Source organism: Cetorhinus maximus, chromosome 25 (genome assembly GCF_964194155.1).
Source record: "Cetorhinus maximus chromosome 25, sCetMax3.hap1.1, whole genome shotgun sequence".
Taxonomy (NCBI): Eukaryota; Metazoa; Chordata; class Chondrichthyes; order Lamniformes; family Cetorhinidae; genus Cetorhinus; species Cetorhinus maximus.
In genome coordinates this window covers 34,331,362-34,403,450 of record NC_135903.1, presented here as the reverse complement: position 1 = coordinate 34,403,450, position 72,089 = coordinate 34,331,362, and the positions used below count along the sequence as shown (strand labels likewise).

Here is a 72,089-nt window from a genome sequence, read left to right as displayed (position 1 = left end):
GTTAGGGTGCAGAGTCTCTGGCAGGGACCAAACAGGTTGATAATAGAAAAGTCATACGGACTCAAAACATTAACTCTGTTTCTCTCTTCAAAGATGCTGCCAGACCTGCTGCGTTTTACCAGCATTTTCGATTTTTATTTATGCCAAACAGGATGACCTCTGTATTGAGAATGTTGAGCTGCAAGAAATGTTCGCTCATCCATACCTGTTATCAGAAAGGCAGCCAGTCAGCACGAGACAGTCAGGGAATCAAAGGTAGTGGCAGGGCTGGTGCAACTACTAAGCGAGCGGGGCAGTTTCCCAGGGCAGCAATTATTTGAGTGGGCGCGGTGACGGGATCCACAGCAAAAAACTGGAGTCTGAATTTTGAATCTTTAACATGATATTGATATGACTTTATTATGAGCATGAACAACTTAACCGAGTGCTCGGGGACGGGGCACTTCAAGTTCAACCATTCAGAAAGGCAAGTTGCTGGGTGATGATCTCAATGATGCAGGCTGACGTCGGGTGAGAGGGGCAGGAACAGAGTGCTCAAATCTCAGCGGCGCCAAGGGAAGATGGTGCTGCAGAAGCAGAGCAGCGGGATGGGGATTCAGGAGGTTGAGACCAGAGCGATGGCTGAGGGCAGGCCACAGATAACAACCAGCTGTGACTTTGACAATTTTTAGCAGTTATGTAAGTGTGCAACCATTTTACTGTATTCATTTTAATTGTGGGTGGGATGGGAGTGGCACCAGACTGAATGTTCACCAAGGATGGAAAACACCCTGGCCCTGGGTGGTGATAGGGAGTCAAAACTGAGCATCAGCTGATGTCTGAAAGCTGATTCATGCTGTTGAGGGGTAGTGTATAAATAAGATAAGCAACAGGACAGGGAAATGAATAAAAGAGAATAAACACAGCATGGCACAAAAATGAACTCGAACACATGTTGCAAATGGGAAGATAAAACATGTGCAGAAACCCACAAGTTGCAATGAAAGAGACAATTACAAAGATGTGACACTCCAGTCATATGGACACACATTCTAGGCAAATTTGGAATTTTTTTTTTGTTAATGGAACACAGTTACCAAAGCTGTATTGTAAGCTACATATTAATAAATTAAATGCAGTAGATTGCGACTGGACAGTTAAAGTTTTATGGTTGCAACCATTGTTTCCAAACTGCAATGTAAAATAAATCAAGCAATTATCTCGAGAAAGAAGTGAGATGGAAGATGTGGATGGAAATAATTAAGATCCAACATCATGTGATGTATCATTGGGACAGGTGGAACTGCTTGTGTATTAGTCATTTGATGACTATAGCGTTATGTGACCAAATTTCACAATCCGCTTTTCAAGCAAAGGATCACTTGCTTATATCACAGTAGAAGTAATATTTTTCAAACAAATTGCAAAATAATTTGATTGCTTTTAATTGTGAAAAGTTACAGGATATCTTGTTTCCATAAAATGGAACAATAGACCCTCCTCCTCTCTCCTGAAGGTGCTGAATGTCGGGATATAGTCCCACTCTCAGCCAAAGTGATCATTCTTCAGTTCTCAGCCTAGGCAGTGGGTGTTGGTGGGCTCTCCACTGTGGATGGCATTGTGACCAATCCCAAACTTGTCCACACGTCAGCAGTTACCAGTCCGTGCCATTGGACTGTGATGAGCAAAGGAGTTGTGGGTGATTTTCTCTCCTCCCCAGCACAGGAGGTCCTTAGGCCAATTTTAGTGCCCAGACCAGCTGAGTTTTTCCAGCATTTTCGGTTTTTATCTATGCCAAAAAAGGATGACCTCTGTATTGAGAATGTTGAGCTACAAGAAATGTTTGCTCATCCATACCTGTTATCAGAAAGGCAGCCAGTCAGCACACGACAGTCAGGGAATCAGAGGTGGCGGCAGGGCTGGTTTAACCACTAAGTGAGCAATTATTTGAGGGGGGGGGAGGTGGGGGGGTAGCAGGAGCCACAGCAAAAAACTGAGGGCTGAATTCGGAAACTTTAAAATGATATTGATATAACTTTATTATGAGCATAAACAACTTAACCGAGTGCTCAGGGGTGGGGCACTTGAAGTTCAACTGTTCAGAAAGGCAAGTTGCTGGGTGATGATTTCATGATGCAGGCTGAGATCGCGTGGGAGGGGCAGGAACAGAGTGTGCAAATCTTAGCAGTGCCGAGGAGAGATGGTGCTGCAGAAGCAGAGCAGCGGGATGGGGATTCAGGAGGTTGAGAACGGAGCAATCATATGACTGATTACATAGAATTTACAAAGAACAAACCATTCAGTCCAAATGGTCTGAACTGGTATTTATGCTCCAAACATTCAATTTCCACCCTATTTCATCTAACCCTATCTCCATATCCTTCTATTCTTTTCTCCCTCATGCACTTAATTAGCTTCCCCTTAAAGACATTTATGCTATTAATCTCAACTACTCCACGCAGTAACAAATTCCACATTCTAATCTTTCTCTGGGTAAGGAAGTTTCCTCTCAATTCTTCAATGGATTTATTAGTGACCATATATATATATGTACGTGTGTGTATATATATATATATATGTATATATATATAAATAATCATATATACAATATATGGCCCTTGACTTTGGACTCCACCGTAAGTGGAAACATTTTCTCCAAGTCTATCCTATCAAACTACTTCATAATTTTAAAGCTTTAATTTAGGTCGTCCCTCAGCACTGTCTTTTATAGAGAAAAGAGCTCCAGCCTGTTCAGTCTCTCCTGATAGGTATAACCTCTCAGTTCAACTGTCATCCTTGTAAATCTTATTTGTGCCTTGCCAGGGCCTTTATGTCCTTTTTTGTAACATGGAATTGCAAAATGTTACAGCATAGGATTTGGCACTTTGTGTCTGCTCTTTGAAAGAGCAAACATGCTTAGTCTCACACCCTCACTTTTTGTCCATAATCCTGGAAGTTCCTCATCCTCAAGCACAGGTACCTGCCAAACTCCCTTTGAAAATTATTTATGGAATCAGCTTCAACCATATTTACAGGTAGACCATTCCAGACCCGGCAACTCTGTGGAAACAAGTTCTCATCACCCCTCTAGATCTTTGACAATGATCTTAAATCTATGACCACTGGTTATTGACCTACTCAAGAGAGGGAACAGCCTTACTCTATCTACTCTATTGTAAACTCCTCATCATCTTGAAACCCTCTCTTAGGTCATCTCTTACCCTTCTCTGTTGCAAAGAGAACAGTCCTAATTTTTCAAACCCCACCCCCCCCATCATAATTGAAATCTCTCATCCCTGGTAACATCTTAGTAAATCTCCTGTCTATCCTCTCTGAGGTCTTTGCATCTTTCGTGAACTGTACACAGTACTTTACATGTGGCTAAGCAAAGTTCTATACAATATGAAAAAAGCAAAAAGCTGCAGATGCTGGAAATATGAAATAAAAACAGAAAATGCTCAGAAACAGAGAAACAAGAGTTAATGTTTCGAGTCCATTTGACCCTTCTTCAGAGCTCTGCTTCTCAGTTCAGCTACACTGGATAATCTTTGAATTAAACCTGGGGCAGAATTTTTAGATTGGCCTGCGAGCGCACACCCGATCCCATCGGGCACAAAATCGCGCGAGATGATGTCGGCCGAGTGTCCTGATGCCATCCCGTGCTCACGCAAAATTTCGGTCAGCGGGCATGCGCAAAAGTCGGAAGAGCACCCGCCAACAGTTTAAGAGACCAATTAGTTCAATTAAAATTGTAATTGTCTCTGACTTTTCGTGGTCTGTCTAACCTTATGGTTGGCGGACGGGTGAATCGGTCAGGCGGACTTTGCGTTTTTCATGAAACCTCACCCAAGGACGGGATGAGGTTTCCGTTATTAAATAAAAATAAATAAAAATGTATGAACAGAATTTTTATCATGCATATGTTCAGGTGACTGATTCTGATGCGTGGACACTTTTTTCTGGATTTTAAAAACTTTATTTAATTGTTTTCAAGTCTTCAGCTCCCCGAGGTGGCTCTCTGCCTTCAGGGAGCTTTCATTCAGCGCTCGCCCGCGCCCACGCTTACGTCAGCGCCCGCCCTCCTCCCACCCCCCCACCCCGGCAGTGCTGAGCATTTCAGTGTGTGCTTCACGTTGGCTGGCCATTAATTGGCCAGCCGGCGTGAAATTGTGGTCGGGGGGCCAAACACAGTTGGCAGTCCGTTCCACAGCCACTCCCGGGCCCTCCGATCGAGCCCACATGCCAACCTAGAAATCCTGCCTCTCATATTGACCAGCTTAACATTTCCTGGGCAAGTATCCAGGTAACTCCTGTGTATCTGGCCCAAGTCTCTGACACTGAGCTCAGGTCAAAGACATGCATGGCGTGTCCAGGATAGTGGAAATCAGCCCATTGGACGCTTAAATTTCCTGGACAATTTCAGAGCACATTTGTGTGTCAGGTCTTCCGTGGAGCCCTGACGCACATCTCCCAACTTAAGTCCATATTTCAACAATATGGATACCAAAAGATTTAGACCATGCATTTGGTTATTTATTCCGCATCAGTACCAATTTACATAGTGCCTGCACTAAGTCACATGGCAAGGAAATTCACATACAATGAATGGCTTTGAAATGGAAAAAAAAATTACAGAAACAAATAGCAGCAGCAATTTTATGCACAGAAAAATCCCACAAGCAATAAGATTAGTGATGAGTTGATCTGTTTTTCGATGCAATGGTTAAGGCAGGAATGTTGGTCAGGATATTGTGAGAACTTCCTGGAACAACAGACTTGAAAAAGCTCAGTTTAACATCTGGGCGGAAGGACAGCTCACTTCTAACAACATTCCTTCAGCACAGAACTGGAAAATCATGTTAGATTATAGGGCAATTTTCCAAGTTGCTTCGGCAGTTCTGCAGGTGAGGAATCTCCCCTGTCAACCACACACCTCAGGAAATAGCAATGTGTGAATAATCAGCTCCTGCATGCACCATCAAAATCAAATTACTGAGGATATTGGAAACCTGTAACACAAAAAGGAAATTGTGGAAGTACTTGGCAAGTCAGGCAGCATCTGTGGACAGAGAAATAGAGTCAACAGGCTGAATTTAATGGGCTGGTGGCCCCATCCACTGGCTGCAAAGTTGGTGGGCGGGAAATACTGCCACAGCCATTTTTGGAAGCCCTGACGGGATTCCATGCCAGCCAGGCTGTTAACTGCCCGCCATCAGGGCCCCCCCATCCCTTTCAAGATGGAGATCTCCCGCCCCCTCCCCCCACCCCCAAAAAGCTGCCAGCCATTTGGAGGACACTCCTTCAGTCCCAGCAGTGCCACCGGAAGTGGTGGACCCTGCTCGAACTGCAGCTGGCAAGGACCAGTCACCATGGAGGATGTACCAGAGTGAAGATAAGTGCATTGGGCTTGGTACGGCCAGTCAGATAGGCCTTGACAAGGGGGTGGGTCATAATGGAGGGTGGTTGGGAGGGTGGTTGGGGGCGTGGGTTGGGGGGGCCTCCTCCATGACCAAAGGTGCCCAATCAAGAGCCCAGCCCCCACCCCAAGCCTGCAGTGAGACCCCGAGCTTTCACTGAGCAGCCTCCACATGTGGTATGTGTCTCCAACCCCTCACCACTGGTAGAATACCAACGGCAGTAGGATGAGGCCTTTACGTGGTCATTGACTGGCCACTTAAGGGCCTCAATTGGCCTCCAGGCAGGAAGGCACCCCTGGACATTCCCACCCAATGACCCTCCACCCCACTACCACCCTTCCCAATTCTATGCCCACTACCTCACAATCTGTTCCTGGGGAGTCAGGAGAGGAATTAAATTCTGCCTGTTTCAGATTAAAATAAGTTGAAGATGTAACAATTTTTAAGCAATTGTCAAGGCAGGGAAAGGGAAGGAGGGAACAAAAAGGCAGATCTGTGTTAGGGTGGAATACAGGAGTGATTAAATGACAAAATGATGATGGTGCAAGGCCAAAGTGTGTGATAATGGGACAAGTAAAGACATCTTTTTTTAATTCATTCATGGGATGTGGGCATTGCTGGGTAGGCTAGCATTTTTTGCCCGTCCCTAATTGCCCTTGAGAAGGCAAAAATAGATTCTGAGGATCTATAAATGGCAACAGCAGAACCTTTACCAGCACCTGCTTTCTGAAAAAATGGCAGTGATCTGAAATTTTTGAGCTCGATATTGATTCTGGAAGTGCCTATTGTTACGAAAAGCAGGCTGCAGCTACCAACTACCTATGGGCATATTGAACTTTTTTTTAATGAAGACCTGTGTTTTTAAAAGAAATACAAGCAAAGACTGATCAAGAGATGGCTGATAATGTAAAGTCACCACGTTCCAGAAAATTCCTATATGGATTATACTGACAGACTTGTCCTGAGAGAACATGGAATGTTGCACCTGAAGAGGTGCCAATGCCTACTTCAAACAGGCATTTGAAAGAAGGATACGGAAAATGCAAAAGACTGGACTTTAATCTCCTGTGGTTGTGAAGGCAATGGAGACTGTTTCCTACCTCTTTGGACATCCAAAAATCCATCTCCTGTTTATTTATTTCTCAGAATGTGTAAAAAGTTCTGATATGAATGCAAGACATGACTATTTCCCCTTTGGGGAATACACAAGAAAAATGAGTTAAAAATCTGGCTGCAGACCTTTGCGAGTGAGTGACAGAAACAAGAAGAAACACCCCTACAGTCAGTCACCCCTACAAAGACAAGCAGGCGATTTTCTGTCTCTCTTCCTCTTTTGCTGGGGCCAAGTGTGTTCTAGCAGAGACCACAAATAAAAAGAAACAGGACAGTCTCTTCAGTTACCCTGCAGAGAGAACCAGGATTCCTCCCCCGGGACAAGACAACAAGTGTCTCCAACAGGCTGCAAATTTGCGAAAGTCAGTTCCACCAAAATCAGCCAACTTAACCGTCACAACGTACCACCATCTGCGCCTCACAGACAAACCAAGGACTGATTTCTATATTTTTTTCACTTTCATTTGGACTCTTAACTTCTCATTTCTGATCTGTGTGTGTGTGTGTATAAGTGTGTCACATCATTTTGTTATTTTTCCTTGGGTTTTAGTAACTATTAAACTTGCCCTTTCTTTGACTCAAGAAAGTCTGGTTAAATTGGCTCCTTATATCAAGTAAATACATTTTGACTGGGAAAAGCTATCCACGGGGAAAGGATTTTTGAAATTTACCCCGTTGCGACCAACCAAGGGGTTTGAATAAAGAATAAAGGGAGCCAGATCATTCCTCCTCACCTGGGATCATAACAAAATTGGGGTCCCATCTTGGTTCTAACAAATTGGGGCTCTCGTCTGGGAATTTAATAAATTGGGGACCTCATCCAGAACTGGTCATAACACTGTTGAAAGATGAGATGCTCTTCCTGGAGCTTCCACTGAGCTTCATTAGAACAGTGCAGGAGGCTGAGATCAAAGTGGTCAGAGTGACAATGGGATGGAGAATTAAAATGGCAAGTGACCAAAAGCTGAGGATCACATTACAGACTGAACAAAAGGGTTCAGCAAAGTGGTCATCCAATTTGAATTTAGTCTCCTGACATAGAGAAGACCACTTTGTGAATAGCAAATACAGTACACCAAATTAACATTGCAGTAAGTCACTGTTTCTTCTGGAAGGGAGTGTTTGGATATTTGACAGATGGAGTGGGGGTGGGGGTCGGCGTGGGTTAGGTCAGGTTTTCCATCTCCTGTGCTAGCATGGGAAGGTGCCGTGGCAACGGGAAGGGTTGGTGGAAAAGTCGATTAGGGTTTCACAGAGGCGATGGTCCCTAGGGGGAACATATGTTCGTTGTGACATCATGCTGGGGGCTGGCAGTGTGGAAGGTGAGCACAATAGTGACCCTATTGTGGATCTAGGAGGGAGAGGAAAGGCTGAGGGCAGAACACTGAGAAACGTTATGGACATGATCAAGAGCCCTGTCTACCTTAGTGCAGGGGAATCCTCGGTTGATGAAAAAAGATGTATCAGAAGCATTCGTGCGGAAGACGATATTGTCAGACTTGAGATGTAAAAACTGGTAGAATGGAATAGAGTCCTTATGGGAAGTGAGTTGGGTGGATGCGTAATTAAATTAGTTTTGGGAGTCAGTGGATTTATAATAGATTAGTTTATAGATCTTATATACACTCAATTCCTGCAGTGGAACTTCAAACTACACTGTACTTCATTGGATGTAAAAGACTTTGGGACATCCTGAGGTTGCGAAAAGCACTGTATAAAAGCAGATTCTCTCTCCTAAGTCACAGATGAATGCATTACTGTCTAGACAAAACTATAACTGCTGCATAAATAGCATAAGTTTCTAAGGTCTAAGTTTCATATGTTTTGGCAAGATTTTGACCAAATTGCAAACTTGTTTTACATTTCATGAAATGTAAAACTTTTAATTGAAATGGGAGCTTCACTGATTACTTTTGCAACAATATTGGGTAGCCTTTTGCTCTTTGTAGCAATAGCCAAGTGCATTCAAAGATATTGCTGGAGTTTAACCAGCTAAAACCATGGGCACTTGACTCCAAACCTCATTACAACCCTGGCCCAAAAATAGACAAAAGGGGCAAAAATAGACAAATTCCATAGGTGAGGAGAATGACTGCCCTCAACATCAAGGCTGCATTTGACCAAGTGTGCTATCAAGGAGGCCTAGCAAAACTGCAGTCAATGGGAATCAAGGGGAAAAAGTCTCCACTGGTTGAAATCATACCTAGCACAAATGAAGGTGGCTGTGGTTGTTTGATGTCAATCGATGTCAGCCTCTAGACATCGCTTCAAGAGTTCCTCAGGTCAGTGCCCTAGGCCCAACTATCTTCACCTGCTTCATCAATGACATTTCCTCCATGATAAGGTCAGAAGTGGGGATGTTCACTGATGATTGCATAGTGTTCAGTATCATTCTTGACACCACAGATACTGAATCAGTCCATGCCCACATGCAGCAAGACCTGGACGATACTTGAGTTTGGGCTGATAAGTAGCAAGTAACATTCAGGCCATACAATTGCCAGACAATAATCATCTCCAACAAAAGGGAATCTAACCATCTCCCCTTGACATTCAATAACATTACCATTGATAAATCCCCTACTTTCAACATCTGGCAATTATCATTGATCAGAAACTGAACTGGGCCAGCCATATAAACACCGTGGCTAAAAGAGGTGAGAGGCTGGGAATCTTGTAGCGAGTAGCTCACCTGCTGACTTCTCAAAGCCTGTCCAAGGCTCAAATTAAGAGTGTAATGGAATACTCTCACTTGCCTGGATGAGTCCAACTCCAACAACACTCAAGAGGCTTGACACCATCTAGGACAGTGCAGCCCTTTGATCAGCAACCATCCTTGAACATTCACTCCCTCCACCACTGACACACAGGAACAGCAGTGTGTACCATGTACAAGATGCACTGCAGCAACTCACCTGCGAGAACACCTTCAAAATCTGGGAGCTCTACCACTTAGTAGGACAAGGGAAGCCAATGCATGGGAACACCCGTTACTTGCAAGCACCCCTCCAAGCCACACACCATCCTGATTTGGAACCATATCGCTATTCCTTCACTGTCGCTGGGTCTAAAACCTGGAACTCCCTAACAGCACTGTGGGTGTACCTACACCACATGGACTTCAGTGGTTCAAGAAGGCAGCTCACCACCACCACCTCAAGGGCAATTAGGAATAGAAAATAAATGTTGGACTTGCCAGCGACACTCACATTCCATGGACAAATAACAAAATTAACAATTTCTCTCAAATAAACTTTTCCACTGCCTATTGGCTTTTTTTTTTAAAGAAAAGCACATAGCATTCCAAAAGCCTTCGTGTCACTATTAGCACACTTCCACATCTGTTTTTAAATGTGAAACTTTGGCAGTGCTTGTAGTATTTGTAATTCACAGTGGGGTTCTCAATGGATTGAAACTTATTAGAAGCTGAATTCACTAGATTCTGGTAGCAACCATTTCTGATGACCAGTAAAACCAAGGTCAATTATGAGGAACTGGTTCTTCTCTTATGAATAAAAATGATTCTCAAAATGGAATTGATATATTGAAATCGATTAAGTCTTTCTTCAGTGTATCTATTTTATAGGATTCCAATATTTATCATTTTAGACACATTTGAATTTTAATTTACATTTATAGAGTGTCTTTGACAGAGTAAAATGTCCCAAAATGCTTTGCAGTGAGATTAGCTGGGATATTATGGAAAGATGCCAGATAAGGCGGGGCAGCAGAGGGTGAGGATTATAAGGACGTTTTTGAGGGTTGAAAGAGATGTTCAACTTGGAGTAGCTTAGGGCTAGATATCCATAGTGATGACTCAGATGGCTGAAGGCCCTGCCATTGATAGTAAAATAGAGAGGACTTGCGGGCAGAAGGAGGCAGTTTCGTTGATGGTGATTAATTGATGTGTGGTTTAAAACTCGGCTGAAATTCAAGGGGAATATCAATGCTGCGGATAATCAGGTAGGCATTTAGGAAAGTGAAGGGATTTAATTAAAACTTAAGTATTGCTGAAAAAAGAGACATACCATTGAAGATTTTCGTCTTGCACTCACCAGGACAGCTCACAAGATAAACCAACAGTAGAGGGCACAATAACTTATAGTGCATGGGAAGAGAGAAGTGCAGATTGGTAGAGGCAATACCTTGACCAGTCAGATTATACCTGCCTGGTTTGAATTTGAACAAAAGCTTGGCAGTTAACTGTTCTCTGCTGCATCCTCCATGGCAATGCCTCTACCAATCAGAGTCCACTTACCAACTAATCAACACTCAAGAAGCTTGACACCATCCAGGACAAAGCAGTCAGCTTGATTGGCAGCACATCCACAAACATTCACTCTCTCCACCACCAGCGCACAGTAGCAGCAGTGTGTACCATCCACAAGGTGCCTTGCAGGAATTCACCAAGGCTCCTTAAAAAGGACTTTCCGAACCGAAGACCTCTACCATCTAGAAGGACAAGGGCAGCAGATAGATGGGAACACCACCACCTGGAAGTTCCCCTCCAAGTCACTCACCATCCTGACTTGGAAATATATCACCGTTTCTTCACTGTCGTTGGGTCAAAATCCTGGAACTCCCTCCCTAACAGCACTGTGGGTGTACCTACACCACATGGACTGCAGCGGTTCAAGAAGGCAGCTCGCCACCACCTTCTCAAGGGCAACTAGGGATGGGCAATAAACGCTGGCCCAGTCAGCGAAGCCCACATCCCGTGAATGAATAAAGAAAAATCGCACAATGATCTGTTTAGCTTCCTTTGAAGGAGAATGCCATCTGGTGAAAGCTGACACTTCCTGGGTAGCATTAATTGTCCTTGTTCAAATGAATATAAATGATCATTGTACCAGTGTCTGCGCTGTACAGGCACTTATGCTCACAATACATGATCATTCAAATTTATGCATAAACTGCTTTAAAGCATTAAATTATGTTCTTGACCATGCTCAGTTCATCCATGTATATTTTCATCTGTAAATGTGTAAGTACTTCAGGTTTGCACTATTTGAAGGCAGGATGTGTCTGAAAGACCAGTTATTCACCACTACTTTACAAGCCCAAGAATAAACTCCAAAGTTTTTTTCAGATCCAAATAAATTCAATTCAGATTTAATCAGATTTGTCCAGGTCATCTGTTGAGATAAATATGATTTATTTCTCATGTGATTAGCTGCTGATTGCTGCTGGGAGCAGGAGTGGGCAGAAAGAGGTTTTCTGTTTGGCAAAAAGAATCAAGAAAGGGGAACCAACATAGTCACCACATGCCATACAGCTCCCTCCCACCAGCCCCCGACCCCCAATGACTGTCTAAGAGAAGCATGGGAGAAATATGTTAAAATCTAACAGAGAGGGGAAATGAAAGCGAGAGGAAGCAGGAGAGCACCAGAAATAAAGAGAGTGCAGGTGAACCACAGTTACACAGACAGAAGACTGAGAGTAGGAGAGGGAGCCACAGAGAGGCACAGTGAGTGAGAGCGAGAGGGGAAGAGCAAGACAGAGAGAGAGAGGGGAGAGGGAGAGAGCGAGCGAGGGGCGAGAGAATGCAAGAGAAGGAGAGGGCAAGGGAGGAGAGTGTGAAGGGGAGAGCAAGAGGGGAAAAGTGCGAGGAGGGTAGAGAGGGAGGAAGGGAGAGAGGGAGGAGGAGAGAATGCGAAAGGGGCAGAGAGTGAGAGGGGGAGAGAGTGAGAGGGGATAGAGAGGGAGGGGAGATAGAAAGTGAGAGGGGGAAAGAGCAAGCGGGAGGAGAGCGCATGGCAGGAACGCGCGGGGAGAGCACACGGTGGAGAGCACAGGGGGAGAATGCGTAGGGGAGAACACGCGGAGGGAAGAGCTCACAGCAGGGAGAGTGTGGGGGTGGGGAAGAGCATGGGGGAGAGCGCACAGTGGAGAGAGCTGCAGGGAGAGCACATGGGAAGAGCATGGGAAAGAGGTGCAGGGAGAGGGGATGGGGAGAGCAGGGGGAAAGAGCAGCAGGGAGAGCGTGGTGATGGGAGGGCAAGACAGAAGGAGAGAGACTGAGATAGACAGAGACAGAGGCCCAGATTTTTGGCCCCGGTATTGCTGAGTCAGGAGATTTCCCAATTTGACAAACCTCAATATTAAAAATGTCCACCCGCAGGTAAGGTTTTCAATTGGTGGGTGGGGGAGGGGGTGGTGGGAACAGCTCGAAACAGAAGCCGGGGTGGGCGACACCGGAATGCATTGCTGGGAAAAAAACTGGTTTAAAGGCAAATGCCTTAGTAATTTACTGGAAATCACCTGACAGAGATGGGCTATATGTCTTGAACTTAGTTGGGAATGGACTGCGAAACTCACACTCGCCTTGCCTTGCTTGAAATACAATGTGGTTATTTGTATCCAGCAAAGAATTCTTGTCTCAATGGAACTTGTCTGTGGTTTGGAAACCTGAGAGGCTGAGACAAGGATTGATCCAGCTCTATTCCCCTCCATGCTGAAGCTCCATCTCACACAAAGGAGCGTCAGACTGACAGCATCAAAACTCTGCAAATGTTATCCTTTTTATATAGCTTTTTCTTCAACTGCCCATCGCTGCAGATACCCTATTTGTCAATGTGTGTGAGTGTGTGCACGTGCTGGGGAATTTTAAAAGGGGTAGATAGTTACACTTCCAGATTACAATTGTGTGTACACAAAAAGCATAACAAATCCAACCCGCCCCATCAGTCTACTCTCAATTAACAGTAAAGTAATGGAAGGGGTCATCAACAGTGCTATCAAGTGGCACTTGCTTAGCAATAACCTGCTCACTGACATCCAGTTTGGGTTCTGCCAGGGCCACTCAGCTCCTGACCTCATTACAGTCTTGGTTCAAACATGGACTAAAGAGCTGAACTCCCACAGTGAGGTGAGAGTGACTGCCCTTGACATCAAGGCAGCATTTGGCCAAGTGTGACACCAAGGAGTCCTAGCAAAACTGGAGTCAATGGGAATCAGGGGGAAAATTGTCCACTGGTTGGAGTCATACCTAGCACAAAGGAAGATGGTTGTGGTTGGTGGAGGTCAGTCATCTTAGCTCCAGGACATTGCTGCAGGAGTTCCTCAGGGTAGTGTCCTTGGCTTCAACTGCTTCATCAGTGACCTTCCATCCATCATAAGGTCAGACGTGCGGATGTTTGCTGATGATTGCACAATGATCAGCACCATTTACAACTCAAATACTGAAGCAGTCCATGTCCAAATGCAGCAAGACTTCCAAGTCTGGGCTGACAAGTGGCAAATAACATTTGCATCACAAAAGTGTCAGGCAATGACCATTTCCAACAAGAGAATCTAACCATCACTCCTTGACATTCAATCCCCCACTATCAACATCCTGGGGGTTACCATTGACCAGAAACTGAACTAGACTAACCATATCAATACTGTGGCTATAAGAACAGGTCAGAGGCTAGGAATCCTGCGACGAGTAACTCACATCCTGACTCCTCAGAGTCTGACTGCCATCCACAAGGCACAAGTCAGGAGTGTGATGGAAAACTCCCCACTTGCCTGGGTGAGTGCAGCTCCCACAATACTCAAGAAGCTTGACACCATCCAGGACAAAGCAGCTCACTTGATTGGCATCACATACACAAACGTTCACTCCCTTCACCACCGACGCACAGTGGCAGCAGTCTATACCATCTACAAGATGCATTGCAGGTATAACCAATGTTCTTTTTTAGTCATACGGACTTGAAACGTTAACTCTGTCTTTCCCGCCACAGATGCTGTCAGACCTGCTGAGTTTTTCCAGCAACTTTTGCTTTTGTTTCAGATTTCCAGCATCTGCAGTATTTTGTTTTTATCTTCATACAATATAATTCTGAGTTTATTGAAAGAAGCTTAGTTTAAATCTCTTTTATTCTGGGTCTAATAGCAATGAAGGTAAATAATTTGGTGAGTGAATTAAACATTTACACTATTGATGCAACCTGTGTAGTAGTGGGGCTAGATAAACTGTGCATTCCTCCTACCCTGGTCATAACAGTAACAAAAAGGGAAGCAGAGGAATTTCTGGACAGTTTTATCCAGCATGTAGTCACACCCCAGGGGAAAACAAACATTCAGGAAATGGAGGAACTGATAGGGAGCAAGGTAGCTGGGATTTAGAAGAGGTCAAGGAGGTCATCCTGCAGACACTGGTCCCGAGAAAGGTACGATGTACTCACTACCTGTGGACACAAGGCGATAGGAGGACAGGCACAATGCACCAAGATACAGTGGCTTAGGAGGCTGTAGGGGTGGGGTTCACAGAAGAGAGCAAAACAGAAATTTGGTAGTAATAGGGGATGCTATAATTAGTGGGATAAATAGCACCCTCTGCAGTCAAGAATTAGAATCCCTAAAAGGTGTGTTGCCAACCCAGAGTAACGAACATCTCATTGTTCTTGGAGAGAAATTCAGAAAGAGTGGGGTGGGGATAAATCCAGTTGACATGGCCCATGTTGGAACAAATGACACAGGTAGGAACAGGGAGGCAGTGCCTATGAAAGGTCAGGAGTTACGCTATAATTAAAAAGCAGAACCTTGAGGGTAATAGTCTCTGGATTATTGCCTGGGCCATGTTTAAATTGACATTAGAACAGATGGACCAGGAGAATTAACATATGGGCTGAAGGGCTGGTTTGGGAAAGAAGGGTTCCATTTCATGGGACACTGACATTCAGACTCTGGAACAGGAAGGAGCTGTACTGATAGGATCGTTTCAATCTGAATCAGGATGAGAGCTGTGTTCTTGTGGAAAAGGCAAATTTGGAGGTGGCAAGTGCTTTAAAATAATAAGCCAAGGGATCTACAATAAACATAAGCAGTCTAAAAGTAAACAGAACAATGCAGGAGAACATAGTACAGTATAAAGTAAGGGAAAATTGATGGCAAGGGAATAAGTGGAGCAATAGAACGGGTGCCTAAAAAAATGGTCAAGCATAAAGGGAGAGGAAATCCTATTAAGTGTTGAAATATCTGTACAGCAATGGACACAGTTTTTGTAATAAAATAGAGGAGTGGTGGAGACAATCAGGTATTGGGATGAACCAGACATCATAGGGATTACTGATATGTCAACAGGAAAATCAGGACTGAAATTACACGCTGCAGAGAGTAACATATTTAGAAAACATGGTGGGGTGGGGAGAGAAATAGGCAGCTGGAAAAGCTGTGCTTATCAGGATAACAATGGCAGCAGGAATAAGGAACTGAGCTATCAGCAAGTCAAAGAACAGAATCCATTTGAATAAGATAAAGGATCCACCACACTAATAGGTGTCATCTACAGGCCAGCTCGTAGTGAAACAGATGGAAGAAAAAAATATGCAGACAACTTAGGGAATTGAATTAAAAAAAAATAACCAAGGGGGATTTCAACCACCCTGGGCAGAAGAGGTAGGTAAAGGGGATAAGGGAATGGAGTTCCCACAGTGTATACAGGACTGCTTTTTAACCCAATGTGTAAAAATGCCAACGAGAGAAGATTCATATTGAATCTAGTAATGGGGAATGAACCAGTGCAGATAAGAGAAATAAAAGTAGGGGAACATCTAGGCAATAGTGACCATAACATAATGCACTTCGAAGTGTTTTACAGGCATATCAATTTTTAAAAAAGGAAGGCTATGAACAGGACCATTAAGAGATAGGAAGGATAACACCACAGTTAATGATAGAAAGTGAAAGGATTATTTAATATTTATACCTCAGTATTTACCAGGTAGACATTTCATTACTCATCTCATCATTCAGGGCTGAATCTTCTGCAACCGCCCGGCGCAGGGATCTTCCAGTCCCGCCACAAGTCAATGGGCTTCTGGCTTGGGTGCCGCCTCACCTGCCTGCGACGGGCCAGAAAAACCCAGCCTCAATGTCGTAAAGACATTTAAAGTGGAAAAAAGGGATGCATTGAATAAACTAAACAAACTCAGGATAAGATCTCTGATCCAGATGGATTGCATCCACATATTTTAAAAGAACCTAGGGAAGAGATAGCAGAGGCATGACGACTCTCATGTAAAAATTAATTAGAAAAAGGCCAGAGGACTGGTGATTTATTTTCAAAATTTAAAGGGACAGAATATTTCCAGTGAATGTTAAGTCAGCTTATCATAGTAGAAGATTTTCTACTAAAGAATAGAACATCTAGAAATGAGAAATATGATGAATAGTCAGCATGGGTTTCAAATGGGAAAATCTTGCTTGACAAACCTTATTGAATTTTTTGAGCAGTAACTGAGAAAGTCAATGGTAATGGGGCAGGTGTAATGTATCTGGATTTTCAAAAGGCCTTTGATAAGGGGCCCCATAATAGACTAAGGAATAAGATCAAAGAATTGTGGAGTCAGAAGATAAGCAGAATGGATTGCTAGCTGGCTTCAAGACAGAAAGCAGAGAATGGAGTAAAGGGTAGTAATGCAGAATGGCAAAAGGTTGGAAGTGCTTTTCCACAAATATCAGCACTGGGATCACTGCTATTCACAATTTATATCAACTATCAAAAACAATTTCTAAATTCACAATTGACACCAATACAAGGCTGGATGGGGGGAGGGGGCAGTGGGGGAATCAATACGGAGGAGAATTGCAACAAATTACACAAGGACATTAATAAACTTATAGAATGGGAAAATAATTGGCAAATGAAGTTCAACACAAATAAATGTGAGGTGGTACATTTTTGTAGAAGAATAGGGAGGTCACATTACTTGGAAGATGTAAGTCTAGGTGGGGTAGAGGAACAAAGGGATCTTGGAGTACAAATACATCAATCACTAAAAGTTGTCCAGAAAACGTGAAAGAGGTTGTATACCGTTTAAATCAAACTTCACCTTTTTGCTTATTTAAAGTGGACCTTGTTGAACCAAAAGATGGCTTCTACAGGTCATGATTCAAATGTTGGCTAGTTTCTGGAAATTTCCAACAGTTACAGGGCAAAACCTTTTCCTTATGAGAGCACATTACAATCAATGAAACCAGGGACCAGCAGACAATCAGTCTCCCCAACCTGGTCCTATAACAAAGGGAGAGCCATCACAACTTGTTATATCTGCAGAGGCACTAAAAGCCACCATCCTAATGGATATTGACCAGACGCACAGAAACTGCTAGTTAGCCTGCAACTGACTCATTAATGGACATTACATGATCTAAGCTTCTGGGCTTTGGAAAGTTTTAATATTACATTTCTAGACATGCAACTCAGTCTGTTGTTTAAACTCCAGCCTGCAAACATCAAAGCAGGGCTCCAGGTTCACCAACAGCCTGCATCAAGTCTAAGTCTCCTCAGAGTCTGTTTCTCAGGAAGATTCCTGCCAACATCTGCGGAGCAGACCAAGTCTGTGTATACCAACCTCATCTTGCTGCGCCTCCATCAACTTTAAAGAAATTCTGCAACTCCTGCTTCAGCTAGCTCAACCTGCCAGAACTGTAGTTCCTCCGTGAAGGAACCCTCACTGGACTCTTGACTTTCTGGACTCTAGCAATCACACGAACTCATATCTATGTCTGGGGTACTTTTTCTTTTAAGTTATTCATAGTTGTAAAAACTCCTCTTTCCCATCTTCTTATTGTGCGCTTGTGTATGTATAAAGTTGCGACCATTCCTTGGGTTTGAATATACATATAAACTATACTTCTGATTTAACCCTAAAGAGCATTTGCTACGAATCACTTTAAAAACTGACCTCACAAACAGAGTTTGGGGAAACACATCACAGCTATTTCAAAAATTAAAACACTTCTGCTTGTAGACAGACGGCAAGAAAATAAAGGAGTTCATGTTTGCCTCTCTCCCCTGTCTATCAAGGTCATTAAAAAGAGGAAATCAAGCACTACATTTTATTTCTAGAGGGACCAAATTGAAAAGTAGGGAACTTATGCTAAACCTGTATTAAACTTTGGTTAGACCATACTACAGTACTGAGTAACAAGGATATGGAGGCACTGGAGAGGTTGCAGAGATGATTTACAAGGATGATACCAGATATGTGTGTGTGTGTGTGTGTGTGTGTGTGTGTATATACATATCAGGAAAGGATTGACAAGCTAGGTCTCCTCTCTGGAAGAAAGGTGGCTGAGGGGTGGCCTGATAGAGGTTTTTAAAATTATGAAAGGTTTTGACAGAGTGGATAGAGAGAGAATGTTTCCTCTTCTGCAGAAGAGCATAACTAAAGACCATCAATATAAGACAGTCACCAAGATATCCAATAGGGAATTCAGAATAGTAAAAATGTGGAACTTGCTACCACAGGGAGTGCCTGAAGCAAACAGTATAGATACATTTATGGGGAAACTAGACAAGCATATGAGGGAGGAGGGAATAGATGGATACAATGGTAGATTTAGATGAGAAAAGATTGGAGGAGGCTCAAGTACAGCATAAACACTGGCATGGACTGGTTGGGCCAAATGGCCTGTTGTGCCATATATAAGTAATCCTATGTAATGGGAACACACTTAGATTATACTCTTCACCAAAAACTGACAGGTAAAACATAAGTTGAATCCTTCTGTTACAATTCTCACACACTTTTGGATTTAAATCAGAGTCCCAAATATTCTTTGCATGTTTAAAAATCAAACCTTTAATGACAACATTCTGTTCTTAAGAAAATAGAATTGTCTATAGAGTGAGTGTTTGGTAAATCTATTCATGATCTTCGATTGCAATAAAAGCATAAAGCCTGTAATGCCAAAAACCTAATAATACAAAAACAAAAGTACAAAATTTAAGATTATTATATGGCTGTTTTGTCCTGCTACAGTTGGAAGACCACAAGGAGCAAGTGATACTTTACAAAACTTGTAAAGCCATAATAAAATACAGGATGGCTCTGATGCATCCAAAATTATTGTGTAGTTTTGAGTCTCTATGCAATTAAACACTGCAGCTCTGCAAATCTTTGCTGCTTCTGGATTTTGTTTTCTTTTTTATTTACACCGAGTTCAGATTTGTCTGCCAGAATTATAAACACTTCTGTAGGGTTGACAGATTCGAATACAGAGCAGGAATGATTTGCACCAAGCTGCACACAAAACCAAAATAGTTCACAAACGCAAATGGTGCATCACAACAGGGTGCATTTACTTTCATTTTGAATTCTCTTGGTATTATTGAGGATTTTACAAAAAGTCCTGCAAGTTTAGCACCTTTGCAACTATTTTAGGCCAAGTTAGATAGGAAAGTACAAACTCCCGTTGGGAATAAACAATGTCTTAGAAAGTTTAGATAGAAAATATTAAATTTGTACTGATTCACACAGAATGTTTTAGAAGATGGTGTTAAAATGATTGAATTGCCTGATGATATAAATGCATTAGGGTCATAATGATCAGTAACTCAAATGAATGTTGTCAAGTCAACCGATTTAGAAACTGATCTATTATCTGCATTACTGTTACTCTTAAAACAAAAAAATCAACAGATTAAAAAAAGATATGAAATCTCTGATTAGCGTCAGGCATATCAAGAAAAGTGCACACACCCTTTTGGCACGAGTGTTAATATACAGTAGACATCCTGCCATATTGGTGGAAGTTTAAATATTTCATGTGTATTTACAAGGATTAGTTTGCAAAGTGCAATTCAAAGCAGCAAGGTCTAACAAATCTTTTTATAGTTATTTTCATCTGTGAATACCATATGTACACATACTTTACATGCAATGTACATTCAATATTCTCAAGCTGGTGATATAGTTTACATGCTTTAACAAATCTATACGTATGGATTGAAAAATGACTGAAGCATTACAAAAACAGATGGAACTGTACAAGTTAAACATTTTCTAGTAACATGTATTAAGTAGGTGAGGTTGAACTCCATCTGCAGGCAGCTTCCTTAGTAACAGATCCCATTATAGCAGTGTGCCAGCATCTGAAATTCTGAATCTACATGATCTTCATCACAGAGGGAAAAAAGCTGCACACCTAAGTGTGAGGTATGTAGGTGACAGATAGTTCTCTTGAAATGAAGTGGGTGAGGAGTTTCTGCCTTCAGGAGTGGCTGTGGACAAGTTCATAACGCACCATTTCTGATCAGGGGTTGTGTTGTCCTTGAAAGCTGCAGAAATGCAAACCTCTCTATAGTATAAAGATGATCTCCTTTCTCCCACACATCATCTTCAACGCAGCTCAATAGTTAATACTCCATCTTGCACTCCAGGTACCTTTGTTTGCGTACACAGCGAGGACATGAAAGGAGCCCAGCCTTGCAAACCTTATGGAAGACAGTTCTGCACCCTTTGCACCTGAGGAGTGAAAGGAAAAATTAAATTATTTGTGGGGCTGTCAACTAATTGCAATTAACTTCTGTAATTAATGTGTTCATTTATTTTTCCCCACAATGATGCTTTTAAACACATTAATCACAGAAGTTACAGAAATGAAATTGGAATTAAAAAATGAAAAAGGATCTCCAAAGTTCCTTTATTTCCAAACACCACTAAACCTTCCTCTTGTGCCTTCAAATATCAAATTAATTGGTCTCAGTCACTACTGCTTCCCAGCCATTCAGCACCTTTTAGGTGTGAAGTGTAGGGACAGAAAAAAGAAAAACAAAGGACACAGTAGGTCAGAGAGTAATGGTGCTTGCCACTCGATGTAGTGTGGCTGGGGTTTGGCATAGAGGTGTATTTGTGATCAGCTGATCAGGCAGAACAATACCAACTTCAGTTAGTTGGGGCAGAAAGCCATCATTAAAGAAGGTGAAGAGTAGAAAACGGGATCGTGAAGTAGATCAAAAATGAAAAAAGATTAAAGTGGAGTTAATATTCAACAGAATGCAACTGAATATAAAAATATTCTGGGTCAAGCTTTAAAAGGAAAGGACTTGTGAATGCCAACTTAATATTTTAGAAATTGCCTGACGTTTCACTTAACAGAAAAACCTGTATTCACTGATGAACTGAGTTCCAATGTCACAGAATACGCTTCACAATAGTGTCTGAGTTTTTCTATACAAAGGAGAAGGAATGGCATTGCATTCCATGTGGTTCAATATTTATCTGAACATACAGGTAGTTTGAAGTATGCAATTTTAAAAAAAATACGTCTCTGGGGCTTGGGTTCAAATTCAGCCCAAATTGTTGGGATGCAAGTCTGTTTGTAAGGTACTGAGTGAAATGGTACTTCAAATCCATATCTTATATGGGTATAGGTTTAGAGTACAAAACTATCCCGAATTGAGCACTTGTGTGGAGAGTTGCACTTAGGGAAAACGTAAAGCAATGGGCAAATGTGACATTTGAGCTTTGTGGGGTAGTTTTGGGAGACCGGGACTAAAGCAAACTGTTTGAACAGAACAGATGTGCAATTTCGTTCTGCACCTAATTGTGCTGCACATGAGCTGGCACTGCTTGATGCAACCACTGTGTGTTGTAACATTCTTCATCTGAAATCCACCTATGGGCCCTAGTGTACTGGTTCCTCATCAACCCTCAATGCCAATAGGTCAACACTGCTCAGAGTGATCCCAAATTCTAGAAAGATGGGCAGAGCGCTTTATCCACATCCTAAATGGCCTTCATCCATCAGTGAAGCAATCAACAGGCTGCCACAGGTTACTATCAACTGCGCTCTTGATGACCCTCCTACGCGGTTACAAACGATGAACAAAATCAAAATCCTGTCTAATGCCAAAGCCAAAGCTCCAGGGGGCTGAGGATATCCCAGCTGAGGTCTATGCCTAGTCAAGAAGCTCACTGAACTCTTTCAGTCTACATAGAAACAAGGAGCCATCCTGCAAGAATACAAAAATACCTCCACTGTTCACCTGTGCAAGTGGAAAGGAACTGGCCAATCTTGCTACAAGCAGAGGAATCTCACTCCTCTCCATTGCTGGCCAAATCTCTGCCAGAATCCTTCTGAATGGCTTATTGCAACATCTCAAACAGGATCTGCTGCCAGAGAGTCAGTGTGGTTTCAGAAAAGGTCGAGGAATCACTGCTATGGTGTTTGCAGTGAGACAGTGTCAGGAGAAATGCCAAGAACAGAACATGGACCTCTACACCACGTTTGCTAACCTCACCAAGGCCTTTGACACAGTCAGCCATTCAGGCCGTTGGAAGGTAATGGAGAAATTCGGTTGCCCTGAGAAATTCATCACAATGCTTCAACTGTTCCATATAGCATGCTCGTGTGTGTCCTGGATGATGGTGAATCTTCTGATCCATTTCAGTCACAAATGGAGTTAACCAAGGCTGTGTGCTGGCACCAAACCTCTTCAGCATGTTTTTCTCTGCCATGCTCTCTAATTCCTTCCATGGTGATCCTGGCATCAAAATCAGATATCACATGGATGGGAACCTGCTCAATCTGAGACAACTCCAGACAAAGACCCAAGGTCACCAAGGGTGTACTTCACAATTTCCTGTTTGTCAATAACTTGTGCACTAGCTGCCAGTGCAGAACTGGGCATGCAATGTGGCACTGACTTACTCTCCAATGTATGCAACAACTTTGGTCTTATGATCATCACAAAGAAACTGAAGTAATGTACCAGCCTGCTCCAGAAGAGCCCCATCTTGAGCCCAGGGTTTCAGTCCATGACCAGGACCTGTTAGCAATGGATAAGTTCACTTATCTCAGCAACACTCTCTCTTGAGCTGGCTATATTGACAATGAAGCATGTGCAAGCATTACCAAAACAAGTGCAGCCTTTGGCAGACTTCGAACATCTGACTGGGAATGAAGGTGAGGAAGTCTGTCTACCAAACTGAAAGTCTAAAGATCAATACGCTACTCTACACGTGGGGCTTGGACTGCGCCAGCATCATACCGAGAAGCTCAACCATTTCATTTAAGAAGCCTTCAAAAACTTCTGAAGATCAGATGGTAGGATAAAATATCAGACACCAAGGCATTCACCCAAGCTGGCATGCCAAGCAGCCGCATCTTATCAAAACAGCCATTATTGAGTTGGGCTGGTCATGTAGCTAGAATGCCTGACACTCTCTTACCAAAGCAAATTTTCTATGAAGAACTTGAGTGTGGGGTGCACTCTCATGGCAGTCAAAGGAAGTGTTATAAGAACACTCTGAATTTAGGAGTTTTCATATTGGCTTCAAGTCCTGGGAGAAGCTCACCCAGGATTGCTGCACTTGACGTAAACAAATATAAAACAGTGTGGCCTCCTTCGAAAGCAAGGACATCAGAGACAGAGCAAAAAAACGCAAGGAGAGGAAATTGTGAACCAGTATCTCCTCCAAAACCCAATCATCGGTGATAACCTGTCCTATGTGCAGCAGAATCTTTTAGGTGCAGATAGGCTTTAGCAGTCACCTACATACCCACTGGAACCCTACCAAACACCTCAGATGAATAATTTGGTCATCTTCACCTCGAAGAACAAAGACGATTAGTGGAACAGTAGCATGCTGGTTATGTGACTAGACTAATAAATCCAGAAGCCTAGATGAAAGCTCAGGAAAGTCAAGTTCAACTTCCAGCATGGAAATTAGAGATTTAAATTCAATTACTTAAATCTGGAATAAAAAGTCAGTATCAGTAATGATGGCCATGAAACTACTAGATTGGCATAAGAACCCACTGAGAACACACTTTATCGTGTTGTGTGGTAGTACCATCAGCAACAGCAGAAATGTATTCACCTGCAGGCTGTAAGCTCATGGTACAGCATATTCCCCATAACCATTAAGTCAAAGGACCAATCCTGCTTCAAAGAGGGGTTTGGACAGAATGCCAGGAGCAGCACCAGACATACAAGAATGAGGGGCCAAGCTGGTGAAGCTACAACACAGCACTACATGTATGCTATACAGCAGAAACAACATGCTATAGCAAAGCTAAGCAATCCCATAACCAATGGATCAGATCAAAGCTTTGCAGTCCTATCATGTCCAGTCATGAACAATTGTGGACAATTAAACCAACAGGAGGTGGCGTCTCCATGAATATCCCACCCTGAATGATGGCAGAGCCCAGCACCTCAGTACAAAAGACAAGGCTGAAGCATTTGCAGCCATCTTCAGCCAGAAGTGCTGAGTGAATGATCCATCTCGGCCTCTCCCTCCTCCCGCCACCACTCCCCCGCACCCCCACCCCACCCAGAGGTCCCCACTACTTCATATACCAGTTTTCAGTCACTTTGATTCATTCCACATGATTCAGGAAACTGCAATGGATCCAGCAAAGGCTATGGGCCCCTGACAACATCCCAGCTGTAATGCTGAAGACTTGTGCTCCAGAACAGCCATGATCCTACCCAATCAGTTCTAGTACAGCTTCAATACTAACATCTACTTGAAGGGGAAAATTTCCCAAGTATCTCCTGTCCACAAAATGCAGGGCAAATCTGATCTGGCCAATTACCGCCTTGTCAGTCCACTCTTAATCATCAGCAAAGTGATGAAAGGTGTTGCTGACAGTTCTATCAAGCAGCATTTACTCACCAATAATCTGTTCACTGATACACAGGTTAGGTTCTGCCAGGGATACTCAGTTCCAGAGTGAAAATAAACTTTAATTTATAAGCTCATAAACTTCCTTTAATTAAATGCATTCTGTGCAGACTTCCAAATGCTCCCTTGCCTCATGACTTTTTCCCATGTTGTATTGGTTCTCACACACAAAGCAATTCTGACAATGGTTTATATACAGGAATATTTCTGCTTACCTTGAAGTCGATTCAAACTCAAAAGGAAAGATTATGTCACTACTGTTACAGAGCTGGCAGATGAAGCCACGCTGAGTGCAAAGGTCACACATATAGACATGATTGGTGGCAAAGTGGATGGCATGCTGCAAGAATGCTTCAAACACTCCTTGTGCTGTCTGCAAGATAAAGGAAACATTGGATGATCAAAACAGAGGTACTAACATCTATTTTTAATACGGACACAGTTTGTAGCAGGCTCACATCTCGGAACAGTCTGATCCTAAAATGTAGTGATCACATTGGTGATTGTGAAATGTTAATGAATCATTTACAGCAAGAATTGCTCCTTTAAGGTTTCTGCCTTTTTAATTTGCTTTAAAAGTAAATAATATGATGACACCTGGCACAACCTATTACTGCATTCTCCTTCATTTAATGCCTTGACTAGATCAGATGAGACCACTCTTTAAACTTTCTATACCTGCATTTTATTGCCCTTATTAATTTTCACTATAGTTTGGTGCTGTGTCAGGTTTCTCAACTTCTCTTCAGCTTTTAGTCTCAGATCATTTGCCTTTTACCAATTTCTTCAGTTACCTTTCTCTTCTTGAAATAACGCTGCAGTGGAGGAGTTAGAATGGAGGCAGTAGCAGCCTGAATTCTTATAGTCCTGTGGATCGAACTTATGACATTCCTGGTCTGTATAAGCTCAAATTTGTTAGGCATTGAAGGAACTTCGTCTAAATAACTTTCATTCAAGTCAAGTAGCACAACACATGCAAATGAATCTCCATATGTGCATTTCACAGCATGAATAAAATCAAAGGGACCTGAATGCATACTTCCGTTGTAATTTTCTTTTAGAAATTTCACATTTTTCCAATTGTATACTTCAAATACCTTCCAGTGAATTAGAATTAATATCTTCAGAAACACAAAATGGTTACAGCACAGGAGGCGGCCATTTGGCCTGTCTTGTCTGCACAGGCTCTCTGAAGGAGTACCACTCCCTGGCCTTCTCCTCATGGTCCTGTCCATGCTTCCTTTTCAGGTAATTATCCAATTCCTTCTTAAGGGCCTCAATTGAACTTGCCTCCACCACACTTTCAGGCAGTGCATTCTGGATCCCATTGCCTCACTGCGTGAAAAAGCTTTTCATGTCTCCATTGCTTCTTTTGCCAATTACATTTTTTAATTAATCCTTCCACCAATGGGAACAGTTTTGGCCTATCCACTCTGCCCAGATCGCTCATCATTTTGAATACCTCTATCAAATCTTCTCTCAACCTTCTCTTCTTCAAGGAAAACAGTCACAACCTCTCAAATCTGTCTATGTAACTGAAGTTCCTCATCCCTGGAACCATTCTCATGAATCCTTTCTGTACTTCTTAACATCTTTCCTAAAATATGGCACCCGGAACTGCACACAGTACTCCAGTTGAGACTGAACCAGTGTTCTCTACAAGTTTTAGATAACCTTCTTGCTTTTGTATTCTAAGGCCCTATTAATAAAGCCTAGGATGCTGTATGTTTATTATCTGCTCTCTCAACCGGTCCTGCGACCTTCAATGACTTATGCACATATACACCCAGGTGCCTCTGCTCCTGTAACCCCTTTGGAATTGAGGATATAAAAAGGTTCGCAAGAACCTTTGCCACAACAAAAGGCATTGAGCAGAGGTGCTTCTGCCATTTGCATTAGGGTGGCTGGATGTATGGTTTTGTACCAGACGATTCGGATTTCACTGCATCAGGGCCCGTCCCGGCACCAGATGACTTTCCATCCAGTATTTCAAAATCTTGCTGCCTCACACTGTTAGCAATGCATGCAACCCAGCTGAGGGGAGGTCTTTTCATTTCACAAGCACTTGCTGCTGACCAATGCAGTGATAAATCAGAAATGAATGATGGAAAAATCAACCAATTAGAGGCTGGGTGTCTGCAAAAAGTCACCATGTTGGCTAAATGTCAGCTCATGTCCTCATGATTATTTTCAATATGGTGACTGCGTCTGTGAAAAAAGGTCCCATCCTGCATCCTACTGACAACGCCTTCAGCGTATTCCTACTAGCCTCACTGGCTAATAGCAATAGGAGTAAATGCTCACCGACACCATGGGCTAACATCTCATCCAAAGACAGCACCTCCAATTATGCAATACTTTCTCAGTAATGCAGGGAAATTTCAAACTAGATTATGTCCTTAGGTCCTGAAGTGGGATGTGTATCCACAACTTCCGATTCAGAAGCAGAAGTGCTACTGCTGAGCCAAACTGATGTCAACATTAACTTGCCGATCTATTTGCAAGTTGACTGTGATCTTTGAAAAATTCCACACACAGCTTTATTGTGTGTTACATGAACACAGTTTAAAAACTGATACCTATTTCATCATATCAGCAACAAGTTCAGTGCCAAATTTAAGACTGCCAATAAAATAGCATTTAACAAATGTGGGAATTTCAGTTGTGTTTCAGTAATGGGACATTAAAACACAGAAACATAACAGCTGGCAACATTTACACATTATTGCAATTCACATTTCTGCACAGCTATCATGGGAATGGAGGCTCACTATAAATTATGCTTTTCCGAGTTGATCAAAAATTCAGCTCCTTGAATTGTAAAACAGGATACCCAGACATGAATGAACTAAAAGGTTATTTCTCTTCAGTATAAAATGAATAAACTAGTTTTAATTTTACACATTTTAAACAGTGTAGTAGATATAAAATAAAACTTAGGGCATAGGCAGACCATGTTATGAGTAAGTAATGAAGAGAGATTCAAATGCCAACTAGATCTGCCTTCATTATTTATCAACTGTACATGAAGCACAAGACTTGATACTGTTGTGAAACCCAGTTTGACTCATGCTTTATCTACTCAGGTCGACAGGCTGAATGATTTGACTTTATAAAACATTGCATAGCATAAATAAGGAGTTGGACAATGTTAGACACTCACCTGTCGAAGATCAGAAACACTGTACAGATCGGGTGACTCCAGGAGATATTTCTTCTGCTCTAACCTGAAACAGAGATAATACTGTTGGTTGTTTTACACAACTAATGACAGAGTCTTTTACAATGGAGAAAACCTTTAGTCTGTAGCTGCATCAACATCCAAGGCAAAATAGTGCTTATAGACAATGGCTTGAATTTTGAGATTGTAATGATGGTGAAATTGTCAGTGCTCACTATCATTACAGCTATGAAACTGAGAGCAACTACTGTCATTCGAATATGTGCCGTTAAATGCAGAATCCTGAAGTCGGTGTCAGTGACTTCCTGCTCCACTGGTGCTCCATTGATGTCCCCAGAGGGCAAAATCTTTAAATCACTTGAGTTGATGTGAACGTCCTATTCTACACTGTAATATTGCTGTAAAATCTCCTGAAAATGTTATGCCATACTGAATGCGGTGTTACTGCATTTTTAAATGGAACAAAGTCTTTGGCCCTGAAAAACTCATTTAATAATTGTAGAACGTCAACTTTACACATTGATAGAAATTCCATAGGTGTTAAATCAAATAATTTTTAAATAATACTTCAGCTTCTACTATATATAAACACCCAATTAAACTGCCCATTTCATGACAGCATATCTGCACATTTCATGAAACTGGCAGTTTGACCACCCAGTTCAAACTTGCCCAGTAAATGAAATGACCAACTTTATGAATGAAAAATATAATTTCATTCACAAATGTATAATCTGCTTAATTCTGTTTCATCCAGTATCATATCCAAACCACTAAGATTAAAGCAAAATACTGCGGATGCTGGAAATCTGAAACGAAAACAAAAATTGCTGGAAAAGCCCAGCAGGTCTGACAGCATCTGTGGAGAGAAAGACAAAGTTAACGTTTCGAGTCCGTATGACTCGTTCTGAAGAGTCATCACACTCTGTACAGTTCATATTTAGTCAGGAGTAAATCGGAATCCAGCAGCACAAGACTGAAATAAAAAATACTCTATATAGTGTCTTGGATGTCTCCAGAATGTTCCACAGTGCTTGACAAGCTGATGAATTACTTATAATTTTGACATTTAATTACTTTGTTTTGTGAAGAAACGTAGCAGCAATTTGCATGCAGCTAGGTCCCATAAACAGCAATTAGACAAAGACCAACTAAACTTTTTTTTGCTGATGATGGTTGGAGGATAAATGTTGACTAGGATTCTGGAAGAACTTCACTGCTCTCCCTCGAATAGTGAAAAGGGATCCTTTGCATCAACCAAAGCAAGCCGATGGGGCCTTGATCTAACATTTCATCTGAAAGGTTGTATCCCTGACAATGCATTGTTTAATGTACAACTGAGGCGCAAAGAGTTTATTGCAAGCGAACAGAAATGTAACTTTCTTGAACCGAGTTGAATTTAGGTAAACACATATCCCACTTCAGATAAATAGCACTTATTGTACCAGAAAGTGGTCAACTGCAAACAATTTTGTTTTTTCAACATCAGAGACTAGAAATGCAGTGTTTTCTAATATATTGAGCAAAAATGCCAAATACATAAAACCAGAGCTATTTTACATTTAAAGAGACACTCTTAGCATGTGAGGAAGGACCATTCAGGGTGGCTTTGCATTAGTGGGCAAAAAAATTTGACTTTACTGAGCACAACACTGTGCAATTAGTGCAGTGAAAACGAAAAGCAGCGATTGCTCACTTTTTATAGAATTCCTGGACTGCACCACTCCGACATGTAAGAAGATAGTCTTCCAACAGCTTCAGCCGATCTCTGCTCCTGCGGGCCTGGGACATCTGCTCAATATACTGGTACAGACTTCCATTTACCACATTAACATCAATGAATGGTTCATTTTGGATCTGCTGCAGGAATTTTGCAGCCACATTGGAAACCTTTGTTTAAAAACAGAAAATTTTAACTGGAGTAGAGACAGACACTGTTAAATGATTTCTCAGTATTCTAAAACTACATTTTCTCCAACAATGTCAGTGGTTTTTTTTTTAAGAGATTTTGCGCCACATCATAATTATAGTGAAATTGCAAATAATTTTAATTACATTATATATTACCAAGACTTCTTGTTTGTTGAATGGATGATATTACTGGTTATTATAGAGGTTTCCTAATTTTCTAGGAATGAGTGAGGAACTGAAACAATTAGTTTCCAAATATCAGAGAGAACAGAGAGATATGGTACCATCCAACCTTACTTTCAACATCCCTTATATAAGGCAGCCCACCACTCTATCACCAGGGCAAAGACATGAAAATGTTATCATTTTCATAATACTATTGTGATTTATGTTAAAAGTGAGGTTTGGATTAGAGTGCGTGCGTGAGAGCGAGAGAGAGAGAGAGATTTACTTGAATTAGAGACAGCTGGTCTGGAGGCTGAGTCATCAACAAGAAGCTAGGTTTGAAATGCTAAATACGTATACATGGCTGAAGTTTTAGAACGTAAGATCTAAGGAACATGAGCATTTTTAGATAAATTAGGTTAGTTTGGATTTCAAAGAGATGGTAAGATATTACACCTAGCTAGGTGTAACTAAGCCAAGCGGTGTGCTTATTTTTCCCAAAGGTTACTGATAAAATTAGGACTATGAAAAGATTTATATTATGAGAAAGGTAAAGTTCCAAAGACATAATCGGAACAATGGAATTTGCATTAAAAAAGGAGAAACACATATAAAGGAGATGAGGCTACATGTAAGAGGAGAAGGTATTCTAAGATCTAACACAAGTGTGAAAAACTTCTGGCCCCTATGCATCAAGTTGCTGTCTTCAGGAATAAAAGCTAAGAAAACTCACCTTGAATATCACTGTCCAGGGTATCATGTTGCTTTGCCTGGGTCTGTTTAAATCTAAAACAAAAACAGAATTACCTGGAAAAACTCAGCAGGTCTGGCAGCATCGGCGGAGAAGAAATCAGTTAACGTTTTGAGCCTTCATGGCCCTTCGGCAGAACTCTTTCTTCTCCGCCGATGCTGCCAGACCTGCTGAGTTTTTCCAGGTAATTCTGTTTTTGTTTTGGATTTCCAGCATCCGCAGTAGCTTTTAGCTTTCTGTTTAAATCTATTTGTTTTTACTGTTGCCTTAATGGAAGTGTAACTGGGAGCCAGATTAATTAGGGGTTTTAGGGGTTATTATAGTAGTAATTTGTAGACCTATGTATGTGCTTGAAATCTTTTCTTTTGTTAATAAATGTTTAATTTAGTTTTCTAAAAACCTCTGAAGTCATGGTAGTCATACTACATCTGAATTCAGGGTATGCATCTCGAAATAAAATAGAAATTGCAAAACAGTTGTGAGCATGTGATCAAGTTTCCCTCGTGGATTTGATCTGCCTGGCACACATCATCTGCCATGTCATAACGGACAACGGCAGGTGGAAAATAATCATGGACTTGGCAGCCCAACTTTCTTCTGCTGACAAAAAAAAAATAAGTCTCCCCTTTAAACTGCTGGAAGCCCTTGAGACAAGTGTTCTCATTGCCGGATTACCCAATCCCAAACTGGTGGATTACCGAAAGAAAACACATTTCACACTGGCAGATCAACAATTAGATAATGTGGATTGACCCCCAAAATACAAATGGGTCCCATACCAACTCCTCTGGGTGGTCACCATGCATATCCTACCCCACTTATTTTTTTTACTGCATATAGAAAAGAAAATCATCCCAGCTGTATGTGGGGTGGAAGCAGAGCATTATAAAAGAAACTAAACCAAAACACACATTGAACACACAACAGTTACTCACCCCCTTTTGTGTTAGGTCCCAGTTATGGATCATTCTGGAAGGGACAATTATTAATGTGTCCTGATGACACATCTCACAGTAGTAGAGGCTGGAATAGGCACAAAGCTTGGGTTTTCCAAGAGAAAATCCAATTTGCTGATGGCATCCTTCAAAATGAAAACAACAAAAAACCCAAAGATTTTTAGCCATTTAAAAATAATTTAGCATCAAGAGAGTACAACTGATTCCAATTCTATAACAGAACAGAAACATAGGAAAAGGTTTCCCTGTTGCCGTGTCTTGGTCTGTTTGATGATCTGAGCACAGGGAATTCATGAAAATCAAGTGAAGAGGAGTGCGTGCTCCGAACAGACTGTCCAATTTGACATCCAGTAATTTAACTGGATGACACATGAGTTACTGCCTTACAGTCATGCATCCCCTCCCAATCTGATTTTTGTTATTTAAATTTACCATTTGTATTTTTTCTTTTTATTCTGTTAACCTATTTCTGACCACTTGTGCAAAGCCATGAAAGGCAGTGAGAAAACCAATTTCACATTCCCTTTCCCAATTTCACATTCCCTTTCCCAATTTCACATTCCCTTTCCCAAGGTGGTTAAATATTGTGACATGGAGTTTCCTTATGGCTGTGATGGCTTTTCTGGCACAATTTGTTCAAAATTGCATGATCTTTTGTGCCAGTTTTAAGTGTAAATCATGTCCTATGCAACTCCAATAGTTCAATATTTTTCACTAGTTTAGACATATTGCACTGAAACCCAGTATCAACCATGTCAAATTAATCATTATTGAAAGGTTCCATTAACTGCACAAGTTCACAGGCCTTCAAGAAGGGTCTAAAAGTTAGCTATTTTCCTTAGGTGCAAAGATGCTAATAACTATGTTTTTGAAAGTTTTTTAAACTTAAATTTACTAAGAAACTGACTACTGTACACAAATATAACTCGGCAAATAGTTCTGTGTAGTTTTTTTTTTTAAACGTCATTTTCAGTCATTTAAAATCAGATAATTCAGAGGTGCTGGGCGCGACCCCAATTGAAACACACATCTTTCGTGATGAACCCTTTTCAGCTGTATCAATTAAATCAAGTAAATACTGAAATATATCAAGGGTTAATTTAAAAGTGAAAATGTCCAAAAACTTATGTTCTAAAACGCTGTCTGATTGCACTGGTTCATGGCAGATTTTACATTTGCAGGATACGCAAATATTTTTCAGTGGAAATTCAAGAAAAAGAAACGCTTGTCAAGACTAGCACAACTTGGGACAGAATTTGCACCTAGACCACCAAATGCACTGAAAGCAGAAAATCTACCCCCAACTCTTCAATTTGAGACCTACATTAAGAAGCAGTCATTTGGATGATTCCCCCAATAGATGCTCTGAAGAAGTCTTTACGTATTGTCACATAGTAGCTATTGAAAGGGTGTAGTAACTCCAGACTAATAATCATTGAAAAGTACACCCAACAAAGGTTCAAACTGACACTTGGCAGAGTCGAACAACCAACTACCTCGATTGACCCTCTCACACTACCCCCATTCTCCCTGGGGAAAGGATGGGGATTTGTCAGATGGAGAAGGGTTGTAAGTGGGTCCTTTTGTGGTCAAGGTGGGTCTATGAAGATGCACATATAAAGTATGGTATTAATTTAGCCTGCTATGACAGCCTCAGTAACCTGTCAGACTGGCTCGCCAAAGGAACCCAGAAGTTGTGTTAAATGCCTGACAGCTAGTTGGCGAAGGATAAAATAGAGCCAATCTTTATTCAGTTTAAATTTATTCACAGTGAAATATTACAAGTATATACCACCTAACTCAACCCCCACCCTAGTGTCAGTAACACTCTATTTGTGTTCAAGCAATAGCACAATCAATGCCCTCCACCTTCATATGTTATCTACAGTTGATCAGAGTATTTCTTCTGTAGGGCTGTGCCTTGAATAGTAATGTTAGGATTTCTCTCCCCGTCCCCATACCATTTGAAGTATCTTCACTTTAACCTATACTAACCTACATCATATGATAGAAAATAGCACCAATCATATTTTTTTAATATTTTGTGCTCATCAAAAGGGATATTAATACTGAGGAATGGAACACATCACTTTGGACACTAATCACATCAGTCATAGGTCTATTTTAAGAGGGTTTGCCAAGCACCACCTATAGTACATTTCTTTCATGTCCCAGATAAATGATCATGCGCTCAGATTGGTAATTGGGGACAATTTTGTGTTCAACTCTCATTAAGAATTGTACAGAGACCAACCAAATCCATCTCACATGGAACCCTTACAGTTAAACAGGGAAGACTTTTCATTCAATCAGCCTTGACTGGGTTTGAACCTTGGTCCTGGAGGTGAAAGGTTAATGTCTAACCTTTTGAACTATCCAGACCCTTTAAGATTTTACATTTAGATCAAGGAGTGTAGCAATATCATACCTGCACATTGAAACTCTTGTGCATCCAGCCCTTTCTCCACAGGTACAACAGTTAGGCATTGCAGCAGATTGCTGTGCTCCCCCAAGCCAAGCTCCCTAAGTCTTCTCTCATTTTTCTCAATGCCCGCATTTGCTGCCAAAGCATCTTCTTCTGCTTCCAAGAAAGATGATAGAACAGCTCGAATAAGCTCACGCCATGATTTTGCCTCTGTTGCACTTTCTGCCCGAAGCCTCAGAGTGACGTTGGATGTAATTAATTTAAAGTAAGCTGGACTACCAAGTGCAGTATCAGGTATAACATCTTTAAATGTCTCAATTCTGTAGCTGTTGCATAGTATTTTTTGCTGCCCCTGGAACTGGAAATTTTTCAGTGTTTTCAATGACAAAGAAAAGATATAGGGAGTCCAGGTTTTATCTGTTAATAGGTATAGTACAGTTTCCTTGACAGCATCTAATTGAGGTTCTGCCCGAGAAACCCAATTAAAATCTTGCTGGAAGCCATTTTCTTTCTCGTGGTTTGCCTGTTCAGATTGAGGGGCATGGGGCTCAGACACGTGATGTGGTTGATCACTTACTGAACTCTCTGCATGCATTGCTTCCTGCTTTGGAGTTTGATGAGGCCGGCACTTTACTAAAGCTTCCCGAATCCGGTCAATCCAGTCCTCCGCTTCATCTCGGGAGGGTGCGCGCAGATACAACCTCTTGCCAGAAAGAACCAGCTCAAACCTTCCATCGCTGTGGGCTGATCCCACTGACTCACATCTTAATAAAGAGCAGTTGTCATAACAATTGCGGTCATCATCATTCTGGTACAGTCGGAACTCAAACGGTGACAACTCGCAGTAATATTCCTTCCAAATGCCAACGTGTCCTCGCCTCTCTAAATTGCCCAATTTCAGAAGTCCCCGGAATGGGTTTGAAATACCTGTTCAAACACAGTAATTCCAACTAATGAATAGCGTCAAATCAAACATTTTTTATATAGATTTGCCAACATGACAAAGTAAAGGTAACCTGGAACTATCATACTATGAGGCTTCACTTGGAGCTAGAATAGTCCATTTTAACTTTCCTAAAGGCCTGGTAGATATATTTACTTCTTGATGTTGTGCTAAACAGGGACAAGGATGGGCTCAGGCTTCACAGATGATCACTGATGTCTTCAGTCAGGGTGCATGTATTGATGTTACATAAGGAGAGGGTAGAATTGGGCTTTGCTGATACATTAATTGTCTTGCTGAGATTCACATTCGAGGCTTGCACACAGCTGGGGTTTTGTAGGGCTGCTGACACTTGTACAATCATAAGACAGTATGAATCAGCTGTGGCTGAGTGCTAGCACTCTTGCCTAAGTCAGAAAGTTTAGGTTCAAGTTTAACTCGACTCTTGAGCACATAATCCAGGCTGACACATCAGTGCATTATTGAGGGAGTGCTATACTGTCAGAGTGGCTGGTTTTCAGATAAGTTGTTAAATCAAGGGCCTGTCTGGCCTCTTAAGGGAAATGTTAAAGATTTCATAACACTAGTCAAGAATCAGCAGGGCAGATCTCCCCAGTGACCCATGTTCAACCACTGCAACCTTTTACAATTTTGCAGGTAATGTGCTAGATATTCTCACAGGTTCAGTGTTAACAGTCAATTTTATAAGTGAACCTATGTCCCTATAATCTGGAGCAGAATTTTACAATGAGGAATTGTGTGAGACACACTTGGTCAATTAGGCTTCCAAGGTCTTAATCAAAATTACCACTGTGGCTAAAATGTTTGCCTTTGATACAAGAATCTTCAGATCTGACACACTGTGTAGCTAAGCCACCTAAAGATACAGTGGAAATTATGCCTAGCTGTTTAGATGTCGTAGGAAACTCATTCCATGGGTTAGTGTTTATAATGAATTACACAAAGGCATTATTTCCAAAGACCCCCCAGGAGCTTAAAACTAAGCATCGTGCAAAATAAAAAATACTTTGATGGCTGTTTGATCAAATTTCATGGCGAATTAACAGTTCAAATTACCAAGGTCTCAACCCATAGTTTAATATCTATTGGTTAAAGTAAAAATAATGTTGCATTTCTTTTGGAGCTCATGTTTGGATAGTGCTTCAATACAAAATACTCTACAAGCCAGTGAAAGTTCCAAAATATTACAGAGCTATTGGGCAAAATTTTGCGTATGTAAACACAATAGCAGTGGTTGGATTAGTTGAGAAAAAAAGTGTCAGATTCCATAGTATTTGGAGGCAGTTCTTCCTTCAAACCATCCTACCTGCCTTTCGGCGATGAGTCACTCTAAAAGATGAGTTCCCCTGGCCACGTTTACACCGAGAGAAATTGGATGCCGACTGTGCATGCTTGGTCGGCCGGGTGCTATTTTCATTCATTGTTCTTGTGCTCACTGAACATTCAGCTGAACTTTCCCTTGTGCTATTCGGGAGCTCTTCCCTAGGAGATGGCTTGCAGATGTCATCATCTGATATCCAGCTACTTCTTTTCTGAAACCACAAAGTTAGTGTTTATAATGAATTTGTCAAGTGAGAAATATGGAGCATTTCCAGTAGTTATTTCAACACAAAATGAACACGGAAAGTGGCACCATATCAATGGTTTCAGAATGCATTTAAAACGGAGGACAATTAACAGCCAGACAGCGTGAAACACGCGCTAATAACCTCAGCGCTGCCTGGGGCGGGGGGAACGCGAGCGCTGAAGCGTCCACGTGTGCAGGGGTGCGCTCAGTGAAAGCTCTCTGAAGGCACAGAGCTGCCTCAGGGAGCTGAAGATTTTTAACATGAAAAATAAAGATTTTAAAAATAAGGAAAACATGATCCCCACATGTGACTGTCACATGAACAGGGACATGTGAAAAATTTTTACTGCTTTTTAAAAATCACTGTTGGAATCCTTATCCTACCCATGGATGAGGTTTTGCAAAAAATCCAAAGACCTCGATTAATGGACTTAATAGCCCTCTTAGTTGTTGGTGGGCGCACTCTCGTGTGCCCCCGCCGACTGAAGTGTTGTGCGAGTGCGCAATGACGTCAGACACTCACCTGACGTCATCGCGTGCTATTTCATGCTTGTGCGTGCATTCGCACGCCGAGCTGAAAATCCTGCCCAATGAAAGTGTTCCAGAATGTAAATTAACTAAATGCTAAAGTTTTAAGACAGGATATAAAATAGTCTGTTACAAGCAGTAACTGTAAAATGTGGTGCAAGAGATCAGTAGGAAAAAGGCAGATTCAGATTTAATAGAGCAAATTCATTTGATGACACTTTCTCCTTTCCTTGTTCTCTCCATCTCATGCCCATAGACATATGCACTCCGGTCAGAAAGGCTGAAGCATCTCAAGTTGAAGCAGGGCCCTTCAGAATAAATGCGACCACTGGTGCAAAGCGGGCATATATAAGGGAGACGCGAAATGCCCTCTCCAATTTATCTTTGTATCACTTGTTTCTGCACTCCAAATCACAGAATTGCCCAAAACTAACCCCCACTCTCCACAGCCTCTTTACATGGGTTGTTTCTTTGCCCTTTAGGGATATAGCTCTGTTTAAGATACACAAGCTGTACAGTAGCACCCCCCAGTAATCCCAATTGTTACACTGTAGCATTTTGGCTAACCAATCAATCGAGAAGTTCCCAAGGGGACTCGTCAAATTATTTTCACTCATTACAGGAAGTACTTCTTGAACCCGAACTACAGCAGGCAACAAATAAATCAACTCACATGATTATCTCCTGGTTCAGTCAAGTGATTGCTGGGCACACTCAATTTATCCACTTTATCTGTTCCACGAGTACTTCCTCCCACAAGAGAAACCTCTTCTGCTGCTTCAGTGTAATTTTGGTTAGTTTTTGCTTCCTGTTCTTGGCACGCTACAGATTGCAAAGTTCTTATAGAGCTGTCATTGGACAATCTTTCATCATGAACAGGGTTTAGCAACTCATCAGCAAGAGTAGGAGTGGTCTTGGTGTCACCTTCATCGGATGGTACTGGACGATGCAAGGTTGAAGCAAGAGTACAGAGTGGTGGTGAGGATTCAACTTGTGAATGGCTTTTTGTAGTCCTTGCATTTGTTTCCCCGTTGCATGCATGCAAGTCTACCACCTGATCAACTGGCTGAGCATTAATTAGAGAATCCTCTTCTGGAGGCTTTGAGGACAACTCCGGCTGTGGCACAGAAATATAAAAATTGTGCTTCATAGAAACTGGTGTTTGGTCTCCTCCATTGAGCTCATCCGGTGTCCTTTAAATAGACAGAATAATTATCAATAAGTTGCTTAGCAGCAGATCAAAGGGGGCTCAGTGCAAACCTGTGAAATCTTCAGGTATCAGCTAAAGGCTTGAGAGATGCTGGACTTATCATCCAGATCAGTAATCAATGGTCTCAGCTAAATTATACAGTAGGAATCACAATAAAGAGAAAAACAAGCATCTCTCAGCAGTAGAGACAGAATTTTTCTAATCTTTGCCCACAGCTCATCCGCCACAATCATTTTTGATGCTCTTTTCTGCAAACTGCACTGAAAAAATTCTTACAATTAATATCAACCAGGTGTGATAAAGAAGTCCAATTCTCCATTTAAAATGTGGCATTTCGTTAAATAACTTTCTAATTTTCTGCCCCAATTGTACCAACTCTGGCTGGGGTAGTTCCACAGATTTCAATAGCCTTTTGGCACTTTGGCCAGTGGTGAGTTTGTAGCACAATTGCCTCTGCATTGTAAGGCGATGGGTTTTGAGCCCCATATCACAGTTCAAGCTCCTAATTTAGTCTGAAATCCTAGTACAGCATTGACCAAGTGAGGCACTGCTGAAGATACTGGTCTTTGGTTGAGAAATTAAGTTCACTCCTTCCTGTTCCAGCAGTTTAGATACGTGCCAAAGATGCCATAGCAGTATCTGAATTATAGCAGGGAACTTCATCAGTGTCCTGGTCAATGTTTGTCAACCAAAACCATCAAGAAACAGGAGCTTTAAATGTTTTTTTTTAAAAAAGTCTAAGTGTCCAATATGGCTCAGTAGCAGCACTCTCCGATCTGAGGCAGAAGGTTATGGATTCAAGTCCCACTCTGACTCGAGGACACAAATGAAGGCAACGCAAGTGCAGTACAAAGGTGCCTTCTTTCGAATGAGACATTAAACTGAGACCTGTATGCCCTCTCAGGTGGGCATAAGTAATGCCATGGCACTATTTTGAAGAACAGTAGAGGAGTTATCCTGTGTCCTTGCTGATACTCACCCCTCAAATCAATACCACAAAAATAGATTACCTGGTCACCATCACACTGCTGTTTGTGGGAGCTTGCTGTGTGAAAATTGGCTGACACGTTTACTATATTACAACAGTGACAACACTTCAAAATACTTCACCCTGCAAATCCCTCTGGTGCATCCTATGATGGTGAAAGGCACTATAAAAATGCAAGTTTTTTGTAGGATGTCTTCTATTAATCTGATAAGCTGAATGTTAGAAAGTGGTGATTAGATTCCCTCTTGTTGCAGATGGTCAATGCCTGGCACTTGTGTGGTGTGAATGTTACTTGCCACTTTCAATCCAAGCCCCAAAGTTGTCCAGTTCTTGCTACATATAAACCAGGACTACTCCAGTATCTGAGCAGTTGTAAATAGAATTGCCAACTGTGCAGTCATCAGCAAAATTCCCATTCTGATTTTATGATGGAAGGAAGCTCATTGTTGAAGCCACTGAAGGTCCACAGCACACTACCCTGATGAACTCCTGCAGCTAAAGGTGCTATATAAACATAAGTTTTTGTTGGAATCGCCACTGACCAGAACCTCAAATGGCTGGACCAGCCACATAAATAAATGTAGCTATAAGAACAAGTCAGGGACTGGGAATTCTGCCACATGTTACTCACCTCCTGACCCCCTAAAGCCAATCCACAAGTTAGGAGTGTGATCAACTTCCCTGTATGAATGCAGCTCCAACAACACTTAAGGTACTCAACACCCTCCAGGAGAAAGCTGGCCTTTTACTGGCGCACACCACCCCCCACACCATGTTAAAAATTTAGGTTGTACAAGGTACACCGCAGCAACTTGCTGAGACATGTTTTTTGACAGCACTTTCCAAATCTGCATTTTATATCACTGAAAAGGATGAAGGCAACAGGCGTATGGGGACTCTACCACCTAAAACTTCCCCTGCAAGTCACATACCACCCAGACTTGAAAATAGATCGCCATTTCTTCAACGTTGCTGGACCAAAAACCTGTAACTTCTGACCAAAGAGCACTGTCCACAATCTGGACAGCGTGGAGTACCTACACCACATGGAGGGCAGTAGTTCAAAGTGGCAGCTCACCACCACCTTCTCGAAGGCAATTAGGAATTGATAACACTCACATCCCATGAATAAATTTCAAATAAAACTGTACCTATTCCTTGTAACAGTTTGAAACAGTGTTTTGCTCAGCTACTTCAGGGGCAGTTAAAAAAATCAACCACATTGGTGCAGAACTGGAGTCACATATTAACCAAATCATGCCAAGGATGACAGGTTACCGCCTCTAAAAAGTGTCAATTCAAAGTTTAAGTTGTTATGACAAATGTGGGTCTGTAACTAATGTCTTAAATTTACATAAAGACAATTACAAGGGTATGAAAACAGAGTTGGCTAAAGTGGACTGGGTAAATAGGTTAATAGATAAGACGGTAGAGAAGCAGTGACTGACATTTAAGGAGATATTTCATAACTCTCAAGAAAGATATATTCCATTGAGGAAGAGAAACGCTATCAGAAGGATGCACATTTAGTGGCTAATGAAGGACATTAAGGTTGGTATCAAACTGAAAGAAAAGATATACAATTTTGTGAAGAGTGGAAATGTTTTAGAAGCCAGTAAATGTGACCAAAAAGAATAATAAAGGAGGAACTAGAGTACGAGAGAAAACTAGCAAGAAATATAAAAAAAAGACAGTAAAAGCTCCTACAAGTATATAAAAAAGAAAAGAGTAGCTAAACTGGTCCCTTAGAGGGCAAGATTGAGGAATTAAGAATGGGAAACAAAGAAATGGCAGAGACTTTGAACAAGTATCTGTCTTCACTGTAGAAGATACAAAAAGCATCCCAAGACTAGGAGAAATCAAGAGTCAAAAGGGAGGGAGGAACATAAAACAATCACTATTAGTAAAGAAAAATTATAGGAAAACTAATGTAATTTAAGGCTGGCAAGTCTCTTGGACCTGATGGCCTGCATCCTAGGGTCTTAAAAGAAGTGCCTGTAGAGAAAGGGGAAGCATTGGTTGTTCCAAAATTGCCTAGATTCAGAAAAGGTATCAGCAGATTGGAAGACCACAAATGTAACATTTTTGCTCAAGAAAGGAGGGAGACAGAAAGAAGAAAGCTATAAGCCAGTTATAGCCTAATGTCTGTCATTGGGAAAATGCTAGAACTCATTATTAAAGACGTAGTAGGAGGACATTTAGAAAGTCATGATACTATCAGGCAGAATCAACACGGTTTTGTGAAAGGGAAATTGTGTTTGACAAATCTATTAGAAATCTTGGAGGATCTAGCAAGTAGGTGGAACCAGTAGTTGTACTGTATTTGGATTTCCAAAAGCATTTGATATGATGGCACATAAAAGGCCACTGCACAAGACAAGCGCTAATGGTGTTGGTGGTGATATATTAGCATGGGTAGAGGATTGGCCAACTAATAGGAAACAGGGAGTCTGGAAAAATTAGTCATTTTCAGGATGGCAAACTATAACTGGAGGAGTGCCACACAGATCAGTGCTGGGGCCTCAACTATTTACAATCTATATTAATGACTTGGATGAAGGGACCTGCTGTATTGCAACCAAATTTGCTGATGATAGATACAAAGATAGCTAGGAAAGCAAGTTGCGATAGGATTGGAAGAGTCTGCAAAGGCATAGATAGGTTGAGTGAGTGGGCAAAAATTTAGCAACTGAAGTATAATGTGGGAAAATGGCAGGAAGAATAGAAAATGTGAGGGTAAACAAGTCAGTAATATACAAGAAGATTGTAAGAGTTTTTTTAGATATATAAAGGGTAAGAAAGAGGCAAATGTGGACACTGGGCCGCTGGAAAATGATGCTGGAGTAGTAGTAGTGGGGAACAAAAAAATGGCGGAGGAACTGAATAGGTACTTTGCGTCAGTCTTCACGGTGGAAGACACGAGTAACATCCCCAAAAGTTCAAGACAGTTGGTGGGGGGGCAGAGGTGAGTATGGTGGCCATTAACAAGGAGAAGGTGCCAGGAAAACTGAAAGGTCTGAAGGTGGATAAATTACCTGGACCAGATGGATTACACCCCAGAGTTCTGAAGGAGATAGCTGAAGAGATAGTGGAGGCGTTAGTGGTGATCTTTCAGGAATCACTGGAGTCAGGGAGGGCCCCAGAGGACTAGAAAATCGCTAATGTAACCCCCCTGTTTAAGAAGGAAGTGAGGCAAAAGACGGGAAATTACAGGCCGATTAGCCTGACCTCGGTGGTTGCTAAGATTTTAGAGTCCATTATTAAGGGTGAGATTTCAGAATACTTGAAAGTGCATGGTAAAATAGGGCAAAATCAGCATGGTTTCATCAAGGGGAAGTCATGCCTGACAAATCTGTTAGAATTCTTTGAGGAGGTAACGAGTAGGTTAGACAAAGGAGAGCCAATGGATGTTATCTACTTGGACTTCCAGAAGACTTTTGACAAGGTGCTGCACAGGAGGCTGCTCAGTAAGATAGGAGCCCATGGTGTTAGAGGCAAGGTACTAGCATGGATAGAAGATTGGCTGTTTGGCAGGAGACAGAGAGTGGGGATAAGGGGATCCTTCTCAGGATGGCGGCCGGTGACTAGTGGAGTTCCGCAGGGGTTAGTGTTGGGACCACAACTTTTCACTTTATACATTAATGATCTAGATGAAGGAACTGAGGGCATCCTGGCTAAGTTTGCAGATGATACAAAGATAGGTGGAGGGACAGGTAGTAATGAAGAGGCGGGGAAGCTGCAGAAGGATTTGGACAGGTTAGGAGAATGGGCAAAGAAGTGGCAGATGGAATACAACGTGGGGGAGTGTGAGGTCATGCACTTTGGTAGGAAGAATAGAGGCATAGACTATTTTCTAAATGGGGAGAGAATTCAGAAATCTGGAGTGCAAAGGGACTTGGGAGTCCTAGTCCAGGATTCTCTTAAGGTTAACTTGCAGGTTGAGTCGGTAGTTAGGAAGGCAAATGCAATGTTGGCATTTATTTCGAGAGGGCTAGAATACAAAAGCAGGGATGTGCTGCTGAGGCTTTATAAGGCTCTGGTCAGACCACATTTAGAATATTGTGAGCAATTTTGGGCCCAGTATCTCAGGAAGGATGTTCTGGCCCTGGAGAGGGTCCAGAAGAGGTTCATGAGAACGATCCCAGGAATGAAAGGCTTAACATATGAGGAACGTTTGAGGACTCTGGGTCTATACTCGATGGAGCTTAGAGGGATGAGGGGGGATCTGATTGAAACTTACAGAATACTGAAAGGCTTGGCTAGAGTGGACGTGGGGAAGATGTTTCCATTAGTAGGAGAGACTAGGACCTGAGGGCACAGCCTCAGAGTAAAGAGAAGACTTTTTAGAACAGAGATGAGGAAGAAGATTGTAAGAGTTTTTTTTAGATATATAAAGGGTAAGAGAGAGAGGCAAAAGTGGACACTGGGCCGCTGGAAAATGACGCTGGAGAAGTAGTAGTGGGGAACAAAGAAATGGCAGAGGAACTGAATAGGTACTTTGCGTCAGTCTTCACGGTGGAAGACACGAGTAACATCCCCAAAAGTTCAAGAGAGTTGGTGGGGGCCAGAGGTGAGTATGGTGGCCATTACCAAGGAGAAGGTGCTAGGAAAACTGAAAGGTCTGAAGGTGGATAAATTACCTGGACCAGATGGATTACACCCTTGAGTTCTGAAGGAGATAGTTGAAGAGATAGTGGAGGCGTTAGTGGTGATCTTTCAAGAATCACTGGAGTCAGGGAGGGCCCCAGAGGACTGGAAAATCGTCCTCTGGCTAAAGTTCTTTAGCCAGAGAGTGGTGAATCTATGGAATTCATTGACACAGAAGGCTGTGGAGGCCAGGTCATTGAGCGTATTTAAGACCGAGATAGATAGGTTCTTGATTGGTAAGGGGATCAAAGGTTACGGGGAGAAGATGGGAGAATGGGGTTGAGAAACTTATCAGCCATGGTTGAATGGCGGTGCAGACTCGATAGGCTGAATGGCCTAATTTCTGCTCCTATGTCTTATGGTCTAAAAGCAGGAGGGAAGACAAGTTGCCATCCCTTACCTGGTCTGGTCTACATGTGACTCCAGATCCACAGCAATGTGATTGACTTTTATTTAGAGCATTTGCCCTCTTGAAATAGCCTACAAGCAACTCAGTTCAAGAGCAATTAGGGAAGGGCAACAAATACTGGCCTTGCCAGTGACGCCCACATCCCATGAAAGAATAAAGCAAAACGACTGAGCATCCACTCAACCCTCTGGAGTAGAGATTTCCAAAGATTCATAACCCTGAGGAAAGAAATCTCTTTTTACCTCAATGTCAAGAAGATATAATAATGCCTATAATATTATTGGGAGTTATTTCAAAGTAGAGTTTTGTGGTGTGTGTGTGTGAATGTGTGTCTTAATTGGATTAAAGCCAGCTGGTCCAGAAATATTAATTAGGTAAACATGGGGGAAATTTGCATTTTTCTTTAAACAAACTAGTGTAACTTGGATTCAAAGAGAGGGAGTGAAATATTACACCTAACCAGCTAAAACTCAGAAACAACGTTTGTTTATTTTCCCCAAGGATTATTAATAAATGGGGATTATAAATGGGTCTTATTATTAGAAGCAGTAAAGTTCAAAAGACATAGTGATACAATAAAAATTTGCATTCAAAGAGGAAAATATGTGTAAAGGAAGAGAAGGTTGCTGATAAAAAGGAGAGGGATTTTAAGATCCAAAGCCTCCAGCCTGTAAACCATAAGCCGTTGTCCACAAGAACCCAGAGCTAAAAGAAACTCATTTTGAATGTGGCTGTCCAGGGTGTACTTTGCCAGGGGTCTGTTTAAATCTGTGTTTTACTGTTGTCTTAACGGAGGTGTAACTAGGAGTCAGATGAATTAGGGGATTTTTGTAGTTATTATAGTAGCAATTTTGTAGACGTATGTATGTGCTTACAATCTTTCTTGTATTAATAAATGTTTAATTTAGTTTTATAAAAACCTCGAGACTCGGTAGTCTTGTTACTATTGAATTTGAAGCCTGCATCTCGAAACATACAAATTGCAAAATTGATTATGACAGTTGTGTCAAGTTTCCCTCTGGGATTTGAATGCTCAGCATTTACCATCGGCTGTGTCAAAATACTCAGTACTAAATGACCGATCTGTGTTTATAATCTCTACTTCTAGTCTCTCTAACCAGGGGAAACAACCTCTGTGTCTAACCTGTCAAGACTTCTAAGAATTTCATACATTTCAATTAAATCATCACTTGTTCTTCTAGTTCTTCTAAATTCCAGACAACATAGTCCTATTCTATTCAATTTCTTCTGATAGGACAACCTTCACCCCAGGAATTCATTTAGTGAATCTTGATGCATGGCCAAAACTGTACAGAGCACTCCAGATGTGGTCTCACTAAAGCCCTATGCAATTGTAGCATATACTTCCTTACTCTTATACTCCAACCCCCATGCAATATACCATTGGTCTTCTGAATTACTTGCTGCACATAAGAGCTATAGGTTCTTCAGAGATAGCTTTACAAACAAGTTTGCAATATTGCCACACATACCAGCTCAGGAATTTTTACTTCACTGGTGTGATAATGTTGTGTAATAACTATTATCCGTCAAAATTACTGAAATTGGATGATTATGCAAAGGTTGCTGGAATTCATGTGAAATAATGTGTCATTTTAAGTGTTAATATTTGGAGTGAAAGGCTATAAAATAATCTGATAGTGACTTATTCACATGCTGATGAGGTAATGGATGAACATTAAAGAAAAACTGGGTTAAGCGATAAGATTCGGATTCAGGCTTCAGAAAAAGCAGAAGCAGGAAGGAGGCCTAGAGAAAAAAAAATGCTTAGGTGAAGAACATTTATATTTCCTGATATGTAAATAAGTTGAGTTCAAATAGACAAAAATAAAGCCTACAAAAGAGAAAAAGAGACAGAAGAGGCACAGATGGTAAAACAGGTTAACTTGGAAACCAATTTTGATTATGACGTTCAAGTTAGTCATAGCATGCAAGGAGGAGGAGGATTTCAGGATGTAAACAGAGACCTTTTGGAACTATAACCATGGCAACATAAGAACATAAGAAATAGAAGCATATAACTCCTCGGGCCTGCTCAGTCATTCGATTAGGTCACGGCTGATCCTCTACCTCCACTTTTCCCACATTATCTCATACCCACTGATTCCCATATAATTATAGAATGGTTACAGCACATAAGGAATCCACTGCATTCTGCAAGAGCAAATCAGCTAGACCCATTCTCCTGCCTTTCCCCCATAACTCTCAGCTTTTTCTATTCAGATAATTATCCAATTCTCTTGAAAGCCATGTTTCAATCTGCCTCCACCACACTCTCAGTTAGTGTATTCCAGCTCCTAGCCACTCACTCCATTAAAAAAAGGCTGTTCCTCATATTGCCTTTGGTTCTTTTGCCCTTCACCTTAAATTGGTGTCCTCCGGTTCTTGGCTCTTCTGTCAATGGGAACAGTTTCTCCCTATCTACTCTGTACAGGCATATCATGATTTTGAACACCTCTGTTAAACCTCCTCTCAACTTGCAATTTGCCAGTCATCAGGCACCATTCCTGTATCTAAACCGGATTGGAAGGTTATAGTCAGTGCCTCTGTAATTTCTACTCTTACTTCTCTCCGTATTCTCTGAAGCATCAAATCTGGTCCTGGTGACTTATCAATTATAAATTCAGGCAGCCTTTCTGATATCTCCTCTATCAATTTCAGCTCATCCAGTGTCTCAGTGTCTTTATGGGGGAGGCAATGGCATAGTGGTATTGTCACTGGGCTAGTAATCCATGGTATTGTCGCTGGACTAGTAATCCAGAGACCCAGGGTAATGCTCTGGGGATCCGGGTTCGAAACCCACCACGACAGATGGTGGAATTTGAATTCAATAAAAACCTGGAATTAAAAGTCCAATGATGACCATGAAATCGACCATGTTGACTGTTGTAAAAACCCATCTGGTTCATTAATGTCCTTTAGGGAAGGAAATCTGTCGTCCTTATCTGGCCTATATGTGACTCCAGACCCACAGCAATGTGGTTGGTTCTTAAATGCCCTCTGAAATGGCCGAGCAAGCCACTCAGTTGTAACAAACCGCTAGAAAAACAAAAAAGGAATGAAACCGGATGGATCACCCAGCATCGACCTAGGCACCAGAAACGACAACGGCAATTGCACCCCCGTTGACCCTGCAAAGTCCTCCTTACTAACATCTGGGGGCTAGTGCCAAAATTGGGAGAGCGGTCTCACAGACTAGTCAAGCAACGGCCTGACAGTCATCCTCATGGAATCGTACCTTACAGATGATGTCCCAGACTCCATCACCACCATCCCTGGGTACGTCCTGCTCCACCTGCAGGACAGACCCAGCAAAGGAGGCGGCACAGTGGTATAGTCGGGAGAGGATTGCCCTGGGAGTCCTCAACATCTACTCTGGACCCCAAGAAGCCTCATGACATCAGGTCAAACATGGGCAAGAAAACCTCCTGCTGATTACCACGTACCGCCCTCCCTCAGCTGATGAATCAGTGCTCCTCCATGTTGAACATCACTTGGAGGAAGCACTGAGAGTGGCAAGGGCACAGAATGTACTCTGGGTGGGGAACATCAATGTCCATCACCAAGAGTGGCTTAGTAGCACCACTACTGATCGAGCTGGCCGAGTCCTAAATGACATAGCTGCTAGACTGGGTCTGCGGCAGGTGGTGAGGGAACCAACAAGAGGGAAAAAACAACTTGGCCTCATCCTCACCGACCTGCCTGCCGTGGTTGCATCTGTCCATGACCGTATCAGTAGGAGCGACCACCGCACAATCATTGTGGAGATGAAGTCTCGCCTTCACTTTGAGGATATCTTCCATTGTGTGGCACTACCACCATGCTAAATGGGATAGATTTCAAACAGATCTGGCAACTCAAGACTGGGCATCCATGAGGTGCTGTGGGCCAACAGCAGCAGCAGAATTGTACTCAAACACAATCTGTAACCTCATCCCCCACTCTACCATTACCATCAAGCCAGGGGATCAACCTTGGTTCAATGAAGAGTGCAGGAGGGCATGCCAGGAGTAATGCCAGGCATACCTAAAAATGAGATGTCAGCCTGGTGAAGCTATGCTCTGCAGTCCTGCCACATCCAGTCATGAATGGTGGAGGACAATTAAACAACTCACTGGAGGAGGTGGATCCACAAATATCCCCATCCTCAATGATGGAGGAGCCCAGCACAGCAGTGCAAAAGATAAGGCTGAAGCAGTCGCAACAATCTTCAGCCAGAAGTGCCAAGTGGATGATCCATCTCGGCCTCCTCCGGAGGTCCCTAGCATCACAGATGCCGGTCTTCAGCCAATTCAGTTCACTCCACGTGATATCAAGAAATGGTTGAAGGCACTGGATACTGCAAAGGCTATGGGCCCTGACAACATTCTGGCAATAACACTGAAGACTTGTGCTCCAGAACTTGCCGTGCCCCGAGCCATGCTGTTCCAGTACAGCTACAACACTGGCATCTACCCGGCTATGTGGAAAATTGCCCAGGTATGTCCTATACACAAAAAGCAGGACAAATCCAACCCGGCCAATTACCACCCCATCAGTCTACTCTCAATCAGTAAAGTAATGGAAGGGGTCATCAAAAGTGCTATCAAGCGGCACTTGCTTAGCAATAACCTGCTCACTGATGCCCAGTTTGGGTTCCGCGGAGGCCACTCAGCTCCTGACCTCGTTACAGCCTTGGTTCAAACATGGACAAAAAAGAGCTGAACTCCCGAGGTGAGGTGAGATTGACTGCCCTTGATATCAAGGCAGCATTTGACAGAGCGTGGCATCAAGGAGTCCTAGCAAAACTGGATTAAATGGGAATCAGGGGGAAAATTCTCCGCTGGTTGGAGTCATACCTAGTACAAAGGAAGATGGTTGTAGTTGTTGGAGGTCAGTCATCTCAGCTCCAGGACATCACTGCAGGAATTCATCAGGGTTGTGTCCTAGGCCCAACCATCTTCAGATGCTTCATCAATGACCTTCCTTCCATTATAAGGTCAGAAGTGGGGGAGTATTCGCTGATGATTGCACAATGTTCAGCACCATTCGTGACTCCACAGATACTGAAGCAGTCCATGTCCAAATGCAGCAAGACCTGGACATTATCCAGGCTTGAGCTGACAAATGGCAAGTAACATTCATGCCACACAAGTGTCAGGCAATGACCATCTCCACAAGAGAGAAGCCAACCATCGCCCCTTGATGTTCAATGGCATATCCATCACTGAATCCTCCACTATCAACATCCTGGGGGTTACCATTGACCAGAAACTGAACTGGACTAGCCACATAAATACTGTGGCTATAAAAGCAGGTCAGAGGTTAGGAATCCTGTGACGAGTAACTCGCCTCCTGACTCGCCAAAGCCTGTCCACCATCTACTAGGCACAAGTCAGGAATGTGATGGAATACTCCCCACTTGCCTGGATGAGTGCAGCTCCTACAACACTGAAGATACGAGACACCATCCAGGACAAAGCAGCCCCGCTTGATTGGCACCACATCCACAAACATTCACTCCCTCCACCACCAACGCACAGTAGCAACAACGTGTATCATCTACAAGATGCACTGCAGGAATTCACCAAGGCTCCTTAGCACCTTCCAAACCCACGACCACTACCACCTAGAAGGACAAGGGTAGCAGGTAGATGGGAACACCACCACCTGGAAGTTCCCCTCCAAGTCACTCACCATCCTGGCTTGGAAATACATTGCCGTTCCTTCACTGTCACTGGATCAAAATCCTGGACTTCCCTTTCTAACAGCACTGTGGGGGTACCTACACCACATGGACTGCAGCGGTTCAAGAAGGCAGCTCACCACCACCTTCTCAAGGGCAACTAGGGATGGGCAATAAATGCTGGCCCAGCCAGCAAAGCCCACATCCCATGAATGAATAAAAAAAAAAGTAACTCCTCCTTCACTATGACTTTGCATCTGCCAAAGTGCTCATTTAGTACCTCAACCATGCCCTCTGCCTCCATGCATAAAACCCCTTTTATGGTCCATAACCAGCCTCACTCCTCCTTTTACTACCCTCCTCCTATTTATATACCTATAGATGGCTTTTAGATTCCTCTTTATGTTAGCATGAGAAGATACTGGCAGCTTTCTCTTTGCTTCTCATTTCTTTTCTCACTTCCTTTTCAAACTTTCTATATTCAGCCAAGTTCTCACTTATATTATCAACCTGACATCTGTCATATACACACTTTACCTACTTCATCTTACTTTCTCTCTTTTGTCATCCAGGTAGCTCTGACTTTGTTTGCCTACTTTACCCCGTTATGAGAAGGTGCTTCGATTGTACCTCCTCTTTAAAGGTAGCCCATTGTTTCATTACAGCCTTGATTCCAATTTAGCTGGACCAGATCCATTCGCACCCCACTGAAACAAGCCCTGGATTTTTGAACCACTTGACACACCTCATTCCCTAGAACCAGCAATGGCTCCTTCCTTGTTGGGATGGAAAAACTGTTCTCAAAAATTCTCCTGAACACACTTCAGAAAGTATTCCTTGTCTTTGTCCTTTATCCTAATATAGATTGGGATAGCAATAGTGTAATTCAAATCTTCCATTATAACTATTCTATAATTTTTACACCCCTCTGTAATTTACTTGTAAATGCGTTTCTCTATATCTTTCCCACTAGTTGTTGGCCTATAGTATACACCTAGTAGTGTAATCATATCTCTATTGTTTCTGGGCTCTAACGAAATAGAATGTCTTGGAGGGATCAAGGGCAGAATCTTTCTCCAGCACTGTATATTCTCCTTAATCAATACTGCCACCCCATATTCCCTCTTTTCCTTCCCTATCTTTCCTGTGTACCTTGTATCCAGGCTTATTTAGTACCTGGTCCTGTTTCTTTTTGATCAAGATTTCTTATCATGACAATAAGATTGTCCTATTTCGTTATCTGCGCCTACAGCTTACCAACCTTGTTGACCACACTCCGTGCATTCGCATACACGCACTGCAAATCTAATCTAGATCTTAATGCATTCGCTCTTACCCTGACTCCACCTAGTACTTTATTCTTTCTTAGTCTTGTGCAACCTGTCTCTCCCAACTCTTTGTGTGCCTTGTTTTTTCTCTCTAATGTTATGTCCTGGCTCCCACCAACTTCGTTTAAACCCTTCTAATAATACTAGCAACCTCCCCCTCCCCTACAACCACAAGGACATTAGACCTGGCTCTATGGAAGTTTCAAAAATCTATCAATCTCGGTCTTGATTATACCCCATGACTGAACTTCTACAGCCCTTGACAGTAAAGAATCCCAAAAATTCACATTCCTCCGAGTCTAATTCCCCCTTGTCCTGAAGTTATGACCCACTCGCCAGCCAGGGGAAACAACTTCAGTATCTGTCAGCCCTCTAAGAATTTTATATGTTTCAATGAGATCACCTCTCATTCTTCCAAACTAGGGTGAATATTGGCCCATTGTAATCAATCCCTCTTCATAGCTCAATCCTCACCTCTCAACAGCACAGCTTAGAAAAATAACTCACTGTATTGAGGAGTCACTGCTACGGATCCACAGAGTCGGTTTTATTTTCATGGAATTAAGATACAATAATCGGAGTTATTTTAGTGGAATGTAGGAAATTGGTTCCAAATAGGACCTCATTGCTTATTGCAAAGTCTGCATTGTAAAGTTAAGCTTTGAATGGACATATCCCTCGCCAACTTTCCAGGTGCTTACAGCAACACAGAACAGGGGAATCAGCTATCTAACCCAAAATTTTTTAAACCACTTTGGCCAAAAGATCAATCACAAGAGCACAGCAATGATCAAACTAAAATGGAGGGATTTTCAAATAAAATAACTAGCTACAAATTTGTGCAATGGAAAATTTGGATGTCGATCTCTCAAACAAAGTTTAATTGAAGTATACTGGACTCCTAAACTGAAGGGCTTCAGTCAAGGAAAGGTGTTTATACTCATTCAGAATCTCAGATATCTCACAGGGGAAAAGCCAATCAGTGCTAATGTTTATGCCACCCATTACTTTGCGAAGGTATACAGAACTTTTTTTTTAAATCTTAGAAAGCCACAGTGCTCACGTTGACAGCAATAAGACTGGAGATAGTTATAAAAATATACTGATGCAATGACTTGATATATTTTAAGCACCAAAGCTAGAAATCTGATGCCTTCTATATTGCCAAACAATGATACCGCCACCCAATAGCATCAACTGAATCTGAGTCAAAATTCCTAAACAGAAATCCATGCGGGGCAAAATAAACCTAACTTCCTAAAGGTGGATTGCCAGTTGTATTATTTGAAAGATTGTGGGAGTACCCATCAAAACAAAATGTGAAGACTACAGACCGCAGTCAAAAACTGTTCCTTAAAATGGCAAGGAGTTCCTAAAGACAAATATGTCAATGTAATTGGCTTTATAAATGAAAATAAATTGGTGCATATTGTAGCAGAGGTACAGGTGAAGGAAATAAATAACACTTACTCTTGTAGAGATTTGTTGGAGCTCTCCGCACTTGCAATACCCTTGTCTGTATCACATGACCACAACTCTTCAGTAGCTTGATCAGGGCTCTTCATCCCACTTGACTGAAGTAGACTGTCAGAGCTCAAACTGGATGAGAGTTGGGATGATCCAGTGGTTTCCAAACTTAGAGTAGAGGATGTAAGTTTTAATTTTCCTGAGTGCTGACTGCTCTGTGCAGTCGTAGAACTGGAGTGAATTACTTCAATGATATCAGACCCAGAGGACTGAGAAGCTGAGTCCCAGGATCCTTTCCTACTGCCTTCAGAAAAATGAGGCAATGAATGTTCTGGCAGCTCTGATGTTGAACATAAGCCTGCCAAGGCCAGGGGAGTCGTGGTCCATTCATTTAGTACAGCTGATTTATAAGAGAGTGCAAATGAAAGAGATGCTAGACCTTGCAGATAGCTCAGTAAAACTCCGCTGTCCTCTGAATCGAGCAGTAAGGCCACAGGGTGATAGAAGTCACACAGGTTGTCCTTTTCACGGAACAAAGATACTAGATAACACTCCATCAGGCCATCGTTCAGTGCAAGCCTGACCCATGCACGACACCGTCCAACGTCAGTGTTAATAAAGTTCAAATGCTCCAGCTCGGTCACAACATTTCTGCAAGATTTAAAAAAAAAAATGAAATCAGCACACTAAAGATATTTATTCATCAAATTTTTAGTAAAATAAACTGAATTGCATTCCAACATTGTCATACATTGCTGATGATTCCCAGATCAATAAAAGTGCACTCCTGCATGCTGCAATCTGGTTCCACTGATGCCAACCTCCTTGTACCTCAGCCAAGCAACTACTAATCCAGATTAGCCAGAATCAATTAACATCAGCTGATCTCTCTCTCTCTCTCATTTTTATTAACAAACCTGCCTTTCATCACCCCAACACACCCTAGGACAAGAAGCGGTGGCATGGCTGGGCCTGTGGTTTCAATGCTGGTTGGGGGTTGAGAAAGGCAAGGAAAGGGCTGTACCATTATAAAATGTCACATCCACCTAGGCCTTGGTGCACAGGTATCGCACTGAGCACTTGCAAGGGCCTGTTTGGCAGGGCCTGAGCCTCATCACCCCCTCCCATGTAAACCGAGGGTGATGACTGAGAACACAAGACCCGGGCATTCATTTAATGTTCTCTCTGGTAGTTGGTTCCTGCATTTTGTTTTCAGGGGCGCTGCTTATTTCTCTTCTCTGATGTCAATTTCTCCCTCCCAAAAATCAAAACCGATCTACATTCTTCCTGTCTTAATTGACGAGAAGGAACCAGAGGAAATACAGTAAGAGTAACTTCTTTATTGAAGAATAAATTGAAGATTTTGAAGTGATTGGAGAGATTATACTTTGGTTCTGAAACGTTTGGGTTTTGATTCCTGAAAAACTAGGGTGGACTTTTACACGGAGTGTTTGAAAAATTAGGGGTTTATAGGCCAAAAATCATGGGCCCAAATCTCCTAGTACCCGGATCATGGGGGACCGGATGCACGGCTAAGATGCACATCGGTACGCTGTGGAAGCCCTGATACGCTGACCAAGATGGAAAGTGCCTGTGAAGTTTCAACTTCTGCTCCACGGGCCATTTGTGAATGTCTCCGATTCTGAGTTAGAGTCAGAAACTTCAAACAGTTCCTATGCACTTACTTGGATAGTTACCCAGGAAATATTAGGCAGATTAAAACCTAATCTAACCCCTGGTTAACTACAGAACTGACCCCTAATCACTGATCACTGCCTGCCCCACCCCCCCCACCACGCAACTACCCCCTTGACCGTGCAACCATCCCCCCCAACCCAACTACCACCCCATCCACCTCGTCCCCTCTACCCACCTACCAACTTACCTCGCACACCCTACCCACTTATCTCACCCACCTGTGAACCTACCCACCTACCCATTCACTCATTTATCCAGTCACCCATCCATTCACCTATTCAATAACATTCAAACTGGACATTTAAGCTTACCAGGGCAGGAGCTAGTGCCATAAAAAGGAGGCATGTCCTGCCTTCCTCCTGGTTCCACTCCGCTGCAACAGAACTTGCTGAGGGATGCCGCGCTCCGCATTTCTGGGAAACCCAGGCTTGGAAGGTTCCGGAAGAAATGCGGAGCAGCATCGAGTCGGGGGAATGTTCGAGTAGAGGGGCAATCTAATCTGATGATGATTGTTTGGCTAATTTATTGAAGTTCTTGGAGGAAGTAACAAGCAATGGAAAAGGGGAACCTATGGATGTGCTGTACTTAAATTTTCAGAAAGCATTTGACAAGGTGCCACATCAAAGGTTACTACACAAAATAAGAGCTCATGGTGAAGGGGGTAACATATTAGCATGGACAGAGGATTGGTTAACTAGCAGGAAGCAGAGAGTAGGGATAAATGTGTATTTTTCAAATTGGCAAGATGTGACCAGTGGAATGCCACAGGGTAGATGGAGTATAATGTGGGAAAATGTGAACCTGACCACTTTGATAGGAAGTGTAGAAAGGCAGCATATTATTTAAATGGAGAGACACTGCAGAACTCTTGAGGTACAGAGGGATCTGGGTGTCCTGGTATACGACTCAGGAAGAGTTCATATGCAGGTACAGCAAGTGACTAGGAAGACAAGAGGAATTTTGTCATTTATGGGAGCAGAATATAAAAGCTTTTCTACAGTTGTACAGGGCAATGGTGAGACCACATCTGGATTACTGTGTACAGTTTTGGTCTCCTTATTTAAGAAAGGGTATAAATGCATCAGAAGCAGTTCAGACAAGGTTCACTTGACTGATACCTGGGATAGGGGCGCCGTTACCTTATGAGGAAAGATTGGATGGGTTAGAGTTCAGAAAATTGAGGGGTGATCTTGACGAAACGTAAGATCCAGAAGAGACTTGACAAGGTGGATGCAGAAACGATGTTTCCCCTTGTGGGAGAGACTAGAACTAGGAGACACTATTTAAAAATAAAGGGGTCTCTCATTTAATATGGAGATGAGAAGAATTCTTTTTCTCTCAGGTGGTTGAAAATCTTTGGAAGACTGTTCCCCAGCAGTGGAAGCAGAGGTGGATAGATTCTTGCCTAACAAGGGAGTCAAAAGATTATTGAAGGTAGGCAGAATGTGGTGTTGAGGCTATAAGTCAGATCAGTCATGATCATATTGAATGGCAGAGCAGGCTCAAGGGGCCGAATGGCCTACTCCTGCTCCTAATTCATATGTTCATATGACTGCTGCTCCTCAGAAGATCTGGGCCAGGGAGTTGACTTTTACACAAAATTGATTTTTACACGAGTATACATGGCAACGCTAATCATAAATGAAGTAACGTTATATAGTTTGTGATCTGACTGAATTAATCAACGTTCTTAGATTGAAAAAGCCTACAAATGTGAAACTTCACCACGTGAAATTAACTTTCAAGTTTGGAGAACATGATAATACGTTAGAAAATGAATCAGTTCTACAAGATTGCATAATCTTACCGGTGAGTGACAGTTTTGAGCAGGGTCCAAAAGACAGGCTGTGGGAGAGGTGCTCTATTTCGTCCCCGTTTTCCTCCATCGGTTTTGACATGCTTTGATTTCAAGCCGTGTACAAACACCGACTCCAATACACAGCACAGCACATTGGCATCACTGTCATCACTGGTTACCACATTGTCTGAGTTTACATAACGCTTTTGTAAGCACTTCAGGGAATTTGCCAGTTTCCTCTTTATCCGCTGAGAACAAAAGCAGATAATTATGTTTAATTTTTAATTAATTAAATGCTGATTTCACAAAATCACAGAAAGAGAGAAGGCCATGAATCCTGAGTTCAGGAATTGACATTACTGTATTGATCCAGGAAGTTCATCAACTTAACTGGTACTAAAAATGTGGCCTGAAATGGCACTGTGCAACAGCAATAACTTCCACAAAATCAAACCTACGCCTAAAACGAGAAGTCTACATACTAAAGTAGAATTCAGACATGGAAAATTTGCACATTCATGGGAATTTTCTTATCCTTCGAACCCCCATTCTCCACAATATTTCTGCAGCCATCAATCTGCTAATTACCCCTCACATCGACCTATAATGACCTTGAACCCAGAAAACTCCTTATTCCATCTGCCTCAACCATTGTCACAGGCTGAACCAGAACGTTTGTAATTTTGGAATCCCACTCAACCTTGAGCTGAGCTTCTAATCCTATAAAACTTTCCATCAGAAAGAGCATCAACTTTCACTTCTGTAACATCACCCACCTCCATCATCAGCTGCTGAACTCCTTAGCTGACTCCAGACTTGAATATGCCAACACTTGTCTGGGTGGTCTCTCACTTTCTACTTTCTCTAAATCTTAGCTCATCCAAAACTCTTCTGCCTATATTCAAGAGCACATGAGGTCACATTTGCCTATCACTACTAGCCTTGCTAACCTACACCGAAGGCACTGGGAGAGGGATAGCCAATTTAAAACTTATCCTCATGTTTAAATCTCTTCATGGCACCCCTCTTTCAAAACTCATCTTGCTTTACAATCCATCCCAAACTCAGTTTCTTGGATTCTGGTCAATCTCCCTGTCGCCAATCATTGGTTGCCATGCCTTCAGTTGTCTAGGCCCCACATTCTGAAACTCTCTCTCTCTCTCTCTCTAATTTTTTCCATCTCTCCACCTTTAACCCCTTTGTAAAACCCACTTCTTTAACCGTACTAATGGACACGCCTAATAGTTCCTTGTTTGGCTCAATGACGTTTTTGTTTGATTACATCTTTGTGAACAACCCAAGGACACATTTCTATCTTAAATGTACTCAATAAATGCAATTTAATGCTGATCTCTCTGAAATCAGTGATCCATCTGTGCAGTCCTTAACTCCAAAATATGCAAATATAACCACCAAATGTCATTTGATTACATCACTTCAAAATATGTTATATTTCAACTGTGCAAAAAGCAGATCTCACCTGTCTCATTCAGGTTAGTTTCTGCCTCAATAAATATTCTACAAATCATAACTTTGCGATTATTTGCCAAATGAGACTTATTTTTTACTTCATAAACCTGAGCTTCACCATTGACAATGCAAAAGCAGAAGTACAACCTCTATTTTATACAGTTGTCAGCTGTATTAATATTTTACTTCCCCTTACCTGTTTAGCTTCTCTGGGCGCAACTAAGTTTTCGGACGTTTGCATAGAAATCATTGTGTACAGATTCACTCACAGAACACCTTTAGATAGAGAAACGAAGAAATGCTTAGCAGCACAGAATGAATTCAGAATTAAAATAACAACCAAGCTAACCTTGACAGTGACAAACACAATGCAAATTAAGCTTTCACTTTGAATTTCACTGCAACCCACCAATTTCCCTTGGAGGTTTGCCTGTTATTCTTGACTCAGGCAGCCAACAACAGACCGGGGGCGGGGGGAGAGATGATAATGGCATAAAAAAGCTGCAGTACAAGGTTCAGTTTATGTGCCAAAGATTTGATGTCGAGATATACTAGAAAAACCAACAATCCAGGTCTTGTGTGGGTGTTTGTGTGTGCGTGCGCGCCTCTCTCTCTCTGTGCACAGTTCAGGACTTCACAAGCCACAATGGCACCAGTGAGCAAAGATGCAAAAATATTTCCTATTCAGTTGCATGGCAGCGTAGGAAGATTTCTCTTCATGCATCACAAACCAGAACTGATGAAAGTTTATCAGCCTGAAATGTTAACTGCTTCTCTCGCCACAGATGCTACCAGACCTGCTGAGTTAAGATTGGCTCAGCTGATTGCACTTTCACCTCTGGACTTGAACAGCACACGTATAATTCAGGCTGATGTTCAGATGCTGTACTAAGGCTGTCGCAAACATTAGAGATAACATCCTGTGCTTGAGAAATTGAACCAAAGTCTCGCCTTCCTAATCAAATGGCACCATGCAAAATAGAGCAAAGTTGTTCTAAATTAACCACCACCAAATCAAAACCGATCATTCATCTCACTACTAGGTGACATTGCTGGTGCAGAATGGCGGTGATAATTGCCTACTAACAACTGTCATTGCATCACAAAAAGTAATTCATGCTTGAAGCACTTTGAAACATTGAGGTATGATACCTACCAGGTTTAGGGATAGGCAAAGTAGTTGACATTTTTGTCATTATTGCACAGAAAATGCCATATGGTCTAAACAGCTTGGCCGGAATGAAGTTAGCAAAACATATATGTTACATAAATTTGAGTTTCCTACCCATTTCCAAAAAGTTTTGTACTTCTAACTGAGAGGGAAGAGGCTTTTGGTGGTGATGAGAGACAAACGATCCCATGGTATGCAGTGGCACTGACAGCATTTTCATAGAACTTTTTACAGCACCAAGCTGCAGGTTTTACCCAGTGACATAGAGTAAATTTGCCAAAATTACATGCTTATCAATCTAAAGAAAAGAGGCCCAATGGACTAATCTACAACTAGCAAACAGTATATCAAGCCATACTGAATTGAATGCTGTCGTGACTTGGCCAGCCAAAATAAGTAGTTGAACTTTGCCCTTATTGATCAACAGGTGTATGCTCACATCAAAGAGACCAGTTAACCCTTTGGCAGTTTGAAAGAGTGAATGAAGAATAGCATGTTATTGAGTTTATCAAAAAGCTTGCATTCTCCCACACTGTAGCAAAGCTATTGCCAAGCTGTCAAAGAAATCCATATATTTCACTTGCGCTGCCTCAGGCCCAAGGTGCCTATCAAAACTCTCCCTCTCTCCTTGTAGGTTCTTCATAAATTCAGGGTTGCTATCAAGGCTAATGCCATGATATCGCCAAGGAGCAAAGCAAGGAGGCAGGCCCTAAAAAATACTTCAGCCCTTAAGAGATTAAACTCATGCTGTTGGCGTTATTCTGCACCAGACTCTAGCCATCTATCCAACTAAGATAACTGGCCCCTAAAATCCATAACCAAAATGTGGAAAGTCAAATGATGTGGAGACATTGTTATCTGAAGCTTAGCTCCACAGGACGGAACACAGCCATAGCTTAATGATGTAGTGCACTCAGCACAGAAACAGATATTGGGGATCACAGTCCCACTCCAGAAATTTGAGCACAAAATCTAGGCTGACACTACAGCCCAGTGCCGAGGGAATGTTGGACAGAAGTGTCATCTTTCAGGTAAGATGCTAAACTGCCTTCTGGGGTAGGCGTAAAAGACTTTTCAAAAAGCAGGGGAGTTATCCCTGGTATCTTAGCCAATATTTAGCTCTCAAACAACCAAACAGATTATCTGGGCATTATCACATTGATGTTTGTGGGAGCATGTTGTCTGCAAATTGACTCCCACGTTTTCTACATTACAACAGGGACAACGCTTTAAAAAAACTTAGTCAGCTGTTATTCACCTTGGGCTGCCCTGATGGGTGAAAGGTGCTATATAAATGCAAGTTCCTTTTTTTAAAAACATGTTCAGATTTATGATGACAGCTGTGCTCCATATAGCGAACACAAAGACCCATGAGTTGTTACAGGGGGTGTTTTTGAAGAATATACTGATGCAAAATGCAGCATTGAGAAACTGACCAGGATGTTTTTCAACATTTTGATACAGAGTGAACAACTTAGATTGCAGCACTGAATACAGTAGCAAGGAAGTGGTCACTGCTGCAGAGACAGCCTTAACAGGAACAAGTGAATGACTGAAACAGATACCTGCACTGACTGTGGCAAGCCACCCGCTTCAATGACTGGATAACCCAGCCACGAGCAATTTCACAAAATTAACCACTTCTATGACTGGAGAAACACCAAGCCAAAAACAAGGGGGCAGATTGCACTGTAACAGGGTATCTAGTGGCACATACCAATAGTTAAACTTAACCCTGCATCCTTCAGGTCAAAAAAATTTTGCCCAAGAGGTTGCTACAAGTGCGAGCTGATAATGACACAGCGAGGAAAGCAGGGAATCTGGACTTGATTGAACAGAACAACCAGTTGGGTTCCTCCGTAGGATTGGGGAATAAACACTGGAAAGGTTGAGGAGGAGGATAACATTGGATCAAGAGAAAAAAGGCACATGAGAAAGAGCTTGATTTAAAATGACATTTTTAAAATCTCCCCCCAAAATTCAAAATAAATAAATGTGAAAGTTAATTTTCAGTACCAGGGAGGCTGACTGGCAATAACTAACAATTATTATATCGATAAAAGGGCATTTATGCTAGGAATTACTAACCTCAAATATTTGAAGTAGGATTAGCTCATATCTACTGTACAAATACAGCAATTTCATGACATTCAATGCACACCACTGGTGAGCCAAACAGTGGAATGCCGTTTTACAAAGTTAATGGTGAAATGGCACAGCCCGGACAGCAACATTTGGATATTTATGTTCAAATGCTGATCTGCGCCTCGCCTGAAGTTGATATACCATTTACACATAAATAATTGCAAGCGCCATTATTTTGGCAGCAAATTCTGACTCAATAACATTTATACAAGTTGTGCAGGTAATGTACGTTTACTCAAAAAGGACCATATGAGTGATTATGTGTGGTCATTGTTCTTTGAAAAAGCAGCTTTTTCAGTAATCCATTGTGTTTTATTAAAACCAGGACCATCAACGAGTTGGATTACAAAGAGATTAAACAATGAAAACAATTAAACAAATTAAAGCAAAACTATAAGACTAACAAAAAGGTCCTTAGAAACAGAAAAAAAGGTCAATTTGTTGTTTTTCTAAAAATTACCTGTGTTCAAAGCTCACTCGCTTAGCGAATGTTTCAGATTGGGAACAAATATGTTTAAATGATCAGGTCAACACACCCTTTACTCTACTGCTGCCTCACTGACTTAGTCAGGAATTAAGACACCATTGGCCAGAACAGATAAAAACGTGAGGGATGTTCAAATTGTAGCAACGTGCTTAAAAGTTAGGGCAGTAGGTAGGTGAACTTTAATGGCCATATGGCATTTTCTTACCTTCAACACTTACACCCACTGTCCAATGCAGCTATTAATGATATTTTCACTAATACTATCTGGTTATACAGTGAAAAAAGTGCTTGCTGAAAAATACATTTGCTTATTGCAAGACTAACTTCTGAATCACAGCTCACATTTGTCTCCCTAAATTATAAAAATGATTCTTATGTACTAGCACAAAAGAACTCCTGTAATATTCTCCAGTATGAGTCATGATCCCGTGCTGTTATTTACTACTGCTTGATTCAGTTGGCAGCAATAGAGAAATGCTTCTACTCAGACTTGTCAGGCACAATGGAAGGCCAGACTATCCGATCTGCTTGCATGCAGAAAGCACAAAACCCGGATACATGGAAATGCTGTCTACGTTCGATCATACATTGGCGAGTGTTCCTTCATCATCAACAGCATATCTGTCCACATAAAAAGCAGAGAACATTTCCTCAATAAAGTCAAGAGATTTTAGGGGGTTCTGGTTGAGTGCTCAGATAAATATCTTTGGGTGGTACAAAATTCAAGCAAACAGGCAACAAATAAGCTTCAGAGTGTTTGAAACTCCAACACTGCTTTGTTCTCCAGGGCGTTAAACTGTTTTTAATACTGAGAGAGAGAGGCTTGTGTCATTTCATTCCAACACACGAATCTCACACATCAAGCAGCAAGTGGCACCAGCTTCCAATGCACAGGGCTCCACCCAGGCTAATTTTTCTTACTATCAACTTAGAGGATCTGGCAAGTTTACTTTTGGGGTGTAACTTGTTCTGCAAGATTTGTATGTCAGGAGCCAGTGCCACTAAAAGAAATCTTCACCTAATATATAAAAGCAGATACAGTCACTCATTAATTAATGACACTTTACTAAGGCCATTACTTGCCTAAGGCAGTTGAAATAAAATCGATGCTAGCTGTTCTTGAGAAAGCTCTTGTCAAAATAGCTAAGAAGTTCTGAACTAGTTTGTAAAACAAACAACTGAGCGGCAATTCAGATGTTTTATATTTAACACTTCTGTAGCTTCATATTTTGGATTTTTGTTTGAAATTTGATTCTGCTGTCAGGATAAGGGAGCTGAATTTCAACATTTTAACACAGGGAACATAAGTGGAAAATGTAAAAATGCCTATCACTGCTGTGTAGTAACCGCAATATCCTGCCTTTCCACATCAGTGCAGTAGGAATGCCGTTCTGTGCACTCAGGCACTTTCGTAGCATAGTAGTGCAGCTGATAAGCTGACACATGAAACTCCTTCCTACGCACCCACAGCGTAAACAAGCCCAACTTTGAGTAGCAATGGCATCATGGTTCCAGCAAAATGTAGGTCTCTGATTCTATAGGCATGAATGAGCCTGTCTTAGTAACATGAATACCATCTGTTTGGCATCTGTGGAATTCTACACAAAATGGAGCCCAATACATACTCCTCAAAACGGAATGTAATGCCAGAAAAGTGATGTGCAGACATTGCTCTCCTGACTAAATTTCCAGTCTACTGGTAAACTTTAGATAAGGATGGGAACTTTACCATCCAATAGTTGAGTAGCCCAGAGCTAAAGTAGATCAGCAAGCACAGGAGTGATGGACGAAAGGTTGAGTTTTAGGTGGCTTCAAGTTTACGGACTGTGAAAGATAAGAGGGCGGTCCAGGAATGGTCAAGCTTAGAAGTGTCAAAAGGCACGAATGAGGGTTTTGGCAGCAGATGAACTGAGACAGGCGAGGGGCATGGGTGCAGAGAGAGTCAGGCCATGTTAGAGGTAGAAACAAGTGGTCTTTGTAATGGTGAAAATATGTAGTTGGAAGCTCATCTTGGAGAAACACTGTATGGGTTATGACCAGCCTGATTCAGCCTCAGACAGTCCCAGGGAGGAAGATGGAGTCGGCAGCTAGGAAACAGTGTTTGTAGCTGGAACCAAGGACAATGCCTTTGGTCTTCCCATTTCTCATTAGTGGGAATTTCTGCTCATCTAGTACTGGACGCTGTTTAGGGAGTCTGACAATTAAGAGGCAGTGGAGGGGTTGAGAGAGGTGTTCGTGAGATAGAGCTAGGTGTCACAATAGTAGAGTGGTGTTGGAGGAGGATGGCGTGGTCAACCATGTCAAAGCCTGCAGACAGTTCGAGAAAGACAAAGAGGGATAATTTATCACCATCACATACTATGTAATTTGTGACGTTGATGAGAGCCATTTCCTATTGTGACACCCTGAGAACAAAGGGAAAGACTCTATGCGAACCCTTCCTAGCCCCTTATTGGAAATATAAAAGTGGGCTCTCATTTCTCACCACTACTAAATTGCAAAAGTTCACTTCCTGCACAATTAATTTGAGCATCTCGCAAGTGCTTACTCATCTGGATATCCTTGGCATTAGCTGTCCTTCCTGTTTCTATAAGCAAAACATGCAAGAATTGACCTGATCAAGACCTTTCAATCTTACCCAGTTAATTAGCTGTAAACTCAGCTTTGGTGACACTGATTTTAGCTTGATTGGGAATTTCTCCAGCAAGAATTTCACCGTGATCAGAACAGGCAGTGGAAGCCTCGCAGTGGATTTCCAAAGGTATTCAATAAGGTGCCAAATAAAGGTTTACTGCACAAGATAAGACCTCATGGTGTTGAGGGTGATCTATTAACAGGGATAGAGGATTGGCTAACTAACAGGAAAGAGAGAATCAGGAAAAATGATTCATTTGCAGGTTAGCAAACTGTAACTAGTGTAGTGCTAGAGGGATCAATACTGGGGCCTCAACTAATTACAGTCTATATTAACATCTTGAATGAAGGGACTGACTACATTGTAGCCAAATTTGATGATGATACAAAGTTAGGTAGGAAAGTATGTTGTGAGGAGGATACAAAGAGTCTGCAAAGAGATATAGATAGGTTAAGTGAGTGGGCAAAAAATTGGCAGATGGAGTATAATGTGCGAAAATTTGGGGTTGTCCATTTTGACAGAAATAGAAAAACAGAATGTTATTTAAATGGAGAAAGAAATACAGAGAGATCTGGGTGTACTTGAGTTACAAAAGAAAAAGTCAACATGCAGGCAACTGACATGGAGGATGGAGTATAAAAGTGAGGAAGTCTTGCTACAATTGTACAGGACATTGGTGAGAGTGCACCTGGAGTACGGTGGATATACTTGCATTGGAAACAGTGCAGAGAAGGTTCAGTAGGCCGATTCCTGGGATGAAGGGTTTGTCTTATGAAGAAAGGTTGAGCAGGTTGGGATTATACTCAAGTGGAGTTTAGAAGAGCGAGGGGATGATCTTATGGAAACATAAGATTCTGAGGGGACTTAACATGGTAGATGCTGAGAGGATGTTTCCTCTCATGGGGGAATCTAGAACTAGGGGGCATAGTTTAAAAATAAGGAGTCTCCCATTTAAGTTGGAGATGGGGAGGAATTCCTTCTCTAAGAGAGTCGTTAAGTCTTTGGAATTCTCTTCCCCAGTGAGCAATGGAGGCTGGGTCATTGAATATATTCAAGACTGAATTAAAAAGATTTTCAATTGTCATGGGAATCAAGGGTTATAGGGGACAGGCAAGAAAGTGGAGTTTAGGCTACAATCATATCAGCCATGATTTTACTGAATGGTGTAGCAGGCTGGGTGAGCTGACTGGCCTATGACTACTTCAATTTCCTATGATCTTATGAGCAGGGCTGCAGAAGGGGAAAGGACAAATAAAAACAAAATTATACTTAGCAGGTGGAATAAATTGTGTTAGTTAGTTAAAAAAATAGAATTTAAAATTAAAAACACTACTTAGGAAGAAAGCATAGAGGAAAAAATAGACCAAGTTTTTTTTAAAATCTGAACTTGCACTATGGTGTTTTTTCAGTACTTTGTGGTTAACGTCACATGAGCCAAACCCTTCCTATGGTTTGAATATTATTTTTTTCCCTTGCTGTTGCATCACAAGAGCTGAAAACTCAAGAGTTAGCCCAAGGAGTCAGAAATTGCACCGATCAGTTAGCAAGCTAATAGTTAAAAGGACACTATGTAACTCGATTTTTAAAATTTTCTGAATGAAAATAGCAGGCAATGCTTAAGATGATGTTTCACAAACAGTGGACAAAAACATCAGCCGATTACCCCTACCTGAAATCAGCTAACTCGGCAATGCGTGTTTCCAGTAAAAGTGATTGAATCTGGAAGATTCCTCATCAGTGGTGATGGTAAGAAATAGGGAAAGCTTAATAAAACAGCATTCATCACATGATCCTTTTCAGAGTTTTAATGAAGTTAAACAAAAAAAAGGAAACTTGAGTTATCAAGAGTTTGGCACTATGATAAGTCTCAAGTTGTCAAATGATCATAACTCAACAAAAATAAAACAGTCAACTCCTCAAAGGGCTGACTAAGCAGTTCTATTTTAAAACGTTTGCTTTTCCTTCTTTCTAATTTTGTTGACCAGTTAGCCTCCTGCTCTGCTGAAGTGTTGCCAACTTGCTGAGGTACAGATCCACAGGCAGTCTTACAAAAATTGGCCCCCTATCAAACACCTGTGAACTATTTGACTGTAGGTAGTCATACTTGCCCTGACATCTACACAAGTGCATTTCCAACGAGGTTGTTGGATAGATCAGTGATGAGAACCACATCCAAGGTTCTTTGCCCTAACACGGGGACATTAAGGCCAATTATGACAATTACCCCTACCTGATTCCTCATCAGAAAATAGGGAAAGCTTAACAAAACAACAATCACCAGATGATTCTTTCCTCCCAACTTTTCAGAGTTTTAATGAAGTTGAACAAAAAAATGGAAACTTGAGTTATCAAAGAGCTCAGCGAACAGAATTGTAACTGACGCTGTCAACGCTCCACAATGAAACGAGTGATTACAGCAAAATGTCATAAAAGCAAATTAAGTGTTGAAAAGCTTATTTGGGGTGGGGGGGGGGGGGGAGGGGGGGTGGAAGAAACAAAACCATTCATTGTCAGGCTGATAACACTGTAACCCTAAGAAAAAAAAACTTAAACAAATATCCCCAAACCCGTTTTTTTGACTAAACAATTGAGAAACTTGTAGAAGAGCAGCAGATTAGTGAGTGTAACAGAACATGTCAAACAGAGCCTCCAGGAACAAGGTTTCATTGACAAACCGCCATCTGGTCCCAATTCCTCTTACATTCCTTCCAAGGGCAGCTCGATCTCAGCAGCCGAACACTCAAGGGTGGCCGTGAAATGTCAATGTTTATGATCCCAAGTTTCTCCCAGGAGGGAGGGAGGGAGGTAGGGAGGGGATGGATTCCCTAACTCACCTGTTCCAGTCTCCTCCTCCCTCCCTCCCTCAGGCTCTGCCCCACTGGCCGCTTCTTCCTCCGCTTAACTCGGTTAAGTAGCCCTGTTGCTCCCCCCCCCCCCCCCCTCCCCCTTTCCCTTGGACGGTTGCCTCTTACCCTCACCGACCTTCACAGGCACCAGTTTTCAGACCCTCACAGCATCTCCTCGGGGGCTGGGGCTCGGCTCTCAACGGCCTTCCCCGAACCGACGACCGAACCACATCAACAATCTCCTCCCAGCGACACCGCCAGTATCCCAGCGCTCACCGCGGAAACACCCGCCCCTCTCTCTCTCTCTCTCTCTCGCCTTCTTCCCAGGGACTCCGCCAGTATCCCAGCGCTCACCGCGGAAACAACACCCGCCCCTCCCTCACCCCTCTTCCCAGGGAGTCCGCCAGTATCCCAGCGCTCACCGCGGAAACACCCGCCCCTCTCTCTCTCTCATCTTCTTCCCAGGGAGTCCGCCAGTATCCCAGCGCTCACCGCGGAAACAACACCCGCCCCTCCCTCACCCCTCTTCCCAGGGAGTCCGCCAGTATCCCAGAGCTCACCGCGGAAACCGCTCTCCATTCAGATCCTGTCCCGGGGAGCGGGCTCCACCTGGTGACAGACTGCTGTCAATGCAGCATGGCCCCTGATGCGCCCCGTCCTCCCCTCCCGCTTCACGGTTGCCAACCCTCCAGGATTGGACTGGAGTTCCTACAAGAAGTAAAGACGGACCCTCAAGGAGCAAAATCATAGGAGCTTTTGACAAAAATTCGTTGAACGCTTTTGTTTGACAACCGTAAAGAAAAAAAAATCAAAGACGGGGAAAAGAGGTTGTTTCGCCGTCACTCCAGTGTCATCCAATCATAGGGTGACCAAATTTTCTAAAGTCTGAGATAAAATCAAAAAAAACTGCGGATACTGGAAATCCAAAATAAAAATAAAAATACCTGGAAAAACTCAGCAGGTCTGACATCACCTGCGGAGAGGAACACAGTTAACGTTTCGAGTCCGTATGACTCTTCAACAGAACTAAGGAAAAATAGAAAAGAGGTGAAATATAAGCTAATTTAAGGGGGGGTGGGACAGGTAGAGCTGGATAGAGGGCCAATGATAGGTGGAGATGTCCCCCCTCCTTTTTTTTCCAATAATTTATATAGATTTTTCTTTTCCCACCTATTTCCATTATTTTTAAATGTATTTCCATCCATTGCTCTATCTCTACCTTTTAGCCTATTTCGATTCCTTCACCCCACCCCACCCCCACTAGGGCTATCTGTACCTTGCTCGTCCTGCTTTCTACCCTTAATGTCACCTATTAGCACATTCCTTAGATAATATCACCACCTTCAACACCTCTTTGTCCTTTTGTCTATGACATCTTTTGGTTATCTCCACCTATCACTGGCCCTCTATCCAGCTCTACCTGTCCCACCTCCCCTTAAACCAGCTTATATTTCACCTCTTTTCTATTTTTACTTAGTTCTGCTGAAGAGTCATACGGACTCGAAACGTTAACTGTGTTCCTCTCCACAGATGCTGCCAGACCTGCTGAGTTTTTCCAGGTATTTTTGTTTTTGTTTCAAAAGTCTCAACTGGGGCACATTGAAAAGCCATGGGAAGGCGGGGCTCCATGATGATTGACATGTTGGGTGACCAATGACAGGAGTCTGGAGAAGGGCAGTTCACAGGATTATTACAGCAGAAGGAGGACTTTAGGCCCATCGTGCCTGCACTAGCTCTCTAAATGAACAACTCATCTAGTTCCATTCTCCTGCCTCCTCCCCATAACTCTGCACATCCATCCTTTTCAAACAAGTCTAATTCCCTTTTGAATGCCTCAATTGCACCTGCCTCCACCACACTCTCAGGTAGAGCATTCCATACCCCAGCCACTCACTGTCTGAAAAAGTCCTCCCCCACCCCCCATTGTTTCTTTTACTAATTACTTTAAACCTGTACCCCCTCATTCCTCATCTCTGGAACCATTCTCATGGTCTTTTTTGCAGTTGAAGGTAGGGAGGTCGTGTGATGACATCTCCTGGAATAGGTCCAGCCAGTGGGGAGGGATACAGGTCCACTACATAAAATGCAATGAGATGGACGTTTAATGAAAGACCAGGATTGTCCTGGCAAAACCGGACATCTGGTCACCCTCTCTAATCAGGTAATAAACTGGGTAATGATTGGCTTTCTGGTTGGCTGTGGGAAGGTAGGCATAGCAAGGATGGACCAGTGGCAGGAATGTGGCACGACGGGTCAGTTGGCAGCAGGAGGTCATGTGATGTCACAACCAGGAAAATTTCCAGCCAGAATTGGCAACCCTGCCCCTTTACCCCATTTCCAAACCTACCCCCCTCCCCCTAACCTCCGCCTCTCCAACCCCTCCTGTTATGTCATATAGCTCCCAGAGTTCAAAATAATCGCACTTTTAGACCCAAAATGCTGGAGATTCATCGAATGTATTTCTTGCTGCTTCCCATGTGACTGGTGGACAAATACATTGTTGCTCTGCACCTGACTGCAAAGGCACTCTGGATGTACATTCTCATAACAGTTGGTTCCTAACTCTAACATAACAATATAACAACCGTCTTTCATTTAAAAAATGCCTCTATATCAGTGTAGCTGTTCCAATCATTAGCTCTATATACATGTATATTATATTTAACTTAAAGAAGCTAATTTTATAATTAAACTGAACACCTTCACCTGTTATATCTTGTTTTCTTCTCTCAAAACATTATTCACAGTATTGCTTCAGTGATAGGATGTTATCCCTCCAGTAGATTTGGCAATCATTCATCTCAGTGGTGAGCTGGCACTTTGCAGTGGTAATGTTGCACGTGTTGCTCCTGATGTTGTATGAGTTGTGTTTGATGTCACTAATGGCCCAGACCTTCCAGTCAGCGTGAGAGAGGATGTGTCCGATGCAGACCGCGATTTAAACTGCCCACTTAACATTTTACGATGGAGTCTTTGCACTTTCCAATGCCAGCTCCAGCAGGGGCGCAGGGATGAACAGAGGTAGGAGGCAAGTTTTCGAGCGTAATCCCAGAGCAGTCACGCCCCCTTTTCTCATCATGAACTGAAGACATGCCCCTTAAGACCTGCCTTCAGTTCATTGACTTATATTGTTTCAAATGCAGATGTCAATCTCCGAAACTGCATAGATTCAACCCACTGACCATGCTATATCTCCCACCCCTGACAGTGTTCACCCTCCCACCCTCACCTCCAGATAGTGTTCAGCCCCCCACATTCAGCCCGGATAGTAATCACCCCACTCTTACTGCCAACAGTGTCCACCTCCCAATCTCACCCCCAGATAGTGTTCATCCACTACTCTCACCCCCAGCGATGTTCACCCTCCCCCCCCCCCCCGCCACCCCCACTCTCTTACCCCAACAGTGTTCACTCACCTCGGATACTAATCTCCCCTCTTTTGCCCCCAACAGTGTTCACCCCCTCTCTCACCCCCAACAGTGTCCATCCCCTCTCTCACCCCCCAACAGTGTTCACCCCCTCTCTCACCCCCAACAGTGTCCATCCCCTCTCTCACCCCCCAACAGTGTTCACTCCCCACTCTCACCCCCGGATACTAATCACTCCCCTCTCTCACCCCAAACAGTGGTCACTCCCAGATATTAATCACCCCCCTCTCTCACCCCCAACAGTGTTCACCCCCCTCTCTCACCCCCAACAGCTTTCACCCCCTTCTCTCACCCCCAGCAGTGTTCACCCTCATCTCTCAACCCTCCTACAACAGTGTTCACTCCCCTCTCTCACCTCCAGATAGTAATCACCCTCCACTCTCACCCCTGGATAGTAATCACCCCCTACTCTCACCCCCAGAAGTATCACCCTCCTCAACAGTGTTCACCCGCTTCTCTCATCGCCCCAACAATGTCAACACCCACTCTCACCCCCAACAGTGTTCACCCCCACTCTCACCCCCTAGATAGTAATCGCCCCCCTCTCTCACCCTCAAAAAGTGTTCACCCCCTTTCCTCACCCCCCAGTGAACATTGCTAGGGGAGGGGTGGGGGCTCGTAAATATTGTCATGAGGACTGTGCATCATGACAATGTTGTCTTACTTCCTCCTGTGATATTGTTCCAGGACAAAAAGCGACTGGTGCATGCACATGGACTTCAAGTACCCAACTGAACTGGTTTGTTCAAGTTTGATTTATATACATACACACACAGATGGCCACATGAGGGTGCTCCTACATTCCTCCCTCCTTAATGAAAAAGTTAAACAATGTTCAAAATCCATGCAATTTATACAGATTTATTGTTTTTCAATTATAAATTACAAATCACTGGTTTCCTATCCTAAGAGGATACCTCCTTTCTTGACCCAACCTTTCAGAATTTGGGAAAGGACCTTGACCCTTCTGGACCTGAGTCTGAGTGGAAGTTTTATCTAAGGAGGACTGATTTTGCTCCTGAACTTCAATGAAAATTTCCACTTTATCAGACATGTTTGTCTGGCTCTGACTCAGGTCTGAACTGGTTTCAGGCACAAACTGTGTTGGAATAACTATTGGTTTCCTACTCGTATCCCAATTATCCAATTCATGAGATGCATTTGATTCTTCCCAACTCCCTTTTCCTTCATGAACTTCTGAAGGTAAAACATGATCTATATGTACAAACCTAACCTTTCCACTTCCAAACATCTTGGCCAAATATGTGCAAGAACCACATATTTTCATGACTCTTCCTGGTGGCCA

General features: G+C 42.3%; 1 protein-coding gene across 7 annotated transcripts; it reads right to left on the bottom strand.

Moving 5' to 3' along the window:
- Positions 1-19,060: 19,060 nt before the first annotated feature.
- On the bottom strand, positions 19,061-67,650 carry plekhm1 (pleckstrin homology domain containing, family M (with RUN domain) member 1). 7 transcript variants are annotated; one of them, XM_078529778.1, is made up of 12 exons: positions 67,632-67,650; positions 58,268-58,347; positions 56,611-56,849; positions 53,109-53,756; positions 38,044-38,563; positions 36,582-36,807; positions 34,315-35,238; positions 31,866-32,011; positions 29,800-29,993; positions 28,086-28,149; positions 25,138-25,295; positions 19,061-20,752 (listed from the first exon to the last, which is right to left on the bottom strand). In XM_078529778.1, exons 2-12 carry the CDS (start codon positions 58,319-58,321, stop codon positions 20,644-20,646), a joined length of 3,282 nt encoding a protein of 1,093 aa, XP_078385904.1. In that variant the 5' UTR covers positions 58,322-58,347; positions 67,632-67,650; the 3' UTR covers positions 19,061-20,643. The 7 variants fall into 7 exon arrangements, with proteins under 7 accessions (XP_078385904.1, XP_078385901.1, XP_078385902.1 ...); XM_078529775.1 differs by lacking the exon at positions 67,632-67,650 and adding an exon at positions 67,492-67,631 and having other exon boundaries at positions 58,268-58,348; XM_078529776.1 differs by lacking the exon at positions 67,632-67,650 and adding an exon at positions 67,482-67,620 and having other exon boundaries at positions 58,268-58,348.
- Positions 67,651-72,089: the final 4,439 nt, after the last annotated feature.

Excerpts from the sequence above, each read along its gene's own strand:
- plekhm1 (XM_078529778.1), bottom strand. The coding sequence starts at position 58,321 with ATGATTTCTATGCAAACGTCCGAAAACTTAGTTGCGCCCAGAGAAGCT. Across the intron at positions 36,808-38,043 it reads CTGAACCAGGAGATAATCAT|AAAAGAAGTAGCTGGATATC; the intron begins GTGAGTTGATTT and ends TTGTGGTTTCAG. Across the intron at positions 35,239-36,581 it reads GACTCATCGCCGAAAGGCAG|GTATTTCAAACCCATTCCGG; the intron begins GTAGGATGGTTT and ends GTGTTTGAACAG.